The 72,089-nt window shown below is 36.9% G+C and overlaps 1 non-coding gene and 1 pseudogene across 1 annotated transcript; both read left to right on the top strand.

Annotated features, from left to right (window-relative positions):
• Window positions 1-24,260: 24,260 nt before the first annotated feature.
• Window positions 24,261-24,367, top strand: LOC144256758 (U6 spliceosomal RNA). The gene has a single exon (XR_013344243.1). It is a non-coding gene; the product is annotated as a U6 spliceosomal RNA (small nuclear RNA).
• A 22,935-nt stretch (window positions 24,368-47,302) lies between these two features.
• LOC113201536 (cell division cycle-associated protein 7-like) lies at window positions 47,303-48,645 on the top strand (annotated as a pseudogene).
• Window positions 48,646-72,089: the final 23,444 nt, after the last annotated feature.

The following is a 72,089-nucleotide window of genomic DNA, read 5'->3' as shown; positions in this document are numbered from 1 at the left end:
ATACTAACAATTTCACCTCATTTAAATCTCACAGGTCTTAAGAATTAAATCCTTACAGCTATTTGGAATGACCCCTGCATAAAGTCACCAAGCATACATTCATTCATTGTTTATGCATTAATATTAATTTGTTAATTATTCAGTCCTTTCATACAGAAAGAATCATTCATTCAGTCTTAGATCCAATGTAGCATTTTGATTTTAGTTCACAAACAGCTACCAAAGAATTGATTTAGTAGCATATATTTTCCTGAAGATTTTAAACCATGCATTTCAGTTCTTATGAGCCTTATGCAAATACTTGACTTGCTGCTTTTTCAAAAATAGTTCTATTCAGTTCAAAAGGTGTTTTACTCAGCACATCTACTAAGTTTTTATTGTCCTAAGTTTTTCCTTTTTACTGCTGTTTATTTCAAGGTTTTATTTACCTATTATTCAAATGGACTTTTTATTGCTATCTTCATAGCATTAGATCTCTACTTGATGTTTTAAAACGGTTGCATCACTGGATAATAGTTAAATTTTTACCAATTTTTCTGCCTCATCTCAGTAAATCTGGTGCCATTTTATAAATGCAATATCTCATACCACTCAGGGCATGAATGTCAAGTAAGTTCACTTGACTCTGAGACAAAATCCCCTACTCACTCACACTCAACACCTACAGAAAGCCAGCCATACACCTGGCCTGTTGGACAGCTCTCTTATTACAGAGAACGTAGTCCAAAAGCCCATATTACCAAAGTTCTTTAAAATTTGCAAAATAATTTATAAATGTCTTGTTTCATAACTTTTAATCTCCAATTCTTGTTGAATAAGTCAATTGCATAATACAATTATATAAAAAATAACTTCCATGTTTAAACATTTAACCAGCTCTTCCAAGGCAAAGAAATTGTATACACTCTCTTCATTTACAAACACTTGGGAACTTGAGATTGATTCATTGAAAAAAAAAGACTGTTATTGAATTAAAGAGTACTGCACCATAATAAAAATGAGGAAGACTGTAATATTTATATTTCTAGCTAAAGGTGATGAAAAGAATGGATTTATGTTTGTCCGGGATGAAGGGAAAAGCTAGAAAATGTAAATCTGACTCTCCTGACTGTGGCATTGGTCACAGATACTTTCTTCAATCATGTTTGTAACCTGGATATGAAATTCTGGCCTAATATCCTGCTTCTACATGTGTATACTCCCCTAGCCTGAACCATATCAATTTTTAATATCTACCTGTAGTATGTCAGTCCTAACTTTTACATTTGGCTGTTAATATTCAGTGATACATTTAATGATTTGGAAAACTATAATGTTGATAGTATTTTTCCAGAAAGCAGTCCCACCTTATCATTTATGGTCACTTTCTTTAAGTCATTTCAATATGCCCAGCATTGTGCTGGAACTCTTGGGTTATAGAATAGAGGAGTTTACAGTTAATCCCAGGAGTCGACAAAACAGACATAATATACTAGAAAAATTTTAATCAATTATAATATCTTAAGTTTTAAAATATATTGGAATTTCCCTTTTGAAATTTTCTAGCAGTCTTTACTACATGAAGGAAACAAATATTGTCACTTGTATTACATATAGAAAACTTTGAAAATATTAGATTGGTCTGTTTAGTACAAGTATATTAAGCAGAAGCCCAAATATGCACATTTATGAGAATTAAATCTGAAAGTATATCAAGGTAAAAATTTATCTGGCAAAAAGGTAAAATGTCACATATGCCAAGATTGGAAACACACTAAAAAAAATTAATCAACCATCAGCCACAGGACTGTTAGAAAGCTGATGTATTCATGCTCCCTCTGTGAGATAAAAGTGTAGAAACCTAGAGAAAAAAAATTTGCAGTAATCTGCTCACTTAGCTATAAAGTACATAATTTTACTTAAAACTAATTTCAAAGAGATTGCATTTTAAAACATCAATGCCAGTAATATTTTTTAAAAATTGCTACATTAGGAAGGATGTTGAAGAGAAAACACTGATTCAAGGATGGCAAAATTTTATTAGCAGCAGTAGGTCATATTTTTTGTCTGTTTTTAGATATCTCAGGTGAAATATTCTGCCTTGAGTTTTGTATATGGAATAAATTTTTCCTGATCAAAATCATCAAGGGACCATTTGTGTAACTGAAGATAGCAGTAGTATCCTGTGAGCATCAGACTACTCAGTGCACATGACTAAAGCTGAGACAATGAGAGAAAAAACATTCATTTCCAGCTCCATAATGTTACTTTGATGGGAAGGAGTAGGGAGGAATATGTTGAGTATTTAACAATTTTAATCTATTGTTTTTCCACAAGGAAAATGAAGTCATTATTTTCATGAAAATGAAAATGCGTAAATTTGGAGCAATTACATATATTGTGAAACCTCCCAAAAGTCCCCTCAAAATAATAAATCATTTGGGAATAAATCTAACAAAAGAAGATGAAAGATCTCTATGATGAAAATTATAAAACACTGAAAGAAGAAATTGAAAGAACTTAGAAGATGGAAAGACATCCCATGTTCTTGGATAGGCAGAATGAATATTGCTAAAATGGTCACATTACCAAAAGTTATCTACAGATTCAATGGAATGCCCGTCAAAAACCCAAGTATATGCTACACAGAACTAGAAAAAAAGTCCTAAAATTTATATGGGAGAATAAAAGACCCAGAATAGCCAAAACAATACCAAGTAATAAGAGTATTGCTAAAGGCATTACAATACTTGATCTCAAATTATACCACAGAGATATATTAACAAAAAACAGCATGGTGTCGCCATTGAAACAGACATAAAGTTTGATAGAATAGAATAGAATAGAATAGAATAGAATAGAATAGAATAGAATAGAATACACAGAGACAAACCTACAATAGATATAATCATCTGTCTTTGACAAAGATGCAAAACAAAATTCATGAAAAGTTAAACTTTTAAGCAAATGGTGCTGGTTGAAGTGGATGTTGATGTGTAAGAGAATGAAACTTGATCCCTATCACTCACCCTGCACAAAAGTCAACTCAAAGTGGATCAAAGATCTAGGAGTTATATCAGAAAAAAAATGAAATTGCTAAAAGAAAAAATGGGGTTAACACTCCAACATATTGGTGCAGAGACTGACTTTGTTAAAAGGATTTCCAAAGCACAAGAAATAAAACCAATAATCAATAAGTGGAATGGCATTAAATTTAAAAAATTCTGCACAGCAAAGGAAATAATTAAAAGCATGAAGAGAGAGCCTACAGAATGGGAGAAAATCTTTGTCAGCTACACTTTCAACAGAGGATTAATAACAAAAAAATGGGTAAAGAACTCAAAAATCTTAACATCCCAAAACTAATAACTCAATTAATAAAGGCAAATGATCTAAACAGACAGCTCTCAAAAGAATAAATGTAAATGGCTAACAATTACATAAAATAAAAGTTCAACATCCTTAGCAATAATATAAATTCAAATTAAAACTATGCTGATATTTCATCTTACCCCAGTTAGAATGGCAGTCATCAAGAATATAAATAACTATTTCTGGCAAAGATGTGGGGAAAGGATACACTCATACATTGTGGGTGGGACTGCAAATTAATACAGACACTTTGCAAAGTAATATGGAGATCCCTCAAAAGACTAGGAATGGAACTGCAATATGACTTAGGTATCCCTTTCTTGGTATTTATGCAAAAGATCTAAAATAAGCATACCTTAGCTATAAATGCACATCAATGTTTATAGCAGTGCAATTCAGATAAAGTAGGGGAAGGCAATTGAGAAGGAAGGAGGAGGAGAGGTAATTGGGAAATACTAGGGAGTAAAATCAAATTATGATATGTCTATATGTCAATATCACTACCACAACAAATACACTAATTAAAGTAATAATATATAATAGTGATAGAAAGGAGATAAGTAGAGTAGCGCAAACAGATTAGGAGGAGACAGCAGGCAAGGAAAAGGAAAAATACTGGGGAATGAATTCAGTCAAATTGTGTTATGATCATTTGTGAATATGACATAATAAATGTCAACATTATGGATAATTATAGTAAACCAATAAAATCAATAAAACAAGGAGATTAGAATATAACATATACAAAGGAAAGAGCACAATGAAGACACAGGAAACATCTGGTCCTCTACAAGGTAAGGAGAGAAGCTTTAGGGAGCTCCAAGCTCACCAACAACCTTGACAGGGACTTTAGCTACCAGAAGAGTGATAAATATTCATTTCTGCTATTTAAGTTACCCAGGCTGGGGTTCTTTGTAATGACAGCTCTTATGTAAATTAATATACATGCCAAGAGATTTTATTTCAACTTATCAGTAAAATAAGAGCTTTTGAAATGCCTTTTCTTGTTTTGGGGAGGTAGCATAAGACAAAAGTAAGCAGAAGATAAGGAAAGGAACTCTGCAGGTCCAGGTGTATGTGTGTGTGTGTGTGTGTGTGTGTGTGTGTGTGTGTGTTGCTGGAGATTGAACCCAGGGCCTTATGAATTCAAGGCAAGCACTCTACCCACTGAGCTATATCCTCAGCCCAGGTCCATGCTTTTGGACTCAGTACTACACATCAATAAATATCATTGATGAGGGTTTCTGAATACATGATTTGCACTGGGAAAAGATACTTATAAGTTTGTTTATGAGTCAACATCCTTATTGTTTTATTTGTTATTTGCTTTATTCTCTTGGCAACAGTAATACACCTCTGCTCTAAGTACATAGATTTGGGGAAGGCACTGGACTTGAAAATTTGAATATGCTTATTATCTGTTCAAATAAAACAGAGTTTAATGTGTCTCTGTCAACTGGGATACTTAATGTGACACTCAGTTCTATGTGGGAGTCAGAGTCTTCAGTGACTTTTCCTACTTGCTATTTCTGGCCTTGAAAGTCCTTTTGAGTTATGTAATATACAACAGAATATTCTATTTGACATCAAAAACTTTGGTCTGTCAGTCCGTATTTTTCAACCAAAATATGTTGAATAGCCTGAGTAAAACACAATAGAAAAAATTAAAGAAAGAAATCAAAGGATCAGAATCTGGATTTCTTTTTTTTTTTTTTTTTTTTTTTTTTTTTTTTTAGAAATTAGAAATTTATTAAAGGACAGAAGAAAAGACTTCTCCAGGAGGAAGAAGGGGACCCAGAAGGTGGAATCCCCAGAATCTGGATTTCAAATTCCCTAATCCAAACATAGCCGGACCTGGAAGCACTCTTCATCAATAAGATGATGGCAAGTCAAAGAGAACCCAAAGATGGAAGTACATAAAGAAGGAAACACAAAAAGTATCCATCTACAACCACCACAGAGAAGGGACATGGAATAAAATTTTTGCATTTGAAAATTTTAAAAAAGGTGATGTGATATAAAGTTGTTAACGAGCGAAGGACATTTGATGCAACAGTTGTCAGTTACTTAAATATCTCTGTAAAATAATTTGGAAATTAACATTTTAAAAAGTAAACTATCCAAATTTAGTGATTCAAATATCCATGGTAAATGAAGCTAGGAAGAGGGGATCATCTTCCATCATACCCAAATCCAACCTGCTCCAAGTAGGCAACTTACTTCTTAACAAGAACTACTTCAATGTAGTGACCATGAAATGATGCTTTGACAGCAAAGGCACCAGGTTGACTGCAGGATAGCAGAGCCTGGCCCGCCCCAACAGGCCTAATCACCTCAGATTTTGCTAGTGTGATTCATACCTATTCACAAATATCAGATCTTAAGCCAAACAGTGAGACTAGAAAGGAGTACATTAACACTCTGTCTGCGATGATTGCCTCTAATTGTGCTGCTTCCTGCAGCATCTCAAGCAGCACTAGGAGGTCCAGCTCCACTGGAGACCTCTGCCCAATGCCAAACACCCTCTCTCCACCCCACTTGAATGGAAGTCAGGCTGATGCACTGACCTGGACGCAAGATAGGAAATCAAGGATTCTGAGCCATAATTCTATTTCATCTTTGGTTCTTCCTCTGGATCACCACAGAAGATTCAGGTAGGGATTGACTTATTGGCGATAAGTCTTGCTAGTGAAATATATGGAACTGTGCTGTCATAATGAACAACAGCATCACTGATTCTGAGAAAAAGACCATATTAAATTGTGAAAGATTAATTTACATAATGCTTCAAAGAAAAACAATCATTATGCTTATGCTCATACAGTAAATAATAATAAGGCTAAATGATGAGAGAAATTAATTTGCATTTATACTGTGGCTCTCAGTTTTGTAAAGTCTTTGAATCACCCTGCTATTGAAGAGTTATAATGAGCATTTACAGGTGACAAAGCTGAGATATAAAGACATGAAATTGATTGCTGCAGGGTACTCATGTAATGACAATTTTTCAGATTTTTGATACTATTGTTAAAAAGTATTGTCAAATGCAAGTTTCTTTAGTAACTTTATCTACTGAAAAGAGTAATAAATACTCAAGATGTAAGTAATGGGTCCATTTATTTATAAGTAGTGCTTATAAATAAATAATATGCACCAAAATATTAAAATTATTTCCCTTTCGGGAATGTAAAGTATCCTTTTCCAGGTATGTATATTATTCATTTACTATGTAAAAATATTTTTTCTAGACTATGAATAAAGAAAACCTCAGTCCTATATATGGCTGAATTAGTGTAGAATGCAAGTTGGTGGAGTCAGTAAAAGAGATTTTTTAACTGTACAAAAAGAAGTTTCATGTTGTTTTCACTGTCTTCTGAGTACTCCTTCACCCTGGATGGTAAGTACGGCCAGGAGAATGAAGAGTGACCTTGCTCTATGTTTCTTTTTTCTGACAAGGGTATAACAGCACAGAAAATGTTAAAAGTAGCATTTAGAGTTTTAGAAACCAAATTTAATGGTACACTGCTACCACCATGAGTCTCAGCCAAATCTGGCAAGAATTACTTCTAGGAAGAGAGTAGAGCATGCACACTGACTCCCTTGGGAAACCTTTGAAAAGGAAATACAGTGAAGTATAGATTGGGAATTTCCAAACTGCAGCACACGCACAAAAATAGAAAAAATATATGAGATGTCCATGGTACTTAGATTGGAATAGTTTATGGTTCTTTCTCTGTAGTTTCTGAGATTTATTATATACACATATAATATATAATTTTAAATTTTAAGGTTAGGTTCAAATAATTGTGGATAGTCTGATGAACCATGACATGTGTATTCCAGTACACCCCTTAATTTTGTATTAATCAACACTGTTTATCTGTTTGTTTATTTGTTTGTTTTTAATAATTTCTGAGATCATTGGTGTTAGGGATGGTGTCTTATGATTTTGTATACTCAATTCCTAAGAAATTAAAGAAAATGAAATTAATGTTTATTTTTCTATTTTAGCGTTTTGACTGCTATGGCCAAAATACATGACAAGAACAATTGGAGGAGAAAAACTTTACTTGGGGCTTCCCATTTCAGAGGTCTCAGTCCATAGATTGCTGACACCATTGCTCTTTGTCAGAAGTTAGGCAGAAAATCACACAGGAAGGGCATGACAGAGAAAAGCAACTCAAGACATGACACCAAGAAGGAGAGAGAAGGACTTCCACTCAACAAGGACAAAATACAAGGACAGAGGAACACTCCCAATGATTTACCTCCTCCAACCAAACCCTTACTGCCTACAGCTATCACCCAGTTAGTCCATTCAATGGGATTCATGCACTGATCATGTTAAGACTCTGATAACCCAATCATTTCACCTCTAAACCTTCTTGGATTGTCTCACACAAGAGCTTTTGGGGGACACTACATGTACAAACCATAACAATTCTCTAACAATTATTATAACAATTCTGTGGTCACTACTATTCCCATTTAACAGATGAGAGAATCAAAGCTTAGAGATTAAAAACCCAGCTGATGTCCTTCAGTTAAGAAGCAATTGAGCTCAAATTCAAGTACACATCTGTCTGACATCAAATTAACTTTGGCATTAAATGTGCATGTCTGAAAATGAAAAATGAAAGAAAATAATATGGGAAAGATCTAGGAAATATTTTTTAAATATAAATCAAATAAAATATAAAATAAAAATATATTCATTTTAAATAAATATTAAATTATATACTTTATTTTAATATTATATTAGTATTGAATTCACATTAAAATATAGTATATATTAAGTATGTAAAGTATGCACATCATGTAAAATATGCACTCCCTCACTCATATATCCAGGTGGCAGCTGAATTGCTAGCAATTAAAAAATTATAGATGATATGTCTGTCCTGGGAAACAGACTTTTAAGGTGATACTGGGTCTTATCCCACTTGTGTCTTCTATATTTTACTAGGAACAGTCATCTGATTTTTAATGAAGGCCCCAGGTGATTTTGAAAAACAGAGACTTGTTTCTTTCTTTTGACATGCTCTTTCATTTGGCAGCAACGCATCCTGGAAATACATGAATAAAATAGCAATCAGAAGAGGTTTAGCAGCTGTGAAAGAGGAATAGATCACAAGAGAGAAGCCCTTTGTTCCAATGCATTAGCAAAAATCATAGATGGAAGTGCAGTCCTAAAGGCTTTGTGGAGTGTTTTTTTAATAATTAAAAGTTATGCCATTAGTAACATCTCTGGAGCATTGTGCTTCGCTATTATGATATCTTTAATTAAAGAAGATATATCCATGGATAAATGCTAGGAGTATTCTAAGAAAGTAGGACAGACTCAGTTATCTAAGTGTAGAGGAAGTAGCTGACTTCCTTTCTGGGGCTCAAATTTAGAATAAGTTTACTAAACCAATTATCAAGTAACTCAGGAATGTACACGTGAATTAGAGAGCTCTAACAAATATTGTGGTTTAGAGCTGCCTATTGTCTAAGAACACAATTCTGGTTTTTCCCTTATTTTGAGAAAAGGCTGGATGCATAAAGTTTGGGTTAGAGAATGGAATTTTTTCGTTCTTAGATGTTTCTTGGCCACACAACTAAAGAAAGCCCCTTTGTTCAGAGAATGCACCTAAATTTTCTTGTCCTGGATCATGAATAATGTGGACACTACCATCAGAATTGTCATGAATAGTACCTAATATACAGAAATGCCTTTGTGGAATCACTCTTAGTAAGTTTTTGGTGCTGTTGTGTTGCTGCTGCTATTGTTATTTTACCCAGTGGGGATTGAACCCAAGGCCACCACTTGCAACGCCATATCTCTTTTACTGTAGTATAGCCCCAATCCAGACTCTCAGGAAGTTCTGATATTCCACTATAAAGAAAATATCTTGTATTCTAAATATTAATTATAGAAAATATTGTAAGTTTTCATCTATTTTATGTTTATCTTCCTAATCTTATTTAGAAACTCAAAGCTTATTTGTTGGGGGATGGGGATTGAACCAAGGGGGTGATCTATTAATGAGCTATAACCTCATTTCTTTTTATTTTTTATTTTGAAACAGGCTAGCCTCAAGTTGTGATCCTCCTGCTTCAGTCTCTCACTTCACTAAAATTATAGATATATACCAACCTACCCAAACCTTTTATTCTTACAAGCAGCATAAAGTAAATATAGATGAGAGGACTTGACCATTAGTGATTTTAAAGTGTCACAACAAAATGAGACAAACAAAGGCAATTATCCCCTGAGAAGATTTATTTCTTGTAGATTATAATAAAGAATTAACTAAATTAATATTCCAGACACTGTGCTTGGTTTGGGTATAACAAGATGCACAAATAGTTCTTTATCAACTCAATTTCTGTGTGAAACATGAACCTATAAATAGATAATGTAAAAACATCATGAGGTAGATACACTGATGAGGCATGCTTATGTTATATTTGCAGCAGGGAGTGGCCTAACTTGATTACGGGGTTAGTGGAAGTGCTCACTAGATGGATGGCAACCTGCACTGAGATCAAGAACATGTGTAATTGTTAACTGGGAAAAAGGCAGGGGTACATAAAATAGAGTAGGGAAGGATGTGCCAGGCAGACAGGGTAATACTAGCAAAAGCAATGCACTGAGAAAGTGTGGTGGGAACTATTAAAAACTCTAAGTTGCCAGGTTAGAAATTATAAAGAAGAGAGCAAGGACTTAATGTGACCAGAAGTAGAGGTAGATTCTGGGCCATGGATGAGAATATTTACCATATGAAACAATTTTTTCTTGGGGAGTTACTGAAGGATTTAAAGTAATCAAGTGATATCATCAGACCCAAAGCTTTTAAATATATCCATCTTTAGGGGGTACATTATGGTAATTCCATACAAGTATACAAGGTATATTAGATCAGGTCAATAAGCATTTCCACCTCTTTGGCCACTAATCATTGTTGTGTGCTGGGAATTTCTTAGTCTTCTAGTCATTTTGAAATGTATCATGGGTAGTTTTGCCCAATAGTTACCCAACTATTCAAAGAAGAACCAGAGTGATTCTTCTACTCTGTGTTTTTTGTGACCCTTCATTGATTTTCTTTGTGACTCACCTCCCTCTGAAGGCACCTGAATTTTAAGTGGATTAGTTTGAAAGTGAGTTGGAGAATGTATACACAAACTGAGTGCTACAGGTCAAGTGAGAAACTGGATAAGCATGATTGGTTTTTTAAATGGAAAAATAATACAGAAAAGGCAAAATAGAATGGGCAGAGAGATGCCAAGAGAAGAAATAAACTGGTGTTGTGGTGTCAAAGAAGTAGAACGCTGTTTTGAGAAGTCAAGAGATCAATAATATAAAATGAAAGAGAACAATCCAAGAAAGCAATTACTGTTTTGTATGGTAAGCATTTTAATTATAATGCAATTTGGAGAGGTTCTTTTTTAATCCTGTCTATTTGAGGTTCTTAATACCTCCTGTATAAGACTTCTCATCTCACTCTCAAGGTTTGGAAATTATTCTGTTATTATTTCCCTAAAAAGTTATCCATTCCATTAACTTGCATTTCACAGCCCTCCTTAATTCCAATGATTATTAAAATTATTCTCTTAAAGTTTTGCTTGAGTTTTTGTATATTCTGATCATGGTTATTTATTTTATTTTCTTTAATACTGTATGAATGTCCAAGGTTGGCCACTTTGTCTTCCAGCTCTGAGATTCTGCCTTCAGCATGGTCTTCTCTATTAGAAATATTTTCAGCTGAACATTTTGACTTTCTGTGTATTTCATTTCCAAGATTATTGTGTGGTTCTTTTTCAATGGCTGTCTCTTTATTGAATTCATCATTCATATCCTGTACTGACTTCCTTAATTTGTTTATTGTTTTCTGTGTTCTCTTGGAATTCATTGATCATTTTATAATCATTCTTTTGAATTCTTTATCTGGTGTTTGGTCTTCTTGATATCTCTGGGGTCAGTTGCTAGTGAATTATGAACTTTAGCAAGTGTCTTGTTATCTTGTGTTTTTTTTTAATGTTTCTTGTATTCCTTTGTTGGGTTTTATGCATCTCTTGGGAGATTTCTCTTCCACTCTTATATGTGGGCCTTTCTAGGGTACAGCCTTCACTTGCCAAGTGTCCTAGAGTGTTCTAGAGAGAGTCATCCTCAAAAGTACGCTGTCCACAGGCTTTATGTTAATTCTCTGTGGATTACATGAGTAGGATCTGAAAGTTCCCCTAACCATTTTTGCTTAGAGCCTGGTCATTAGTTTGAGTATTTATCTCTTCTATTCTTTATATTAAAGTACAGCTGAAATTTGTGTGTCATCAATTTGTGTGTGGAGTAAGTGCAGTATCCTTTGGTTTAAGTCAGTAACACAATCTCTACACTGTGAACGGGTAGTGTCCAGGTAGGTTCCGGGACAGAGTTGCCTCCTGGAGTGGCCTAAGATTGAAACTGGTTGAAATTGCTCTTAGTTTCCCTTCTCACCAGTATAAGGTATAATGGAATGAAAAGTACTGTCTGTTGGAATTTTGTCTGCACAGATCCAATTGATGCACTCCCAGTCCGCTGCAGATTTCTATAAGGGGAATTCCAGAGACTGAGGCTTAGGTTTAATCCGGCCATAGGAGATTTATTGGGTAGTAGCTATTTTGGAGAGATTAGATCAACACGCTTCTAGGGTCCTGCAGATGCTGATCACTGTCAGGAGCCTGGATCCCAGGAGACTCCCAAGGATGCTATCATGGGGCAGGGGAGCCAATCCTCCACACACTCTGCTCTGAAATAACAGCCTTCCAAGGCTTAGTGCCTGAGTGTACTCACACCCACCTGTTCAGTTTGATAACCCACTTCAGCTGGTCACATGAGTTCCTGGACTCAAAGAGAAAGGAAATTGAGCACCCCTTCATTTTTCTGACTTAAATCTCCCTGGGTACAATTTTCTCTGTGCCTGTTTCAATCACATTCTGCTAGGTACACCATAGGGCCCATGGTAGGTACTTTCGAGGACTATATGGACTTTTTGCTATGATCTCCAACTCCCTCAGCAGCAGCTAAAGCATGGCTACCTCAAGATGGCTCCTGCCTCAGTTCTCCATGTTCAGTTGAGAAACACAGACCACTTTTCAAATGCCAGTTCACAATGCAGTCTCTGGATCAGCCAAATATGGGCTGCTATTCTGATTTTAGATTTTTCTGTACCAAATCTGTTCTTTGTGTTTCTCTCTGCTATCCTTCCCCTCTCTGGTGAACCAGTGTCACTGCAACAAGGGGCGGGACTCTAATATATTCTTATCCTTTTGTTCAATGTACCTAAATTTCTGAGACTCTAAGACACTCATCCAATATTGAATTTTAGTGAAACCCCTCTTTCATCCACCTTGCTGAGAAGCCGTACTCCTGCTTCTTGAATCCTGAGCCACAGGGCAAGTAGGAATGGAAACTTCCTCTAGTCTACCATCTCTAATCCCTCCAGAAGATGAAATCTTAAAGGGTAGAAGAGTTGAAAAGGCAATCAGATTCCAGAAATGGGATTAAGGAGCTGTATGTTCATTTCATCAAGGCAGAAGCAAAAGTTCAAGTGGAAAAAGCTTAAAGCTTGAATTTCTTTTTTCTTTCTTTCTTCTTTCTTTTTTTCTCATGAGAAGAATTTATTTTTTTTTCTCTCTACATTTTTATTGGCACATTAAAGTTGTACATAATGGTGAAATATTTTGTTACATATCAGTACATTCACACAGTATAACAATATAAATTGCCCAACATCCCCCCAACTCTACTATCCCCTAGACTATTTCCTCCATCTACTGACCCCCCTTTATTTTTTATGTGATCACCCCCTCCATTTTTCTTTTCCTTTTTCTTCTCTACATTCCACATATGAGAGAAGACATAGGACCTTTGATTTTCCGAGTTTAATTTATTTTACTTAACATTATGGTCTCAATTCCTATCCATTTTCCTGCAAATGATATAATTTCATTTTTCTTTATGATTGAATAAAACTCCATTGCACATATATACCACATAAAGCTTGAATTTCTGAATGAAGACAAAGAATAGTAAAAGGATTGACTTGATGTCAAGGACAACTTTGGTTTGTTTGTATTGTTTATTCTTAGAGAACAGAATATTAGGCTGAAACAATAAAGTTTTCTTAATGGTTTCAAAAAGCATCTGCCTCTTACCACTAACACATCCACTCTATGCTACTCATGTCACTGTAACCAAAATACAAGACAAGAGGAAGAAGTTTACTTTGGGCTCACAGTTTCAGAGGTTTAATCTATGGTTGGCCAAGAACACCTGTGTAGTCACCTGCATTGCTTTGGGCCCAAAGTAAAGCAGAACACAATGGTGGAGGGAATCTGCTCACCACCTCTGGAGAGGTGACTTAGAGAAGATGTACCCTTCCAGGGACCCACTTCTTCCAGCCATGCCCCACCTGCTTATAGTTACTGCCATGTCAGTTCATTCATATTAGCATAGAACAATTAAGTTACAGCTCTCACCATCCAATCATTTTACCTGTGAATATTTCTGCATTACCACAGGAGCTTTTGGGGGACACCTCATCTCCAAACCATAACACATCCCTTCATCCTAAAAAACTAAATATGCAACTTCAAATCATTAGGGAAACATACTCACCAAATTCAGTACAAATGTGTGGCCTTCATCACTGGCTCTGTGTGGGTACACAGAACATCTGTGCAGTCACCATCTGCATTAAAACTTGTCATGCTGTTGGTAAGTCTTGTGACAAAGGGGAATGTTGGGGTTTCCTCAAAGGCACTGTTAGGAGGAACATCCTTTTCTTGTTTAATTAGCATCGATTTTCTTGAAATTCAATCTTACCCTCAGGTTTTATTTTTTTTAATTGCTTAAGAAGAAAAAAGTCTTCATTTGGTAAGTTTTATAACACTCTCTTATGCTTTTGGTTAATTGAAGATTTTGCTACTTTTTTGTATCTCATTCATTTACTGTTTAAATCTAAGAATTTTTCTGATTATTAGTAAACTTTAATGAGTGATATCCAATTCATAATAAAGACAAAAGTGTAGTATTATCAGGCTGGCAAAATAGCTCAGTTAGTAGAATGCTTGCCTTGCATGCACAAGGCCCTAGGTTCAATACCCAGCCCCCCCCCACACACACACACAGGAATGTAGTATTATTAAAATCAGAAGTTTCTCAAACCAGTATATCCTTTGTATTATATTGCACTCGTTCTCACATTCTTTATTTTCAAATACTCATTACATCCCATAAATTGCTTCATCCCACCAGATACCTAGACCTTTGCTCAGAGAATAAGACTAACACCAAAGATACCTCAATGGTTTCCTAGAATATAAATAGATCTAAATCACATCTGAAGGAATGAGTCTTTTCTAATTCAAACATTTTGTTTTTCATGGATGCACCAATCTCTTACTTCTCTGTGTGTAGCCTAGAGCTATGAATACTAACTGCTAGAACCCAACTAAACCTAACTTCACAGGCAATGAGTTAGTTCTTGGGTTGGGGAGGGACATCATTGAGAGGCTGAAGATTATTGGATTTTGCATGTTTCCCAGCTAAGAAGTCTAATAATAAGCAGTGTTTACTTATCATTTTTGCACCCCCAAATCATATATTTGGAGAGATGGGTAGACTCTTTTGAGATTCTTTTTTTCTTTTTCCTGGGTTCTAGACCCTGTCCTAAGGAATCTACATATACCACTGCATTCAACCCCCACAATACATCAGCCTTGTGACATTAATTATCCATCACATTTTGAAAAAAAAAGAAGCTAAGGCTGTTCAGAAAATTATTCGAGTATGTGTTAATAATTTTTGTCTAAGGAAGTCCCAGGGAGTACAGATGACCAGAAAACTAAAGGAAGAGCCAAATATAAAACCAACATTCTTAACCAACAAACTAGTGCCACCATAGCAGGCAAGAGCAGTGACCTAAAATAAACATGAAGTCCAGACTTAGAAATTCAAAATCTCCTCAGAACATTTATGGTACTGAGTGATACTGACATATTTAGTATGAAGGATGCACTATTTTTCTTCTCTGGAAACAAAAACACTCTGAAACATGAAAAATTATTGAACATAGGATGTGTGTGGAGAACCTAAATAATTGTGTCTGAAACTGCACTATCCGCTTCTCTCAATGAGAAATACCCATGGTCACCTTACTGGTAGTTTCCTTTTCTGGTAGTTTCAAAGCCCTTGTGCATAACCTGGGAACACATGGCCCAGCCAGTTAGGCTGCAGCTTATAGTATTTTCCCTCCAAGAGTTCTCTGAGTATTTTCCTCAGAGAAGCAGAGCTGCAATTGCTCTGAACCAGAGTTGGTCTTGCTTTTCTGCTCTCAGGCTACTGACAGTGTTGCTGATCTTCTCAGGGCCTGGCCATGTCTATGGCTGTAGGTACTGATACCTACATCTCACCCTCTCTTTCTCTCTTTAGCCACAGAGAGTTTCATAGCAAAGCTAGTTGAGCCTTAGTGAATTACCTTTAACATTCCACTTTTCTTCCCTCATGATCCAGGGATTTTACACATAACACCAGGTGTTAGGGGATCACAACCTAGCCCCTCAGTATAGACAGGAGCATGTTCCTCATCTATGTCCCCACTTTAGAGCCAATCTTACAGTGACATTTTTCTCATTTTTCCCATAATTCATCTTTTTGTAATCCCTGAATTTGGGGCACATATCACTTAGGAATATTTGAACTACCAAAACATATTTTTAAATAAAATACATTTTCAAACAAGAAATATTAAACAAGTGACCCCAAAGCTGATTGATTTGCTAATATCTGACATCTGACTTCAGAAACCAACTTGAACTCTATCTCAAAAATCCTCTTCCAAAATTTGTTCTCTTTCTTCAGATTTGGCTCCACCCTTGTGTTCTTCATGGTGTCTCCTCTTTTTCAGGCTCATTTCATGTGGATGCAGCAGTCCTCAGCTCTTTCTGTCAATACCAGAAGGATCTCTTCCTCATCATTTCAAATAAGATTCCTCAAAGTTAATCTGATTGAACCCTTTTAAGGGACTTACTCGTGGTCAGTAACTATGAAGAGGATCACCCTAACTTGTTTAATATAATCAAAATCCATTCCAGAAAGTACAAAATTGAGGACTTGAACTGAGGTGGGATGTGTTCTCCTAAAATCACCTGTGATGTTACTACCGAGAAGTATGAGAAAAGTAAATGCCAGACCACAAAGTGTCCACTGCAGTATTCCAACCATCCCTAAGCATAACTGTACATGTCAAATCCCAGAGGAAGCTGGTCATCGCAGCCTCAGCCCAGCTACCATTATTGAAATTCTAGTTTAAAAGTTTAGGTGTAAAATTTGTCTCATTTGTAGTCATCACTGACATCCATGCCTATAGGATTCAGTCTGAGGTAAGATGAAATCTCGTAACTCTGATATCAACATTATTTTAGGCTCTACTACCAAATTTTTACGTGAAAATTTATTTCTACTGGTGATGGGATATCTTTCTATTTTGTGATGAACACTAACCTAGAAAGAAATGAGGAAGGAAATAAAGCTAAAGGAAATGAGGTTGAGAAACTCATTTGGGCATGTGTTCCCTGGCTATGAATACTGTCAGCGACCAAAGGTATCAAGCCAGAGCATTGAAAGGGGAATTGCATGGAAATGGAAAGAGACCCTCATTGTTATAAAAAACTACATAAAAGAGGTTGTGAGGGGAATTGGAAGAAAAAATAAGGAGAGAAATGAATTACAGTAGATGGGATAGAAAGAGAAGATGGGGGGAGGGGGATAGTAGAGGATAGGAAAGGTAGCAGAATACAACAGTCACTAGTATGGCATTATGTAAAAATGTGGATTTGTAACAGATGTGATTCTGCAATCTGTATTTGGGGTAAAAATGGGAGTTCATAACTCACTTGAAACTAATGTTTGAAGTATGATATGTCAAGAGCTTTGTAAGGTTTTGAACAACCAATAAAAAATAAATAAATTAAAAAAATAAATAAATAAGAGTAGAAGTATAACAGAGGAAGGAGGAGGAAAAGAGCAAGTACTGGGCACTAAAATGGAGCAAATTATATTCTACTCATGTATGGTTATGTCCAAATGAACACCATTGTTATGTATAACTAAAATATACTAATAAAATCATCTTTACAAAAAAAAAAGAAATAATACAATCAGTTCTCCCGCTCGCACTCTGTGCATGATAAAATAGCTCACCAAAGAACAATTGGCCAAAATAAATCATTTTCCTCTGAATATTCTACCAAATTCCTATCAAAATTCTAGACTGAATCTAAGGAATTTCATCCTTGCATGATAACTGCACACGATATCGATATCTGATCATGATAATTGATCACTTCAGTCTGTAACATTTCAGCTACATTCATAAGCCTTCATTCATAAAGGGGATCTCGCCTTATGATAAATTAGTAGATGTTTACCATTAAATCATTAACAAGTGTCTCCAGGTAAAATAATCATATGAATCCAATATCAATGAAACAACATGTTTCCTATTCGATTTATCTAAAAGCATATTATACAATACCTTTAATTCTATTCATGTAAATCTCAACCAACACTGTAAATTTTGACTGGTTATAAAGAAGACAAAGTGGTATTGAGGAATAAAAGTAGGTTTTAGCACCAGAGGAACCTGAGTCTTTGGAATACTATCTATATTTTACGTGTGGGAAAGTTTGTTACTTTCTCTCAATCTTAGTTTTTTCAAATACAAAATTGCAAAATGTAAAACATATTTCTTAAATCAGCAGTAAATATTAAATAAGGTCATGAATAAAACACACTCACTAGATACCCAAGGAATGTTGATCCCCTACAGTCCCTTCATATGGTACTCATTATACTCAGTATCCACAGTTATCAGTTATGTTGATTGTGCACGCCTTTGATTTGATGTGTTATGACATGTGGAAAATGGCTCTTTTACCTCTGTGGTGTCTCTTCCCAAAACATTACTCATTAAGAAAACATCAGAAAAATCTAAATTCAGGGAAATTCTACAAAACAATTGTCCTCAAAAGTGTCATCACATCAAAAGCAAAGAAAACCTGAGAAACTCTCACACTCAAGAGAAGCCTTCAAAGACATGACAATGAGCTGTAATATATATATGGGCATTAGTAAAGCACAAAGAATGTATGAATAAAATATGGAACTTAGTTAATAATACTGTATCATTAATTTTAAACATTAATTATGTTCATTAATTATAAACTTTAATTAGAAACATGTTCACAGTAGAGGAAATAGAACTCTGTTATCTCAATTTTTCTGTAAGTAGTCTAAAACTGTTACAAAATACAACTTTTATTTAAAATACATTTAAAGACACTTGCAATTTTGAAACAAGATATCAAGTAATTTCTCTGGAATCACTTTTCTTCCCTACCAATCTATGTCTTCCTCCTTCCTTTCTCTTTCAACCCTCAAATTCAGTTGCTTGGACTATTGCAATTTAGAAGACATAGAATTGAGAGATGAGTTTCCTGAGGCCAGTGGAGAAGGATCCGTGAAGGAAGAGCATTCTAAACTGACACATGAGAGGAGACAGGGTATTCACAAGAGAGGATCAATTTTCAGCAAAGGTACAAAGAAACTTCTATGCCAGGCATTAGTTACTGTGATAGGTATTTGACCTACATTAACCTGTGAAATTTGTAAACACATTGATGGTGATACTCTTATCAGAATTTGCAGATGAGGCTTAGTTTATATAATCTATAGCTAGCAGCAACCAGAGGTAAGTTTTACACTTCAAATCCCATAGACTTAACTACTGGGTATAATGTCTCCCAATGCTACAGGAAAATGATCAACTTGCCTTCAGTAGCCTCCCACTCCCATTTTTGTATATCTTTCAGTCTCTAGGTATCCAATGCTGAATTCCCACTAAGCCATTCTTCCATTTTCCTATTTTCTCCACAAAAAAAAATGGTAGCAAGAGTATGTGAGCTGGAAAGGGGGAAAATGGGATTGGAGAAAGAATTAAGATTTGTTAAGCTGTTACTATATACCAAGGCAGTAAACAGGTACTTTGCCCACTTTAACAAATTAAGTAATCGCAGTATCTTTATGAGAACATTAAATTTTTTTGCAACCTCATTGTTAATGTATTTGCCACAATTGCCACTAAGTGACGATATCCCATAGTGTGCTACTTACCATCACAGCGTGGCCCTCCTTCATCCTTCCTGTGTTTGCTGGCCTCCAACTTCAACTTGCTATAATCTCTGTTGACGTCTATACTCCACTAGTCAGCTTTCAGGTTTTCCAGTGTGTCTAGGGAGATTCTTCAGTCTCATAATAATTTTATTATGATTTCATTAGTACATTGTAATTATTCATAATAGTGGGGTTTACTATGACATAATCATACATGCACATAGAATAATTTGTTCCATTTCATTCCCCAGTACTTCCCCTTTAGTTTCCCTCCTCCCTCCCCCTAATCCCCTTCCTCTCCTTTACTGTTTTCCCTTATATTCCACCAGATTTTCTTTTTTAATTCCTTTTTGCTCTCTAGTTTCCTCATATGAAAGAAAACATTTAACTATTTAACATTTTCTGAGTCTGGCTTACTTAACCTAGTATGGTATTCTCTAGTTCCTTCTATTTGCCAGAAAATGACACAGTTTCATTTTTTTAGGACTAAATAGGACTCCATTGTGTACGTATACAGCATGTTCTTTATCCTTCATTTACTGATGGACACTTAGGCTGGTTCCATGACTTGTCTATTGTGAACATTGGAATATAGGTATTGCTGTAGTATGTTGATTTCAATTCTTTTAGATAACTACCCATGAGTGAAATAATTTGGTCATATTGTGGTTCATATGGTGGTTGTCTTTTGAGGAATCTCCATATTTAAGTCCTTAGCAACTCTATCAATTTGCCATTCCATGAACAATTTATAAGTAATCTTTTCTCCCCACATTTTTGCCAGAATTTATTAATATTCATATCCTTGATGCTAGCCATTTTATTAGCCCCGTTAAGCTTTGTCATGTACTATTTTCTGTGCTCTTTTCCCAGTTTTTTAAGCAAACTACTCCTTAATATTGAATCTTCATTTCCATGCCACTTAATTTTCCCAATCCCCCAGACTAAATAAGGCTAGTTTATTACACTATTCATAGCAGTCTGCTTTATTTTGCTGTGTTCACATACACAGTGTAATCATATATGCAATGATGGCCTTGTGTATTTAATTTCTGTCTCCTATGTGGATTGTTAGCTCCAAGAAGAAACAGTATGTTTGTTCACATGTGCCTAGATCAGTGCCTGGTACAAGGTATGGCTAAGTAAATATTTTTTGAATACAGTTTTTAAGTTAATAAATGGAGGTATGAGCAGATATAATTTCTCTTCTTTCTGAAATCTACCTTTATTTTGCCTGAGGCATATGTTATTGTGTCCCTATATTGAAATTACTTATCCACATGCATAATTTTCCTAAATAGACTTTAGTTCCTACAGAGAAAAAAAATCTATAGCTTTTTTTAAAAATCTATGCATCTTCTTATCTTTCATACACCCCCAAGAACAACCTGTGTTATAGATGCCAATAGTGATGCCTTAAGAGAGAGAAAAAATGTTTCAAATTAAATGAAGAAAATTTGACTATGGTTTCACATGTTCCCTTTTACGGGAATATCTGTACTTTAAAGGAGAATTACTGTAGCAGATATATAGAATGAACCAGTCTCACAATATGAATAGTATACAACTATGATAACATCATAATAACATTATATTGTATTAAGAAGTTGTGTCAAATAAGTAGATTTTAGCTGTTGTCACACAAAATGTAACCACATAAGATGATAAATATGTTAATAGGCCTCATTATGGTAAAAACTTTATCTATTCCTTAACATTATGTTGTGACACTCAAATATACATAATAATATTTACTTTAAAAATATTAAACTAAAAGATGAAAACTGAAATAGCATTACTGTAGAGCTATGTCTGAACCCAAATAAATATCTATTAATGATGGTGTTAAATTAAATAATGGTAAGCCAATGGAGTTTCAGTATTCAGAGATCCATTTATCACTTTTTTCATCTCATTCTATGAATAGGATCTTACTATTGGCCTAAACATAAACTTGGCTCTATCAGCAAAAATAATTGTCTAAATGACCTTAAAAGTGTTTTCACATCCTCCCATTTCCACAGTCTTTATTTCAAAACATAATGATGTTTGTAAACGCCACCACTTGTCCCCAGTGGGTAAGTGTCTTGATCAATATCTCTCAGCTATAACTGGCAGCTTCCTGGCTAATGGATGGCCCCCATTTCCCCAGCCCTTCTTGATGACAAAATCCTCATTTGGTTCTCTTCATCAACATTCAGAAACATTTCCTCTGTCAAATAAACACTTATGTGATCATTTTAATTTCTAAGAAAAAAATGTAGGATTTAATTTAAAATGCATGTTCATCTCACACTCCCCTGTACTCAGAGAATGAGCTCATTCACTCATAAAAGCATACTAGGAGACAGGTTGAATGTTAAGTAACATCATCCTATTGCCAAAAGATTAATATATGTGTTGATCAGTGATGCCCTCAGTAGAATGTAAACTGAAGGGAACCCAAGAAGAAGTCTTCAGTTCCAGGTCATGTAGTTTTATGACCTCAATGCACAAGCTAATTTGGCACAGCTCGATATGAAATTTTCTGCTCTCTCCCTAATGCCCTGGAAAGGCAGCACTCTGTTAAACTATAAAGCTGAAGATGATCATTTCAGCATGTACTTAGTAGCACCTCAACTCTGGTGAGATCTTTTTTTTTTTTTTTTTTAGGAAGTATTGGCATCTTTATTTTATTTTTTTTCTTTAATTTTTATTGTTGGTTGTTCAAAACATTACATAGTTCTTGACATATCATATTTCACACTTTGATTCAAGTGGGTTATGAACTCCCATTTTTACCCCGTATACAGAATGCAGCATCACATAGGTTACACATCCACTGTTTTACATATTGCTATACTAGTGTCTGTTGTATTCTGCTGCCTTTACTATCCTCTACTATCCCCCATCCCCTTCCCTCCCCTCCCATCTTCTCTCTCTACCCAATCTAATGTAATTCATTTCTCCCCCTTGTTTTTTTCCCCTTTCCCCTCACTTCCTCTTGTATGTAATTTTGTATAACCATGAGGGTCTCCTTCCATTTCCATGCAATTTCCCTTCTCTCTCCTTTTCCCTCCCACCTCTCGTCCCTGTTTAATGTTAATCTTCTTCTCATGCTCTTCCTCCCAACTCTTCTTAGTTACTCTACTTATATCAAAGAAAACATTTGGCATTTGTTTTTTAGGGATTGGCTAGCTTCACTTAGCATGATCTGCTCTAATGCCATCCATTTCCCTGCAAATTCTATGATTTTGTCATTTTTTAATGCAGAGTAATACTCTATTGTGTATAAATGCCACATTTTTTTTTTATCCATTCATCTATTGAAGGGCATCTAGGTTGGTTCCACAGTCTTGCTATTGTGAATTGTGTTGCTATGAACATCGATGTAGCAGTGTCCCTGTAGCATGCTCTTTTTAGGTGTTCAGGGAATAGACCGAGAAGGGGAATAGCTGGGTCAAATGGTGGTTCCATTCCCAGCTTTCCAAGAAATCTCCATACTGCTTTCCAAATTGGCTGCACCAATTTGCAGTCCCACCAACAATGTACAAGTGTACCCTTTTCCCCACATCCTCTCCAGCACTTGTTGTTGTTTGACTTCATAATGGCTGCCAATCTTACTGGAGTGAGATGGTATCTTAGGGTGGTTTTGATTTGCATTTCTCTGACTGCTAGAGATGGTGAGCATTTTTTCATGTACTTGTAGATTGATTGTATGTCCTCTTCTGAGAAGTGTCTGTTCAGGTCCTTGGCCCATTTGTTGACTGGGTTATTTGTTTTCTTATTGTTTAATTTTTTGAGTTCTTTGTATACTCTGGATATTAGAGCTCTATCTGAAGTATGAGGGGTAAAGATTTGTTCCCAGGATGTAGGCTCCCTATTTACCTCTCTTATTGTTTCTCTTGCTGAGAAAAAACTTTTTAGTTTAAGTAAGTCCCATTTGTTGATTCTTGTTATTAACTCTTGTGCTATGGGTGTCCTATTGAGTAATTTGGAGCCCTACCCCACAGTATGTAGATCGTAGCCAACTTTTTCTTCTATCAGACGCAGAGTCTATGATTTGATATCGAGCTCCTTGATCCATTTTGAGTTAACTTTTGTGCATGGTGAGAGAAAGGGATTCAGTTTCATTTTGTTGCATATGGATTTCCAGTTTTCCCAGCACCATTTGTTGAAGATGCTATCCTTCCTCCATTTCATGCTTTTAGCTCCTTTATCAAATATAGGATAGCTGTAGTTTTGTGGATTGGTTTCTGTGTCCTCTATTCTGTACCATTGGTCCACCCGCTGGTGAGATCTTACTGTCCTCCAGAGACAACATACATACTTACCTCCTTCCAGATCCTCTAAATCCATGCACAAACACATTGGGTCTCCACACTGGCTTTGCCAGTTCACTTGTGTGTATGTTTTCACAGTGAGAGGATGGTAGGAAAAGGAAGAATCAATACTGAAGTATGGAAATAAAATGCATGGAAACTGGGTGGGGGAAAGAGTGACCTTTGACCTACCTGAGATGGGTTGTTACTATATTCACTCAGTGGCAGGCAAAGACTTAAAAAGGATGAAGAGGCAGAGTGTTTTTAGCACCGAAAATACATTCCCAAATTTACCGAAAATTACCGCCATGTGTCAGCAATGGTATCTATAAATTAGATAGTAAAGCTCTCACCATGTCTACAACTGTTAGGCCAACAGTACCAAAGATGCTGTCCATGAAAGTGAAAATGCAGTGCTTGCTTCGGCAGCACATATACTAAAATTGGAACGATACAGAGAAGATTAGCATGGCCCCTGCGCAAGGATGACACGCAAATTCGTGAAGCGTTCCATATTTTTAATACATAAAACAAATTCTCCTCAAGTTCAAGAATCAAATAGATCACAACACAATAATTATGGGTGACTTCAACACACCTCTCTCACCATTGGACAGAACCTCCAAGCAAAAGTTGAATAAAGAAACTATAGAACTCAATACCACAATCAATAACCTAGACTTAACTGACATATATAGAATATACCAACCATCATCGAATGGATATACTTTTTTCTCAGCAGCACATGGATCCTTCTCAAAAATAGACCATATATTATGCCATAGGGCAACCCTCAATAAATATAAAGGGGTGGAGATTATACCATGCATTTTATCTGATCATAATGGATTGAAACTGGAAATTAATGATAAAAGAAGGAAGGGAAAATCCAATATCACATGGAAAATGAACAATATGTTACTGAATGATCAAGGGGTTACAGAAGACATAAAGGAGGAAATCAAAACATTCTTAGAGATAAATGAAAATTCAGACACAACATATCGGAATCTATGGGACACAATGAAAGCAGTTTTAAGAGGGAAATTCATCGCCTGGAGGTCATTCCTCAAAAAAAGAAAAAACCAACAAATAAATGAGCTCACACTTCATCTCAAAGCCCTAGAAAAGGAAGAGCAAAACAATAGTAAATGCAGCAGAAAGCAAGAAATAATTAAAATCAGAGCAGAAATCAATGAAATTGAAACAAAAGAAACTATTGAAAAAATTAACAAAACTAAAAGTTGGTTCTTTGAAAAAATAAACAAGATTGACAGACCCTTAGCCATGCTAACGAAGAGAAGAAGAGAGAGAACTCAAATTACTAACATAAGGGATGAAAAAGGCAATATCACAACAGACGCCACAGAAATACAGAAGATAATTAGAAATTATTTTGAAAACCTATATTCCAATAAAATAGAAGATAGTGAAGACATCGATAAATTTCTTAAGACATATGACTTGCCCAGACTGAGTCAGGAGGACACACACGATTTGAACAGACCAATATCAATGGATGAAATTGAAGAAGTAATCAAACGACTACCAACCAAGAAAAGCCCAGGACCGGATGGGTATACAGCAGAGTTTTACAAAACCTTTAAAGAAGAATTAATACCAATACTTTTCAAGTTATTTCAGGAAATAGAAAAAGAGGGAGTTCTTCCAAATTCATTCTATGAGGCCAACATCACATTGATTCCGAAACCAGACAAAGACACTTCAAAGAAAGAAAACTACAGACCAATATCTCTGATGAACCTAGATGCAAAAATCCTCAATAAAATTCTGGCGAATCGGATACAAAGACACATCAAAAAAATTGTGCACTATGATCAAGTAGGATTCATCCCTGGGATGCAGGGATGGTTCAATATACGGAAATCAATAAATGTTATTCACCATATCAATAGACTTAAAGATAAGAACCATATGATCATCTCGATAGACGCAGAAAAAGCATTCGACAAAGTACAGCATCCCTTTATGTTCAAAACATTAGAAAAACTAGGGATAACAGGAACTTACCTTGATATTGTGAAAGCTATCTACGCTAAGCCACAGGCTAACATCATTCTGAATGGAGAAAAATTGGAGGCATTCCCTCTAAAATCTGGAACAAGACAGGGATGCCCTTTATCACCACTTCTATTCAATATAGTTCTCGAAACACTGGCCAGAGCAATTAGACAAACGAAAGAAATTAAAGGCATAAAAATTGGAAAAGATGAACTTAAATTATCACTATTTGCAGATGACATGATTCTATACATAGAAGACCCAAAAGGGTCTACAAAAAAACTACTAGAACTAATAAATGAATTCGGCAAAGTGGCAGGTTATAAAATCAACACGCACAAATCAAAGGCATTTCTGTATATCAGTGACAAAACTTCTGAAACGGAAGTGAGGAAAAACACTCCATTCACAATATCCTCAAAAAAAATAAAATACTTGGGAATCAACCTAACAAAAGAGGTGAAAGATTTATACAATGAAAACTACAGAACCCTAAAAAGAGAAGTAGAAGAAGATCTTAGAAGATGGAAAGATATACCCTGTTCATGGATAGGCAGAACTAACATCATCAAAATGGCAATATTACCAAAAGTCCTCTATAAGTTTAATGCAATGCCAATCAAAATCCCAATGGCATTGCTTGTAGAAATAGATAAAGCAATCATGAAATTCATATGGAGAAATAAAAGACCCAGAATAGCAAAAGCAATTCTGAGCAGGAAGTGTGAATCAGGTGGTATAGCAATGCCAGATTTCAAACTATACTACAGAGCAATAGTAGCAAAAACAGCATGGTACTGGTACCAAAACAGGCGGGTGGACCAATGGTACAGAATAGAGGATACAGAGACTAATCCACAAAGTTACAACTATCTTATATTTGATAAAGGGGCTAAAAGCATGCAATGGAGGAAGGATAGCATCTTCAACAAATGGTGCTGGGAAAACTGGAAATCCATATGCAACAAAATGAAACTGAATCCCCTCCTCTCACCATGCACAAAAGTGAGCTCAAAATGGATCAAGGACCTAGATATCAAATCAGAGACTCTGCTTATGATAGAAGAAAAAGTTGGCTACGATCTACATATTGTGGGATCAGGCTCCAAATTCCTTAACAGGACGCCTATAGCACAAGAGTTAACAGCAAGAATCAACAAATGGGACTTACTTAAACTAAAAAGTTTTTTCACAGCAAGAGAAACAATAAGAGAAGTAAATCGGGAGCCTACATCATGGGAACAAATTTTTACTCCTCACACTTCAGACAGAGCCTTAATATCCAGAGTATACAAAGAACTCACAAAATTAGACAATAAGACAATAAATACCCCAATCAACAAATGGGCCAAGGACCTGAACAGACACTTCTCAGAGGAGGACATACAATCAATCAACAAATACATGAAAAAATGCTCACCATCTCTAGCAGTCAGAGAAATGCAAATCAAAACTACCCTAAGATACCATCTCACTCCAGTAAGATTGGCAGCCCTCAGGAAGTCAAACAATAACAAGTGCTGGAGAGGATGTGGGGAAAAGGGTACTCTTGTACATTGCTGGTGGGACTGCAAATTGGTTCAGCCAATTTGGAAAGCAGTATGGAGATTCCTGGGAAAGCTGGGAATGGAACCACCATTTGACCCAGTTATTGCCCTTCTTGGTCTATTCCCTGAAGACCTTAAGAGAGCGTACTACAGGGATACTGCCACATCGATGTTCATAGCAGCACAATTCACAATAGCTAGACTGTGGAACCAACCCAGATGCCCTTCAATGGATTAATGGATTAAAAAAATGTGGCAGTTATACACCATGGAGTATTACGCAGCTCTAAAAAATGACAAATTCATGGAATCTGCAGGGAAATGGATGGCACTAGAGCAGATTATGCTTAGTGAAGCCAGCCAATCCCTAAAAAACAAATACCAAATGTCTTCTTTGATATAATGAGAGCAACTAAGAATAGAGCAGGGAGAAAGAGCAGGAAGAAAAGATTGATATTAAACAGAGACACGAGATGGGAGGGAAAGAGAGAGAAAGGGGGAATTGCATGGAAATGGAAAGAGACCCTCATTGTTAAAAAAAAAAAACTACATAGAAGAGGTTGTGAGGGGAATTGGAAGAAAAAACAAGGAGAGAAATGAATTACAGTAGATGGGATAGAGAGAGAAGATGGGAGGGGAGGGGAGGGGGGATAGTAGAGGATAGGAAAGGTAGCAGAATACAACAGTTACTAATAGGGCATTATGTAAAAAGGTGAATGTGTAACTGATGTGATTCTGCAATCTGTATTTGGGGTAAAAATGGGAGTTCATAACTCACTTGAAACTAATGTCTGAAATATGATATGTCAAGAGCCGTGTAAGGTTTTGAACAACCAATAAAAAAAAAATTAAAAAAAAATTAAAAAAAAGAAAGTGAAAATGCAAAAATGGGTATGATTCAATTGACTTAATGAAATAAAAAATGCTACTGCCCTTGCATGAAATTATATTGTATCAATATGAATATAGAACACAATAACCTCCAATATGTGAATATTTATAAGTTGATGCAATTAAACATTTGTCACTTAGAGATATCTAGTAAGTAAACATTTTTTCTATTTGAGGGGAATCCTAAATCCTAAAGTTGAAGCTGCATCTCTTATTAACTACAAGAAAAGATTATCTTTCCCAACCCTGGAAAAGCATGTCAAGCTTAGTACCAACCAGAAGATGTCTTAACTGAGATTTCGAACTTGAGAAAGTAATACAAATGAGTTCAGAGAAAATTACCACCTTAAAAAAAAGACTTATAGAATGCAAAGTATACTTTAAAAATCATACACCATGAGCAAATGGTTTAACATTAGGAAATCAATAGAAAATTCCATGAGTAGAACAAAAACAAAACCTACATGATCATCTCAATAAATATGGGGAAAAAATATTTCATAAAATCCAATATCCCTTCAGGATAAAAATACTCAAAAAACTAAAAGTGCAGAAAGTTCTCAAGCCAACAAATGACATCTACAAAAGAACTAAGTTTTTTGTGTTTTTTTTTTTACTTTAAAAAATTGATCATCCCTCTACCCTTGCCCCTAACCCCCAACAACTGTACTGGGGATGGAATGCAGGGGTGTTTTACCTTCCTCTAAACTACATCCCTACCTCTTTCTATTTTTTTAATTATTATTTTGGGACAAAAACTTACTAAGTAGCTGTAAGTCTTGCTAATTTGTTGAAGGTGGTCTCAAACATAGGATCCTCCTGCCTCAGCTTCCCAAATTGCTGGGATTAGAGACGTTCGCCACCCTGCCTGGCAAAATTGGTCATTCTTAATACTGAAAGATTGAATTACTTTCTCCTAAGACCAGGAACAAGATGCAAATATTTGCTCAGGCTACTTCTATTCAACATTGTACTGTAGCTAGAGCAATTAACAAGAAAGTGAAATAAAAGGGAACAACATGAAAAGGTAATGCATAAAGCATCTACCTTTTCAGATGACATAATCTTGCATATTGAAAATCCCTAGGAATTCACTAAAAAACCTAAATGACCTAATAAATTCAGAAAGTTTGTGGAGTATAAGAAAAATATCGATTGCATTTCTACACACTAGCAATAATTTAAATTAAAGAAAACGTTGCATTTAAATTAAGAAATTTAAATTTAGAAAACGTTTCATTTTAAATTTAAATTTAAAAATTTAAATTAAGAAAACGTTTCATTTATACTAATATGAAAAATAATAAAATACTTAGGAATAAATTTATATATGTGCAAAACGTATACCCTCTAAACTACAAAAATGTTGTTGAAAGAAACAAAGAAAGAACTGGTTCTTTCTCAGAGCAACTGTGATGAGGTAAAGCATTCAGCAACAGCAGAGTGTCTAAAGATAGTGACACTGATGGTAAGGGGAACCATGTCCCAAAGCCCATCCCCAGTGACACTAAAGCAAGCATACCATCAGCAAACGTTATACAAGATGGAATTCTGGTTGTGATGGGGTTCCAAATTTGGCCCACTTCTGGAGTTAAATTTAGAGAATTAAGTATTTTTTCTCAACCAATTTTATTAAGTCAGAGGATCTTGTTTCATTTTGTTTGCAACCTAGAACCTTACTTGCACAGGTATTGACACTCAGTTTTCACTTTCTAGTGCTTTTGTTTATGCTTTGCTGGGAAAGGAAATGTCTTCACAATTTTTAAAATAGAGTTTGTAGTGATTTCTAAGTCCCAACGCTTTCCTAATGTTTAAATCATTCTACAATTAACTTATTACTTAATAATATTGTATGTCACAGGAGAGCTGGGAGCTGAAGCTCCAAACCTTGGTTCTTTTATTATAACAGGAAAAAATTTAACGTCGGACACCAAAAGCTATGCAAGAGAACTTAAGAGAGAGTAAGATAAGGATTGAGCAAAAAGCACTCTCAAGAGAGAGAGAGAGTGAGCCATTTCCAAGGAGAGAATGACAAAGGAAAACAATGCTGCTTCCAAATGTATTACTGTTTAGTGTTTGTCTTGGGAACTGGGGACCACCTTCTGCAGTCCCTGCCAAATGGGTGTTCAACACCTCCTTCATGTCAGATGGTGGAGTTTTTTTAACCTCAGTTGGTCCTCTCCAGAACTGTTATGGTGGCCATCCTATTGGGGAGGGGGGGTCTTCAGAAACAAGGCAATCCTAGGTTGATATGAGCATTTGGGGTCAGTGGCCCTCAGAGGTTACCTCACAGTGCCTGCACCACTAAAGAATTCCCCCTTCTGTGATAGAAAGAGACACTTGAAGTCATGACTCCTAGTTTATCTTGACCTTTATGGATCCTATCAAGATTTAGTGTTGTAAATCCTTCTTTCTCGATGTATCCCCTCCCCTGCCACCATTATCGCCTTTTAGTTTTGTTTGCTTATCCTTGATGTTGTGTACCAAAGTTTTCCCACAGGTTATCTGGTACAAATTACTGACTCAACTGACTTGGCAAGAACTTAAAGAAAAACCTTAAGAGTAACTTAAACTAGACCTGTGGCATTGCTACACATTCCACTGCTCATTACTAACAGCTACCTAACACTTATAAATTGGATATTATTAATTTTAATTTAATGTGTGAAAAAACTCAAAGAGGTTACACAAATGCTAAAGAGATGGAAAATTCTAGAAGGAATTCCAAATTCACTCCATATAGACCTCTTCCTTGATTTCCTGTCCTCAAAGCACATACAGATGTCAGCTTGCCTCTCTAAAGAGAATGATGTTGAAGTCACAAAAGTTTTCCTTGTGCCTTTATTTGCATTTTTTATTCTGTTTGTTTCTGTGGTAAGAACACTTAATGTGGCAACCACATTCTTAACATATTTTGAAGGGCATAACACCACATCGTCAGCTATGACACCATGGTATATAGTATCCCTTTCTTATACCAGTTGAACAAGCTCTCTTTTGCCCCACCCTCAGTACCTGGCAAACACCCTTGTATTCTCTGCTTCTATGAGTTTGACTATTTTAGATACCTCACATAAATGGAATTATGCAATATTTGTCCTTCTGTGTCTGTCTTATTTCATTGAGCATTTTTTAATTGAGAATTTTCTTCTATTTGAAAGGCTAATGTTCCATTGTATGGATATACCACTTTCTCTTTGTCTACTCATCTGTCCATGGACTTGCATGGCTTCTACGTTTGGACATATGAACAATACTGCAATATACATGGAAGAGCAGCTATCTCTTAGAGATACTAATTTCAGTTATTTTAAATATATACTAAGAATGGGAGTTCCCAGTCATACAGTAGTTCTATTGTTAATTTTTTGAGGGGCCTCCATGGTGTTTTCCATAGTTGTTGCACAATTTGGCATTCCTACAAAGAGTATTCAAAGATTCCAATTCCTCTGCATCTCTCCAACATCACTTTTCTTTGTAATAGTTATCTTAACATGTTTAAATGACATCTGATTATGGTTAGTTTTTGTTCCCCTGATCATAATGATGCCAAAAATCTTTTCATATACTTGCTATCCTTTTGTGGGGTGTTGTTGTTGTTGTTTGTTTGAAAAAAAATAAACCCTTTGCCCTATTTTTATTCAGGTTATTTATATTTTTTTATATTTAGTGGCAGAAGCTCCCTATACATATTGGAAATTAACCCTTATCTTTTATGTGATTTGTAAATATTTTCCTTTTGAATTGCTTGCAGCTATCAGAGCTCTCCCAAATAGTCTTGCCATATCTTCCTGGATGCTGACCTCTGCTGGCCATTCTTGGCATTGCAGCACTTTCCACATGGCACACATTGAGGCAGCTGTCAGCCTGTTCTCTTCACTGTTAAGATGAGCTGAAATGACCAGAGGTGTCTGTGAGGCTAACACTACTGGGACCCACTGCCAATTATCCTAAATCTCTTTATCGTCACTTTCACCATTATCCAAATCCAAGTTCGCAGTGAGTAGACACTCCGAAGAGCTCCCTCACCATCCAGTCGAAGGCAACAGACATTCCTCTGTTTTAAATGGCTTTTAGACTCAGGATGATTTTCCAATCTGGATTTTTATCATTGACTTGAATTTTCTTATTTGCATCTGTGTTACCTGGCTCCATAGCCTTCTCACATCTGTCTCCTCTCTTTGCCTACTTGGACAGTGTTTCCTTGCTTTGATAAGTATGTGTCTTTACACTAGAATATAAAACTACCGAGTTATGAGAGAAGGAAGGCTGGGCCCTTCAGCATCTGACATTTTTTTTTGTCATTTTTGGTAACTATCAATTTCAGGAGTTCTGACCTAATATCAGTTTGCTTCGTTTTCTTTTTTTGTTTTGTTTTGTTTTGTTTTTTCCTTGAAGTGCTAGGATTGAACTCAGGACATTAAGCATGTTAAGAAAGTGCTCTACCAATGAGCCATGACTCCAGCCTCTTGTCCTAATATCTACAAGGATGCTCCAGAGGTCCCAAGCTATGGCCAGAAACAGAGTTTTCATCTTGGTTAGATTGCAGTCACTACAATACTAAGCAATCTCATGAGTCATGCTTTTGAAGTCATTATTGACCATCCCAGTTCAATCAGTTGATACAGACATCTGTCAGTCATGCAAGCAGCATTTCCACTACCTAGTATGAGTAAATTGACTAGGGTAGAATTAAAAATCAAATCTTCAACACTGGAGATGATCCAACTGGCAAAATAAATTTTATGTGATTTATATTACACTCAGAGCTTAATAAACAACTTTAGGTGGATTATTTGGGTGATTCAGGTTTTTAATGATAGGCTTTAGAATTTTCTAGGAACGATTTTCTTATAAAGCATAGGTATGATACTGAGCTTTTCTAAGCACACTTTTTGGGCAATCTTTGTGAGTTTAAATTATAATGTATACCATTAAGTTATGTGAATTTGATATACTGACCCCAAGAATGAGAATGAGAATAAAAAAGAATTAGAGGAAAACCAAGTGGATACCACAAAAGGAGTGAGTTACATAGACTGAAGGCTGTGCCACTCTGCGTTGTTGTCTTGCAAAGCCACCATTAGAAGCACTGTTCATTCCAGTTTCCATTGTCTTTCAAGCCTGTTACCTTACATGTAGAATGTCTGCTTTCAATCTAAGTCTTGTTTACATCAGGCGTGGGACTGAAGCATCCTGATAATGGTGCATGTAGTCTTTGTTTTCCTGAAGTGCAATTTTTTTTTTTACCTGTTCAAGGATTCTAGAAATATAAGCACCAATTTCACAAAAACAAATACAATGAAAATGAATGTTTCAATATTCAAATAGGAACTATTGAAGAACTTAAATGTTCTTAAGAGTGTAAAGAAGACAATAGAAATATATAATTGTTAAAATGCTTTGTGGTACAAAGAACAACACATGTAGCTAGCTACAAGCAGTTTACTTGATAAAAAGCAGTTATTTCCTCCCATAGCACAAGTTCTGGAGGCAAGAAAGTCCCAGATTCTGTGTAATAGGTCAAAAACAGAACCAGAGACCATGTTCCTTACAACTTTTCACTCTGCCGCATTTGAGTTACTGGCTCTCATTTTTGCCTTTTCTTCTTGGGGTAGCAAGACTGCCATTATAGCCCCAGGGCAATGCCAGGGCAAAAAAATAGGAGATTTTATTTGCATACATTTAAAGAAAATGTATCAGGGGGCAAGACATTTCCCAGAGACCCCAGAGCTGCTTTCCATTCAGTACTTATTGGCCAGAAGTGCATCCACCACCCAGGACCTAACTACCAGAGTCTTAGGTATCTTTGGCCTCTACAGCAGGACCAGGATTTCTAGCAATAAGACAGCATTGCAGGACATGTAGGGTGCAGACAGCTTCCAGATGTGCAATTAGCACAAGTATGCCACACAATATATGGTACATTTTATTCACATAAGGTTTACAATTTATTATTAATATCATTTTATATGGTGATTGACAATCCATAAAGCACTTTCCCAAGTAAATTACTCCACTTAATCTTCACATTACCTTGCAAAGTGAATAGCATCCAAAGGCCATGCACAAGCAAAAGCAAGGAGGCATGAAGGGGGTGACATATGCCAAGTCTCTCAATGGTACCATGTGTCATCATGGGCAGCAAAGGGCTGGGTTACAGGAGACAGAAGAAATGCACATTTAGTAGATGAGAATAGACAACTCCAGAAATCTTTGTAGATATATGCTTAAGAGTAAAGAGAAATTGAAGGGATATGAGCCTTTAATATTTCAGACAGATTGCTGGGTTACATGGTAGCTCTATTTTTCGTTTTTAGAGGACACTCAATATTGTTTTTCATAATGGCCGTAATAATTTACTTTCCCAAAAACATGTATAAGAGTGCCACTTCTCTGCATCCTCACCAGCATTTGCTACTTTTTTATCTTTTGAATGGAATGCTATTCAGCCAAGGACATAAATGGATTTTTTCCCCATTTGCAGTAACATGGATAGAACTGGAGGATAACACATTGAGTATAAAATCCAGAAACATAAAGATAAATACCACAACTTCTCATTCATCTGTGAAAGCTAAAATCATTGATCTCAAAGTAGAGAGTAGAACATTGGTCACTGGAGGCTAGGAAGAAAAGGAGGGAAGAGATATAGAGACAGATTAGACAATGGGTACCAAAATACAGCTTGAAGGGCGAACATTTTTTAGTGTTCTATATATACCTATAAGGTGAAGATACTCTATAATGTTTTATTATATATTTCAAAATAACTCAAAGTAAAGATTTTAAAATTTTCCAGCACATAAAAATGATAAATGTTTTAGAGAATGAAAATACTAATTATATTGATCAAATTATTACACATTGTATAAAAGTGTTGAATTATCATACTATACACCATAAATATTATGTTAATTAAATTTTTTTTACTTTTAGTGCACTAAAATTATACATAATAATTGGGATCATTTTGACATATTCATAAATGCAAATAACATAGTTTTCTCCATTTAAATCCCAGTACTATCTTCTTCCCTCTCCTTCTCCCTCCTCTTGATCCCCATTCTCTACTATTGGTCTTCATTCCACTTATTTTTTGTTTAATTGGTGCATTATAGTTATGTATAAGATTAGAATGCATATACTCAGGCATGCATGTGGCATAATTTGGTCAATTTTATTTCCCAGTTTTTCTCCCTCGCCCTTGGTCCCCCATTTCTACTCTATTGCTCTCCATTCTGTTTTCACGAGATTCCTCATTTTATGTTTCCTTTTTTGTTCTCTATCTTCCATATATGAGAGAAAACATTTGCCTTTTGAATATCTGAGTCTGGCTTATTTCGCTCAGTATGTTTCCCAGTTACATCCATACACCAGCAAATGACATAATTTCATGCTTCTTAAAAACGGAGTAACACTCCATTTTGTATATATACCGTGTTTTCTTTATGCATTCCTCTATTGAAGAGTACCTAGGCTGGTTCTGTAACTTGGCTATTGTGGATTGTACTGCTATAAACATTGGTATGCATGTATCACTGTAGTATGCTGGTGTTAGATCTTATAAACAAATACCAAGGAGTGGAATGGCTAGTTCATATGGTGGCTCCCTTCCTAATTGACTAAAATTTTTAAAAATACATTTCAACAAACAACAATAAGTGTTGGTGAGGATGTGGGGAGAAAGGCCACTCATACATTGCTGGTGGGACTGCAAATTGGTGCAACCGATATGGAAAGTAGTATGGAGATTCCTTGGAAAACTTGGAATGGAACCACCATTTGACCCAGCTATCCCACTCTTCTGTTAATACACAAAGATCTTAAAAACAGCATACTATAGTAATGCAGCCACATCAATGTTTATAGCAGCACAATTCACAATAGCTAAATAGTAGAACAAACAAGCCCTTTAGTAGATGAATGGATAAAGAAACTGTGGTATGTATATACAATGGAATATTGCTCAGCATTAAAAGAGAATAAAATTATGGCATTTGCAGGTAAATGGATGGAGTTGAAGAATATTATTCTAAGTGAACTTAGCCAATCCCCCCAAAACAAATGCCAAATGTTTTCTCTGATATGAGGATGCTGATCCATAATGGAGATTGGAGGTGAGCATGGGAGGAATGGAGGAACTTTAGATACAGCAAAGGGGAGGGAGAAGTAGAGTGGAAGCATAGAAGTAGGAAAGACGGTAGAATGAAATGGACATCATTACCCCAAGTACATGTATGAAGGCATATAAATAAATAAATGTTTTATTTTAGTCTAGTTCTAGATGAATGGAAAAAATATAAAGACAGTACAGAGAGTTCCCACATACCCTGTACCCAGGTTCCCTTACTATTATCATCTTATCTCATATCATTTTACAAGTTTTTTCAAAAAAGATATTTCAAGAGGGAAAAATGCAGAATCAGATGGCAGCATAGAAACAGGGGATTAAAGAAATATTAAAGAAATTCCCACACAGTCTAGTCTGAAGCATGGAATAATGTTAAGCTACTAAGGAACCAAAAATGGTAGGACAAATCATTTGTTTGGATGGAAGAACAAGGTCCAGCTTGAGATATTCAGAATTTGTGGAATTCTTAATAGAATGCTAAGATAGAACCTCTGAATAAAATTCAGGAGTAAGATTAGAACTAAACTTTTTGGATGTTATCTATAAAGAAATCATAGTTAAAATGCCCTAAATTTAAAAATAGCAAATATGATATGACACTGGTCCAGCAGAAAAGTAGAAGTTTATAAATGTCAGGGTAGGTAGGTTATTCATATGTACTCTCTGAAATAAGAGTGAAATTATCAGTATGAATTCCAAAACAAGCAATTACCAAAAGCATTGTCTGAAAAATAACAGACACTCATGAAACATATACGGAAGGAAAAGCAGGATTGGGGGAAGAAGAGGAAAGGAGAAGGAAGAGAAATTAGAAACCTTATTTATATGTTATACCCAATAGGTTACATATCTGCCATGTGCTAATACATGACCTGGGCTAAATATAAAATTGATGAGTAAATAAATAAATAAACTAAATAAAGAGTAAATTTAAATGGCTACAGAATAACATATTAGTAAATTCAGGAGAACACAGCAAGTAATAGCCACATTTTCTGAGACTGTAGTGAAAAATAAATGAGATAGAAGCCATGTTTCATCTTTACCTTGTTCTACAAGGATTTTTACAACACTCTGTTCTCCTCAGTAAGAAAAATCATAATCCATCTCATCTTCAAATTGCTGTGAAGTTTTCAATGACTCTAAATTTCCAAAATGTCACAGTTCTTATCCTCTTGTGTGTGTCGTTGTAAACTTAAGTTGATCATATTGTTGATATTAAGTGACCCAGACATCCATTCAATCCCTCTGGCTGAGGAGGGGGTGGATTCTAAGGAACAAATTGCACAAAAGGAGCAGAAATAGGAAGACATTTGAATATCCCTACCCTGAAGCAATTCTGTCCAGCCAGTGGGAAATAAGCCTCTTCCCATAGCTGACATCCTAAGTGATGCCTCTGTCTTTAGGGCTTTGACTTCTCTTAAAAAAATGAAAGCTCTACCACAAACTCAAACTCAAACCTAAAATATCACAAGTAAATTGTGCACGCATGTATGGAATTTTTGACAAGTAGCAGGAATGCTGAATTCCAACTCCCACCTTTTTTTTTCCTTCTTTTTTCTTTCTTTCTTTCTTTCTTTTTTTTTTTTTTTGGTTGCACTGGTTTCTTTACTAATTCATTCTTTCTATTGAACAGAAACTAAAAGTTCCAAAACCCCAAACAGTAAATATAAAACTCAAATTTGTTTCAAAACAGTCCATTTTGTGTCCAAATCAAGGCAAATATTAAGGAATAATCATTTGCTACTTGCACAGGTTTTTCAGGCCTCTGTGGGTGAGGTTTTTCTTCTACTTCAAAGGTGGCAGCTCCTCTGAGGAAGAGCTCTAATGATGTGAGCTAGTCACTGTTCACCTCAATTGAGGTCACCTCACTCCTCTTAAGGAGTGAAAAAGGTGACTGAAGGGACCTACCTACTATCAATTTTCCTTTTCAAATCAGAACATTGAAAGGAGCCTTTTTCCAGTCTTTAATATAAAGAATAAATTTTTAATACTGAAAAGCACTCAACCAACAACTCCAGTCCTAGGAAACAAACTGAAAGAAACCATCAGAGGCACATATTTTATCAGTGTAAGAATTTTATCTAACTACAGTTCTGAAATATCATGGAGCACTAAAATAATGGGGTAGATTCCTACACACTAGCATGAGCTGTGTGTGTATTGCAGTTGTGTATGTGTATGTGTGTGTGTGTGTGTGTGTGTGTGTGTATAAATGTCCCATTCATATAAAAGCAATATCAAACACTAAAATATACATAAACAATACAATATACCATTCCATTGTGCAGGAAGAATCTTCACACTTCCTCTTTCCACTTCCATAGTTTTTACATCTTGTAAAGTATGTTATAATCTATCACCTGTATCTCTTGCACTAAAGGTTCTGGGTCTGTATGTAAGTGGTGACAAGGCAGCACCAACCCCAAAGGACCATGTCCAGGAGTCTGACATGTGAGAACTGAGAGCAGAGACAGGAGTAGCAGACTGGGGAAGGTATGGAAGGGATGCAAGGGAGAATATCTGAAGCCAGACAGAAGACACAGAGTGAGTTCCAGCCCTAGAGAGAGCAGATGCTATTGCTTCTTCATCCTGTTTTACAATAATGGCTTAACACAGGCAGCTGAAGGTCCAGTCATTGCTTCAACCCAACTTAGTTGTAGAACTTTTAGGATGTTACTGCACCTTCTTGATATCAGTTTTCCCTTCTGTTAGAGGAAGAGCCAGGTCCACTGGAGTTCCTTGACTCCATCTCACATTTTAGTATATAAAACACACTCTTCAAATAAACATATGCAACACATACCTTCTAAGAGTATTCAGAGTATTCTGGACCTTCCTTAGTATGTTTTTGTCAGTTCCTAGGATCCTCTGGACCATTTCCCCTTCCCCTACAACCTGATGGACTACTCCCAATCCCTTTGTACAACTGAATCAGTGGGCAGATACTCAATTATTTTTTGCCCTAAACAAAAAAAAATAGTTTTTAATTTAGAATAAGAAGGTTTTGGCCAAAGGGTCATCAGGAGCAGATAACAAGAGAGGATAGCAGGTGAGAAGAGTCCTTATATGCTAGAGGCACATAGGAGGCAAAACTCAATTGAACAGAAGAATGCATGGCTGAGATAAGTGTCCCCTATTCCTGCTGAAATAGCTGGCTAGAGCCCTAAGTAGTTCTGCAGGGAGAGAATGGGAGTAGCATGGAGAATGAAGCACTCATCTATGGAAGTGGAGTGACCTTTGGTGACATCCACCGAATCTACCACTTGACTGAAAAGCCTTTTAAGCACTCCGGGCCTCACTTCTCATCTGTAATTGGGAATCCTATTGCATTCTTCTTAGAGTGATTGTGGTAGCTAAATGTAAAGTGGCAGCACAGTCTGAGTGAATGTCACTTGAAAAAGCCCTGCTGCAATTTTTCCTCTCTGTCTTTTGAACAACTTTTCTTTTTGACTGAGGACTTCGTCTTTATTTTATTATTTTACTAGAATTCTATTCAGCTATCTTCCTTCACATGAGATGTTTATTCTCTTTTTACAGAACTATTTTTGGTATACAGATCATTTGACAAGAACACTAATCAATCAGGATAAACATTGGCCAGTTTGCCATTTTCTTAATGCTCCAAGTTCTTTTTGGAAGAATATGATTTGGAAGAGCCACATTCTATGGCTTCATATAAGTTCCTCAGAGGAAAGTAATAGTCAGCTCAGGAGAGTCCTTGTTTTCCTTCAGTTAGGTACTTTGTTCTTGGTGATCCTTCATTCATCTTATCTTTATGGAGTCTTAACCAGACCTGACCCTCACATTCTTAATAATCATGTAACACAATACATGTCATAATCTAAAGTCTGTCCAGAATTTAGCCTAAATTATATTTATTAAACCCTAACTATTCTCCCTATTTTTAGATTTCTACTTCTTAAATCTGTTCCTCTAGGGAACTCTGAATTAATTTACTTTAGGAAGATCACTTTGAAAGTGGTGCAAGTAGAAAAAGTAGAAGAAATGTAAGGAAATTCATGGAAAACAGGCAAAGAGTTTTCTTTTCATTAAAGTGAGGATAGGAATGACCCCCATCTTCTATTGTAAAATAAATGAACTAGTTCTGTCTTTAAAAAGTAACTTCTAGTCTTGAACAGTTAGGATGTGCTCAGTTCGATAAACTCTTAAACAATGATTTATTTTTAAAGTTTTTCTGTGATATTATTAAGGCAAGGGTGCAATAAATCACTGAGTCCATCTTAAAGCAGGAGACGGAAATTTTATTCACCAGTTGGCTGTCCAGATCCACCAGCTTGTGGGCCAAAGGGTAGGCTACAAGTCTACACCCTTTGAACCTCTCCCAGTGTTTGAGTACACCATATTATAGTCCAAAACCATATTAAAGCATAAGTGGCTGTTGGCTATGATTCAAAATAATAAACAAACGTCATGAGATCTAAAATCATAAGCAGAATACAGAGTGGGCCAAAAAGTCCCTATTTGTGTATAAGTTAAAGAATGGTTATTAACACCTAAACAATCAATATCTGACAGGGTACTTTGTCCAAGAAAAATGAGAACCAAAGAGAGAACTCTTTTACACTGTATAAGAATTGCCATTTTGTGTTGCCAAACAGGCTATGGTAAGCAACTGTGGTGGGTACAGAGGTGGGGCTTTCCCTGGGAGAAACATTTCTTACATGATGTGGAATCTCAGGGCAAAATGGAGTCTGTCTGGTCATTGCTCATATAACTTGGCCCATAGCAGTATGTTATATTAAATAAGAGAGGTCAAAAGAAAAAATAATGAAAAAAGAGGGGATGAAGGGAGATTCACTGGCATTGTCTGACCTAGTAAATCAAGTAAATTCAGATCTGTGGTCCCCTGAACTAATATTTCAGGGACAAGTCCTTCAAGTGCCATTTAACATGTCATGCAACAATAAAAGCTTACTTTATAGGAAAGTGAAAGTGAGGTTGTGATGTGTGCTGTTGATAGAGAAAGGAAGCAGCTTCCTTCTGAGTAGCTAATAAAAGACCATCTGGAAGCACCCTTCAACACTCATGTTACATTTTATTTTTTTTTAATGCACCCGAGATTGCATGGAAAATTAGGTTTTGTGAAAATCTAGCAAAGTGGCAGGTCTGTTGCCTTTCCTTGGGACTTTGTCATTTATATTTACGATATTGTTTCTAAAGTGACAAGGTGACTCAAATCAAATCCATTTGCAGAACTTACTTTGGATGAGCAGGTGTAGATTCTTGTATATCACAAATCTACACCTTGGAAACTGATTAAATGAATATCATATCTTATGTATGAGGGTCCTCTGAGATATTTAGTAGTCAATAGATAATGGAAAATCTGATTTCATTTTCCTTCTTTAAGTGAAAAACTTTGTCCATTGTGTTATTGGACAGCCCAGATTTTTTTCTCTCTCCTCAAGGGAAGTAAAACTAGCATTTCTTCAGTTTACCCTGCGTGAGACACATACTCATATAAAGAGTATTTAAGAACAACATTAAAGTATTAAGAAAAATGGGCTCAGTGAAACAAGTAGATAACTTTCCCAGAATCCACAAGCTGGTAAGAGACTGAAATACAACTAAAAACCTCATCAATCCAATGCCCAAATCCATGCTTTTTCCACAACTCAATAGGGCTCACAAGGTTAAACTGGAATATTATGTCAAGGTATACAACGCCTAAGAGAAAGCATGCTCAAAATGACAGAAAAAAAAAAAAGGAAATTCACTTTCACACTGGAATCCAAATCTTGAAAATAGAAGGCACTGTACCCATTAGTACCCACAATTGCAATATTTCCACCTCACCTACACACCAATAGGCACATACACGAAAAAAATGTGAAGTTATTTGCAGAGAACAGGAATTTGAAATAGAAAACGTGTCTACAGAGATGTGCATGTAGCATTTCTTACACAGTGGTCTTTTCCCATTCTTAGTACCCTATGGACTGCAGAGTTCCTGTTGACACTCTTGTTAGGAAGTGTCTTATCCCACATATATTGGACTCTCCTGCTTCTCGAACCAAATTTGGACTCAGTAAAGCCATGTCTCCTTTGGAAGCAAGCAGAGTGGCAGAGTGAATAAGAGATTAAGCTGTGCAGAGCTGACTGAAGAACATTTTTACTGCCAATTTCCCACTGTTCAGAAAAATACGTTGCCAAAAAAAAGCCCCAACTTTCTCTTCTATCCCATTATGACTCACACAAATTGCCTTTTCACATCCTCAGCCACTTTACAATCTCTCAAGATCAAAATACAGAGGTGTAAAATGTTCTAATATGAACAGTCAACTCACCTCCCATAGTTAGACTGTTCTCAGTTCTAATTGTAATTAAAGATGTGGTCTGCTTGAATCAAATTTCCAACACAAGTTAGAACTCAGGAAATGATATTTTTTGGTGACATCTCTGAGATCATAGTAGTTGGTTAATTTTTTTTTTCTACTGACTGGAAGAGAAATAACCTGTAGGTAAGAAGAGTGGTTCTCACACACAGATTTGCTAACACTTGAATGTGAAAGAATTCTTAGCTGGATTCTCAGCAACTGGGAGTATAGAATGGCCTCATGGGCATAGAATTATATCTTATATAATAAGGTCTGACACTTTGAAAATTATAAAAGAGCATTTGAATTTTGAGATTAAAAAAAAATAAGCCCTTTCTGCTCCTGGATTTTTCACTTGATCAAAATAAGTATTTTAGTCAAGAAAAAAAAAAAACTAGTTTTTTTGGAGAAATGTCTTTCTGTTTGGGCAATTCAAATAGGAAGTGATTAAATTTTCTTACCTAAAAAGGCAGTGAACACAGGTTGTCTCAGTTCTTTGACCTGTTGCACATACCATCTCTCTGAAACATAGTACATGAATTAAGCTATCGATCCAATTTATAAAAGGCACATGTATTAAAGCCTATTTCCTTCTCAATGGAATGGTTTGCCAGTGAACTCCTTATCAGATGCCTTTGTGACCAATTATGAGAAATACGCTCCCCTGGGCAAGCTTAAAGAATGAACTAAGAGATACGAGATACAGCAAAAAGCCAGGATTTAGTTTAATGATGGTCTTGCAAGATCTGGGGCCTCGTGGTTAGAAACACACAGACTGGGTACAACTACTGTTTTATCCCCTAGAGCACAAGATCCCTCCCCCAGTGGCTCATTGGCCAAGTAGTATGCGGTGCACAATCTTTTCCAGATATTACCTAGGTTTTAATGTCTTCTATTGGGTTATTTAAAGAAACATGCCTTTAGTTGTCCCCACCTCCTTTTATTCTCTTATGGCAGGAAAGTCTGCTTGGATTTAGTGTCTTTTGGCACACATGCAATTTATCTTTATTGGTCAGGTGGGGACCCTTCCCTCTCACCTCCTGATTGTCATGGTGCTATTAATTTTCACACTCGGGTGCTAACTGCTTGTAACTTTTCATTCTGCTCTCCTTTCCAGCTGCATTTCTTATATCCCAAGTCCTTTTACATTTAAAGCTAAATATTATATTCTTAAAATGGACGATTGGACTTTTTCTTTCTCACACCAGTAATGCAGATTTAGTACAATGACCATAGGTTCAAATGTGGGACTGCTGAAATGGTTTGAAATTAAGGGTCTAATCAGAGCTAAACATTTTTAATAAGAAATCAGAAGGGTTTCCAAAGCAGGTAAATCATATGCCACAACTTAAGAAATAGCTCCCTAATCACAAAAGCTTTAGCAGATCCTAAACAAAAAGAAGAAGAAACAGGCAAAATGTCACCTGTGTCACTGGCATTTGAGAAAGCTGTTATCATTACAGAGACCTGAGCTAGAGAAAGCAAGTGAGAGGAAAAAAATGTGAATGCCCAGATCTTAAAAATCAAACAGTTATTTGGCTATATTGGTAATATACATTTATGTTTTACTCTGAATCAGCAAGATACTAGGATGAAACATATTTTAAAAAAGAATTTACATTGTAAAATTAATAAATGATAAAAACCCTCTTCCGGGATTTCAACCTTTTCTCCTTTCATGACATCCCTGCTTCTGCGACATCAGCGACTCCCTCTTCCCTGAGCACACTGCTCCCACAAACCTATTACACATACTCTCCTCTTCCACTTCATTCCTCTCATTATTTAAGCTCCAGATGTTTTCTCTTCTTTGGAGCTTTAATTGTCCCACAGGAGAAAATTACCAACTCCTTCTGTGTTTTCACAGCCCTGTGGAGACCTCCTTTATAGCGTGAAGTCACAGTCTTTTATAAGTTTATGTCCTGCAAACTGGCTACAAGCTCCTCAAGGGAAAGAACCAGGTAGTCTGCATATGTATATTTTATTTCCAAGGGTTACAAGTGAAGCTTTCATAAGTCCAATAATAAGAGTAATTTCTATGGCAAACATTTATTTTGCTTTGATTGTATGGTGCAGAGTTTAAAGAGGTAACATGCATTATCTCATTTAATACTTATAATAAGCATTTGAGAAATACTCTATTATCACTTTATTATGATGGAAAATGGCAGCACAATGTATGCAGTGTGTGATGACAAAGAAAGTGGCTCTCTGGAGTTGGATAGTTCATAACCTATGCACAATTAGCAATGACTCTCTTGTCAGTGTTTTTAGAATTCAATTAAAATGACCTACTCATGGTAGTCTTGGGCTTTTCTCAGGTGTATTTGCAAATTTAAACAGCATTTTTGGAAGCACTGATGTCCTAAAGCAAAGAGAGCATGTTAGAAGCAAAAAGGGCCATCAGCCTAGTGCCTTTCTGTCTGGCACAAAATTGTCACTAATATTGCTCTGATGATCAGTGGTCTGATGAGACTGAAAGAACTCAAGGAGACCATGGAACAGAATGCTTGAGGTTCAGTGAATATGGCTCAGAAAACCTGAGAATATCATTACTGTGCTCTACTCCTAGACCTCCTCCAGCAAGCTAGAGGCACAGCTTTTCACTCACAGAAAGAATTGATTAGGGAATATGTCTGTTGCTATAGATATGTAATACATGAGTGGCTCTGCAAAAACACAGGAAAATCTCCATGTTTTTATTTTCAAAAGTAACAGTATACTGGAATTTAAGAAAAGGCAGTCAACCAAATAAAGTTTAGATTATAATGAAGTCAAGCATTTAGCTTAAATAACATTTTTATCTGTGATCTTAGAATCAACTGTATAAGAAAAATATTGAAGGGAGTTGTTAAATCCTGCATTTCCCATTTTAAAGAAAGGACAAAGGTACTTTTTTATTGTGTTTTTTAATGGTTATATTCCCTAAATATCATGTCCTAATCTCATGGTCAATAGAAACAATAAGAGATGTAAATGCAAAGGAGGAAACTAGGTTATAAAGAATTATTTGAATCAAATGTATGATTTATCAAGATCATTGTATTGTCTTAAGCAACTAATAAAAAAATAGGAACTTAAAATGAGTCCGTGTGGGTTAGAAATTGATTTATAGAATAAAATTCAATATTAATTCATATTCTAGTTTCACTGCTAATGAACAAATCTTACCAACAACAGGCAGCACAACACATCAGCAATTATCAATGTTTAGTTTTACTGACCACAGAACAAAATCACAAAAGTTGATATTAGGAGCATCTGGCCAGATTATTAAACAGAAATACTTTTCCTAAGAGTGTTTATAGAATCTATGGGTTTCTCAGACAGATATCATTTCAAATAGAGAAACAGAATAATTCTGAACTTAGGGAGACACCTACAGGTACATTTTTAAAAAAACAAAGGAGGATCTAAAGAATCAAAAAGAGTTATGTTTGGTTTGGAAAACAAAAGTAATTTTTCTTTGAAAATATTTTTAAATGCTGAGAGCATATTTCATAATGATTAACAAAACATAGACAACAATATCAACAAATACACACACAATTTTCTCTCTCAACCCTGGACTACTTCACAAACCAAGCTTTGTCTAAATGGCCTAATGGAAGCCCATAATTCTTTGGAAGGGAGTCAGGATTTACCTGTTGATAGAGATAACATTTATTGTCCCCATGATTGTTATTATTGTCATCAGCACCAACATCGTCATTTATACTGAATGTGTACCAGCAGCAACAAGTATATTTAGGTATCAGTCAATAATAATTTTTCTTCAGTTGAAATAAAAATAACTTTGGTATTATGTTATAGTTTAGATACAAAGTCTCCCAAAAACTTATCTGTGAAACAATGCAAAAGTGTTTAGACATGAAATTATTTGCTTGTGAGAGCCTCAACCTAATCAGTGTATTAATCCACTTGAATGGATAAACTGGTGTGGCTAGAGGAGGTAAGTCATCGAGGGTGGACCTCTGGAGTTTATCTAGTCCTTGTAAGTGGAACAATCTCTGCTTCCTGGCTGCCATGTCCTGAGCTGCTTTCCTCTTCCACATCTTTCCACTATGATGTTCTGCCCCATCTTGGGTCCAGAGCAATGGAGTCAGCCAATTATAGACTGAAACCTCTAAATCTGTGAGCCCCAAATAAACTGTTCCTCCTCTAAATTTGTTCTTTTTAGATCTTTTTGACCACAGTGGTGAAAAAGTGAACTAAAACATATTTTACATAAATAGACATTTAAGCCTTAATAGTTATGGTTTTATTAGGTCCTCTTTTTTAAGAATAGGTTTTTGACTATTATGAAGTGGATGGGAATTTAAGGATACTAGTGGAGAATGGTAGTGACATATTGCATAATTTGGTCTGTGGACAGATAATATAGAGCAGTTTAAAAGACTCCATCCCGGAGCCCAGGTTTGCGCGCCTCTCCTGCTTGGCTCCCTCTGCAGCTCCTCTGTGGGACCCTGGTGTGTGGCTGCTTCGCTCAACAGCTCAGAGCACAGCCTGGGTGTAAAGAATTCAGATACATGAAGTTGATTTCCATGGAAACCTCGTCATTCTCTGATGACAGTTGTGACAGCTTTGCTTCTGATAATTTTGCAAACACGAAACCTAAATTCAGGTCAGATATCAAGTGAGGAACTGGCAATTTTTTTTTTTTTTTTTTATGAGGACTCTGATAATGAATCTTTCTGCGGCTTTTCAGAAAGTGAGGTGCAAGATGTGTTAGACCATTGTGGATTTTTACAGAAACCAAGGCCAGATGTCAGTAACGAACTGGCCAGTATTTTTCATGCTGACTTGGATGATGAATCATTTGGCGGTTTCTCAGAGAGTGAGATACAAGATGGAATGAGATCGCAGGCAAAACCGGGAAGGCTGTAAGACCCGCAGCCAGTATAGGACCCGCAGCCAGTACAGACTTTCTGGACCTCTCAGGGTGGCGATGAAGTTCCCAGCAGGAAACACCAGGAGTGCAGCCAACAAAAAAGTAGCACCCCCCCCCCAAGCCCTCAGAAAATTTCACTACTGACTCCAATTCTGATTCAGAAGATGAAAGTGGCATGAACTTTCTTGAGAAAAGGGCTTTACATATAAAGCAGAACAAAGCAATGCTTGCAAAACTCATGTCAGAATTAGAAAGCTTCCCTGGTTCCTTTCCTGGAAGATGTCCCCTCCCAGGCCCAAGATCAGTAAATGAGTCAAAGAGACCCTGAAGGCATACATTCCCAGGTGTAGCTTCCAGGAGGAACCCTGACCCGGAGAGCTCATCCTCTGACTAGGTCAAGGTCCCAGATCCTGGGGTCCCTTAGTGCTCTTCCCACAGAAGAGGAGGAGGAAGAAGAGGAAGATGATAAGTTTATGCTGGTGAGAAAGAGGAAGACTGTGGACAGATACATGAACGATAATGATAGACCCAGAAGTCAGCGCCCAGGATCCATGAACCTTCCGCTTATAATTCGCCCAGGGGAAGAAATCACAGAGGATGAGTTGGAGAACATCCTGCAGCAACTCTCGAGAGAAGATATAGAACCGTTCACTGGGACCTACTTGTCTTCAGTGCCCACAGAAAACCATTGATACCAAAACAAACTGCAGAAACCCAGGCTGCTGGGGCCTTCGAGGCCAGTTCTGTGGTCCCTGCCTTCGAAACCGTTAAGGTGAAGAGGTCAAGGATGCTTTGCTAAATCCAAACTGGCACTGCCCACCTTGTCGAGGAATCTGCAACTGCAGCTTCTGCCGCCAACGAGATGGACGGTGTGCAACTGGGGTCCTTGTGTATTTAGCCAAGTATCATGGCTTTGGGAATGTTCATGATTACTTGAAAAGCCTGAAACAGGAATTTGAAATGCAAGCGTAATACCCACCAGATGCTGGCCTTCTGCTTCTCACACTGCCCTTAAAGTTCTCGGTTTTGTCATTGATTAAGAGTCTTGACGATCAATCTGCTTTATGGGAAACTAGGGTCAAGTTATTCTCATTAGACTGGCACATGTTTCTGGAAATTCACGGGAGACATGTGGCTGGTTACACTTCACCCTCCTGTAGTTTCTCCTCTGCTTCCCCTTTACCCCATCACATAGCTCCTCTCTCTTTTTCCAGGAGTCCTCTCTAGTCACTTAGTTTCAGAATTCTTTTTAAATGAGAATTTTAAAAGCATATTTGATTTAATTGGTGTTGAAATAGCCCTGAAATCTACCCATAAACCCTGAGCACTTAAAAACACGGTATAAAAGTATTAACTGTTCTGTCCAGTCCCAGAGAGCAGCCCTCTAACTTGTTTATACAAAAACAATGGTTATGACTTTAATGTTCACACTAATTGACATTTTTTAACAGAAACAAGGCATGAAAATCTTAGAACCATGTGGGAAAACTAGGTAATTGTTGGGAAATGGAGTACATTACTGTGAATGCCTCTCATGAGAATATCCCATGTATTATGGTTACTATATAACTTGTCACAGTTGAGACTGTGTTGCCTCTGATTTCTTCCACCCTAAAGTGAAGTGGTGCATCCTGTTTACAATCTTCCAAAGGTCTGTGGGCAACATGACACTGCACTACTTAAAACAATTGTCTTAAGAGAAATTCTGGGAATTTAGGATGGGGAAACCTCAGAGTAGTCCTATAAATTCTTGCTGTAAAAGTTTTTAGAAACTTGATAATAACTAGTCTGTTGTTCTTTGCAGTTCCTTATATTATCCCTGGGTGTTGCTGTGTACAGGGATTTTGTTCAGGTTTTAAGCACTTTTTTATAACAATGAGAAATGCCGTTTCAGAGATGAGTAACTTTCAATGGTTTTTGAACTTGGTATCTCTGCCACTGTAGTTTCTAATGGGCAGATTTCTTGGAATCCTAAATTGTGATTCAGCCTTATTAGATATGTAATTGGGAAGCTTTAAATGTTTAGAGGTTATGCAAATTGGTACTTACTTGGAGTCTGCCTGTATGGTGCTGGGGATTAGAACCCAGAACCTTGTTCCTGGCCAAGCCCATATTCCACTGACCTACATTCCCAGCCTGTTGTTTGGAAAATTTGGGTTGTTAAAAGATTTTGTCTTTTTATTTCCTTTCACATAAATCATTATATGGTAGAAGTGGAATTTTAAGTGTTTGTGTGACCAGTGTATAGCCTGTTGCTGTACCCTTTCAGAGTTTAATGCTTAATTGGACTTTGAATCAATAAGTGTAAATATAGCTTTTGATTTGTAATACTTTTATACAAAGTTTTTTATTTAACAGTAAAACATTTTGTCAAAAAAATAAAAATAAATTAAAAAAAAACTCCATCCCACTCCCTACTACACGAATTTCCACTCCTGAAGTAGAAAAGGAAGGAGTAAACATCCATTTCTATTTCTTGAATTTATATCTCCTACTTTCATGCAGGTTGTTCTCAGACAGTATATCTGACTCTCTTTCCATTTCCTATACTGCTGTTATATACCACTTAAATTTTTATTAAGTTTAAGAAAAAAGATTTTGATGCCTTTGGTGTCCCCCAAAACATTATTCAAGTGTGCTTCCAAAGCCAGAGAAGCATATGAAGCTCTAGTATTAACAAAAATATCATTGGGGAAAAAATACTGAAATTTTATCTTTTCTTAATTTTGACATTATACTAGGGTCTTCAGTTCTTGAAATCATTTGACATAGAAAGAGGTCCTCAGAAGAAAAAACAAAGTAGGCAAGGTGAAACAGCAGATTCCACAAAGCAAATACCTAAAGATCAGAATTTTTTTTTCTTGAAAGATAAGATTTACTTTCTGTCAAGTCAATCTCCAAAAATATGATAGTTTCTCCATCAATGTCATCTCTGAACAGTACCTAAGCAGATAAGCTCACATACCTAAAATTTCTCTGTTACATCTTTAAAACAGCCACTTACCTCTTATCTCCAGTCTTGCCCTCACTGACAGGCATCTTATACACAGCTGTGCTATGAATCCAGCAGTTCCCTGGTTAAGGTCCTAACGTGGAGAAATCAAAGATAGCAGAGTAGAGGCATCAAGCATCACCTAGCAGCTCCTCAGCATCATACCTACAAAAGAAGAAGAGGCTTCTCTGTGAGGTGGATAGCCAAGGGAACACAATGAAACTTTAAACTGTAAAAAAAAAAAAAAAAAGACTTGAAAAGTCAGTTACCTAAACAAAAGAAACAATAAGTAAGAGGAGCATGGGCTTTGGCGCACCAACATGGTCACCAGTGGTGGTCGCAATGTAGAAGACACAAACAGCAGATAAAGAAAATGAAGAAAAATTGACTTGGAGAAACCCATAGATTAGGGAGGAAGACTGATTTTAATGGGCTCAGAATCAGTAGGGGAAGTGGCTTAGTAAAAACAAATCAAAGATTACCCCCCCACACACACACACACACATACACATTCACACACTGGAAAACACTCCTGGGCAGTGACACCAGCAGTTGGGTTCCCAAGAAAACAGGCACCACAGCCATGCTCTTAGATGTGGGCAGAGAAGGCTGCCTCTGTGCCCTGCATCCCCACAGCCCCGCTGCCACCCGCAAGCTGCTCACGGGGAAAGTGGCCGGAGTACCCTGGTGCCCGCCCTGGGGTGTCTATATCCCCACTCAGAGCTCCTCAGGGGAAAATGAACCAGTGCTCATGAAGGCCCATCTGGCCTCAGAACTCTTCCAGGGAGAAGAGCCATATATTCTTAATTTTTTTTCACATTAATAGATTCCCCTTGCACTTGCTTATTATTAAACCTTCTCACCCTACTTTCTCTTTACCTAAGAAACTATAAACCCACTAAATAACAGAATCACATAGTTCATGCAATTCGTACCCCATTCATATTAATGTGACTATTAATCGGGGCATGACAGTAGACACCTGAAGTTGAATGCCCAATAAAATTCACAGACTCGTATTGTTGCTATAGATATTAAATACCAACCACCATTTCTACATAGGTGACAATTAGGGCTATAAATGTCAAAGGAGACACTGAACACTCATCTTAAACTTCATACAATCTGTCAGTGTTCTTGGTACTATTCCTGGCTCCCTCTCCCTCTAAGAGGAGCTGGAAAGTCATTGGGACACTTCTAGATTCCAGAGTAGAGCCCCTGCTCCAGAGAAATATTCACAACTCAGGAAGAAACAGTGAACCTCATCCTACAATTGATCCAGCCCCACTGTAGTCTAAATAGTACTTCAACTCATAGAATTGGGGAGAGAAAAATCCCCAAATCAAAAACAAGACCCCAAGGAGGAATAATCAAAGGGGAACCTGTGGTCTCCCATCTAGACATCTACTCATATATTCAAAACAGAAATCCTATAATAAAAAAAGAAATACACACATAAAGACACATGTAAAATAGGAAGGGGAACCCACCTCAAATGAGGTGCAAGAGGAGGACCTCAGAAAGCATGAGGAAGCAGGCAAACAGATCCTCCCACAATCCATAATCCCCCAACAAAAGATCCCACAGAAATGGAAGTGGAGATAATTCCAGAGAAAGATTATAAAAAACTGATTATCAAAATATTCAATAAACTAAAGGAAGATCTAAGGAATAAATTATGAGAGCAAATGCAGGTAGATGAAAGACCATTTCCATCATGAAGACCCCACATTCATGATTTTATCTCAATGTAATTATCACCCCAAGACCTCAATACCAAATACAGTCACATTGTCAGAGAGGCTACAAAATAAGAATCTTGGGAGAGACTCAATTATTTTAGTAAATAACAACTAGTATACAAATACTTGTGTGAGTTCTTAATTGCATTTTTTTAGTTATATACCCAGAAGTAGAATTGCTGGAATACATGCTAATTCTATGTTCAATCTGTTAGAGGACCTACCATATTGTTTTCAATATCGCCTGAACCATAGTAACGTAAATCCAACCAGCAATGTACTAGTTACCAACCTTTCTATATCCTCACCAATACTTGTTCTTCTTTGTCCCTCTAGAATTAAATAGATAGATAATGTAGCTACAAATAACTAGAGGTATAAAGACTGTGATAGAGATATAATAGCCATTCTAATGGGAGTGAAGTGATATCTCATTTGGGTCTAGATTTGCATTTAAGAACAGATACATATTTTCATATGATTATTAAAGTTGACTGTTCATGTGCTCATTGGTCATCTAAATGACATTATTTCTGATTTGAAGAAATGTCTATTTGAGTCCTTTGCCCATTTTTTAATTGGGATGCCTATTATTTAGTTTTCTTTGCTGAGCTGTAGGAGTTCTCCATACATTCTGGATATCAATCCCTTATCAAATATACCATTTGTAAATAAATTATCCCATTGTGTGATTAGATTTTCACTCTGTTGATAATATCTATTAATGCACAAAAGTTTTTCATTTTGATGAAGTCCACCTCTTCTATTTGTTCTTTTGTTGCCTGTACTTCTGATATCATATCCAAGAAATCATTGCCAAATTCAATGTCATGAAGGCTTTCTTCCATAGTTATAGCTCTTAATTTTATGTCTTTGATTCAATTTGAGTTAATTTTTACATTTGGTTTAAGGTAAGAATCCAACTTCTTTGTTGTTGTTGTTATTGTTTGGCATATGTGTATCTAGTTTTTCCATTAGCATTAGTCAACAGCCCTAGTTACTGCCTGGAGGCAGTTTTCAAGTAACAAAACAAGAAATGCAGTGAAAGCAGAATACAGAATTCCATTGAATTGAGAAGGCTGAAATTAGACTTGACCAGACCAAGACAACTAGAATTTGCAAAGCAGCATACCAGAGAGGGAGTTACTTCACAGAGAAAGAGATCTGGGAATCTGAAGTCTTTGGCTGAGGATTGATCTGTATATCTGTGGCATGAAATTCCACAAAACCAAAAAAAGAACCAAATAGCCATAGACCAAACAATTCCCATCATTTTCATAGGGCTAGGAATAGTTTACTTTCCCATTAGTTAGAGTCAAGAAATTTCAGAACACATATGGCATTAAGTAAAATCCTGAATTCCACTTTAAAAGTGCACTATAACCAAATTAAATTATGTGCATGTATGAATATATAAGAATAAATACCACTATTAAGAATAATTAAAAGGTACTAGTTTTTTTTTTAAAAAGTAATCTATAAAACACCAAAACTTATCCCTCCCATCTAATGTGCTTGTTGACCAACCTCTCCTCATTTGTCCTTCCCCAACTCTCCCCAACCTTAGGTAACCACTACTTCTAGTTATCTCTAATTGAAGTGTACAGGGAATTTCTAAAATGCTTAAAACTGTGCCCTTAAATATGAATGTTGAACCAGGGTGGTGGTGCATGTCTGTGATCCCAGCATTTTGGGAGACTAAAACAAGAGGATATTGAGGATATTGCAAGGCACTAAGCAACTCAGCAAGACCTTGTCTATAAATACAATACAAAATAGGGCTGGGGATGTGGCTCAGTGGTCGAGTGCCCCTGAGTTCAATCCCAGTACCCTCTAAAAATACATGAATGTTGATCTTTTTTGCATAATTCATTTGTTTAACAGACCCTTTCAATGATATAAGCATTTATTGAGGGCATGTTCTTGTGATAATGCTTAAAGAAACCTCATTTTCAAATTTAGATATAATTTTTCAACACATGAAATATATTCACTGTCTCTAGAACATTCAAGATCAGAGTCCCTGTGCTGTCACATGGCACATTCCAATTCTTCCATGAGCCCTCTTTCCACTTTTGTTTCCCATCACCTCATGCTCTGCATAGAGTAGACAACTTATGGGACCCTAGGTATTTTCAGGCCCTTTCTTAATCTGTCTCTCTGCCTGTTGCACCTCTTCCACTTGAAATGCTCCCACACCACCCCTCAAAACAGCTTTTTCCCCCTTATTACTTGTTGAAGTCCCTCTAGGGACTTTAGAGGCAGGGTACCAGGGGGCCTTCTAGTCCAAGATGTGGGCCTCAGAGAAGCTGGGAATCACTGCAGTGATCTATAGCACACTGATATTAGAGAGGGAGGGCTTAAAACGTGTAAAAGATAAGATTTGTTTGGATACAGTATGGAACCTAAAAAACTGTTGTTCAATTCACAGTTCAAAATTAGCCATTGTTTTCAAGCACCATCAAGAAAACATTGAAAACCAGAAAGTTGCTGCTCTCCACTAAACACAGAATGTCAGCCATGTTATCTGCAAGAGTGATCTCATCTGACTGATCTGTAAGAAGAGAGCTGAGCGCTGGGAAGAGTTGATCATTCCATATAAATGGGAACTTCAGTGTCTAATTTTACATGTGTTACTCCCTGCCATCTTTCCCTTTGATAGGGTGGCTCCTGCCTCCCTGAACATTTTCCTCACAAGCTTCAGTGACACCACCTTATGCTACTTTGCCCCATTGACTTTGGAATGCTTCTCAGCCTCCTTTGCTCTTCCCCCTCATTTTCCCAACCTCCATATTTCAGACTGCGCCAGGTCTCAGTCCTCAGATTTCTTATGTTTTGTTTAACTTGTTCCCCAAGTGATCATAACCTGTTCCTTGTTCTGTACATAGCTGACTGAATAATAAAGACTCTAAACCCTAAACTCATTTACTTAGCTTCACTCAACATCTCCATTGCATATCAAAAAAGACCTGGTCTGTAAAAACTATATTAAAGTCCAAAACTCAGCTCCAGATTACAGTTCCTTCAACCTATTCCTCCTTCAGTTTTCCCTATTGTCAAGATAATGGCAATTGTACCCTCGTATTTTCTAAGGTTAAAAACTTTGGAATCACCTTTGACTTCTTACGTCTTTAACATCTTTGCAAACTATCAAGTCTATGCAAACTATCAGTCCAACCTACAGAATACATCCACACTCTAGTTCACAGTCATTTCTGCGCTAACTTACAACTTCCTGTTGTCTAGGATATTGTAATGGTTTCCTAATCAATTTTTTTAGCCTCCATCCATACTACCCTATGTTTTGTTATCAATGATGCATCCAGGATGACCCTTTTAGAACTTGTTTCAACAAATAAGAATGTGCCCAATGGCTTCCCAACTCAGAAGATAAAATGGAATATTTAACATGCCCCACAAGACTGTTGCTATAACGAGAATATTTCTCTGACCTTCACCTTTCTTGGTCACCTCAGCAACACCAGCCTCCACATTGTTTCTTATCTCCTCTCTCTCTACATTTTCACAGCTGGTAATTCCGATGCATGGAATACCCTACTCAAGATACACACATGACTCACTGTCTTGATTGATTCCAGTGCCTCTGAAGTGTCACCTCATCAGAGAAGATTTCCTTATCCACAATGTTTTACATCTCCATCCCTCACTTTCCCCTTATCTTATTTATAATTTCTAATATATATTCTATTGTAATTTAAACTCTATGAAAACATGAGTGTAGTTTTTGTTTACCAGGATAACATCAAAGCACATAGAGGCATAATATGGAACGAATGAATGACCTTACTTTGTAAGAACTCCCAGGGAATAACCAGTTGTTAGTTCACTGTTACCATGGAGGAAAGGCAGATGTGTTACATTCACACCTGGTAGTCTACTTAGAAATTGACATGTGGGTGCTCTGCCATTTTGCTGTACTCCAGCTCCTCCTCCATGTGTCCTCACCACCTCACAAAAGATGGTGGGCTGCTACTCTCATGTGGTCTCCATCAGAGGGGTGAAAGCTGTTCAGGCTTCTGCCATTTTATCCCTTTATTCTCTACTACACAATTGTAAAAGATAGTAAAAGTGTATCAGATTTCACAAATCTTTGAAGCAAAGAGAGAGAGAGAGAGAGAGAGAGAGAAGCATAGGTAGAAAAATATTAAAACTACACAAAATGTTTCTTTATTCGTATTTCAGGAGGAAAGCATTTAAGTGAAGCACTTAACAGAAAGTCTCCTGTTCTGACTATGTTCTATTCCTTTACATGACACCATACTTATCTGGCAAAATAGCCACAGAGACACTCCTCCCTCCTTTTAGCCTTATATCTCCTCTGAGAAGCTGATTCTGTTCCAGAATCCATCACTCTTCCTCCATTAGCACATTTCTAAATGTCTGAGTACCCTGGAGGTTTTCAACAGAACTCTCCATGGTTGTCCTTGGAAATTAAGCTCCTCATATGGCCCACAGCAGACACAGGCACACCAAGTCCTTATCGTCTGTCCTATTGCTAATTCTCCAAATTTCTTCAAATTCACCACAGTGGTTATGTCAACTTCCCTCCTCTCATGCATTTCCTAAAAACAATAATCTTTTTTTCCCTGATAATACATGATATAATCTAAATCATTAAGAAGAAAATTAAGTATTATTCCCAAAATTATCAAGCCTACTGGGCTCTCTCATCGTACAGTTAATGCGTTATAAAGAACTTTATTAGCTGTTTATACCCTAATGCTTTGTTTATTTTGTTAACATTATATAACTATTGGTCCATTATCTTCTGGTTTGCATAGTTTCTGATTAAAAAATCTATGTCAGTTTTAATTTTGTTGTTCTTTGAGTCTTTTCTCTCTGCTTTAAAATATTTTTTTATTTATCTCTGGTTTTTAGTAATTTGATTATTGCCTTTGCATTGTTTTCTTTATATTTCTTCTACTTGAGGTTCACTGAGCTTCCTGGGTGTGTGAGTTGTAGTTTTCAAAAATTTGAAAATATTTTAGCCATTATTTCTTAAAATATTATCCTGCCTTTCTATCTGTATCTCTAACTACATATAGGCTAGAGACTTTATATAATGTTGTAGGTCACTGGTGCTATTGATCTATTTTTTACAGTCCTTTAATTCTATGTTCTGCATTGTAGGTATTCTCTATTGTTATGTTAAATTCCATGGCATTTTATTTTGTAGTTTCTTACCTTCTGTTAATCCCTTCCCATATGTTTTTCCTTAAAGAAACTGTGTTTTTGTTTGCTTGAAGTTCAATTTTGGTATTTTTGTGTTTTTCATTTTCTCTTCTCGTCATGTATTTTCTTCTACTTTTTTGAACACATGAAGTGTATTAATCAAATATTTCAAATATTTGTCATTGTTTCTTTTGAATGTTTTTTCTCTTGCTTTGGTCATATGTTCTTATTCATGTTAGGCAACAAAACTTCACATTTCTTGTTAATTTATAGGTAAAACTGTACATATTTATAGGATACCTTGTGATCTATCTTGTAATACATTTATAATCTCTTTATGGTATAAGCATTCAAAATCATAAATTCATTCTTAAAGAATAATGTACTATTATCATTGTCTGTAGTCATCCTACCATGCAATGAAACACCAGAGCTTCTTTCTTCTATCTAAAACTTAGTACACATATACCAGTTTTTCTCTACTCTTCCCCTCCCCAGCCTCTGGTAACCTCTATTGTACTCTGAACTTCAATGAGATTAACTATTGAGATTCCAAATGTGAATTAGATCACATTATACTTGTCTTTCTGTGCCTGGATTATTTCACTTAATAAAAAGTTCTTGAGATCCATCTATGTTGTGTGAAAAGACAGAACTTTATCTGTCATTCAAGAACTGACTATGTTCTTCTATGGTATTTAGCAGGAAATAGGAAATATTGAAAGTGTATGTGTGTATAATTAGCTCCTTAGGCATTTTTTTTCCTAGAAATTTCTTCCTACATAAGAAATCCATTAGCTATATTTTCTTACAAGTTTTTGTATATATTATTTAAGAACATTATTAAACAAATATTATCTCAGTTTGAACCAAGTTCAAGTCTAAGTGAATTTTTATAATTTAAGAGAGCAGTTCATTTCACAATCTTTAGTCTAGGAAGAGAAAGATCAAATATTGGAATTGCTTTAATGAATTGTAAAAAGAGATGAACAACAACTATAAGAAATAACCTGAAACTGCCAAACTCTTAGAAGGAAGGGATGAGCTATCAGGAGTATCTGAACTCTCTGTGGTCAAGTGCAGGGAGGTCAGTGGGCTTGGAAACCTGCTTCCCTAGAGGAGTCCACCTGCCTTAGTAGCAAAAAATCAAGCATGATATTCCTCATTTTTAACTTTTAGACTTCTCAGTGTTTGATATGTTGAAGTGACAAAGATCCAACCAAGGGCCTCGTGGGGTCCTAAGCAAATGTTCTACCACTGAGCTACACCTCCAGCCCTCAGTATTTTATCTCAGACGGTCTTCAGAGATTATTTTAGCTTCCATTTCCTTCCAATATGAACCAAACAATGAGGAAAAACTATGAAGCATTTAAGAATCCACGACTGGCAGCAGGGTCCTGATCCTGGCAGTGGGGGCTGTGCCATTTTGAGCATTTGTGAAATGACCACTTCAAACACACTCTTGTTCCTATAGTGGAATTTTACTGGTTTGCCTGCTTTTGTTCCATTTTATCATTTGGGGGAAGGTCACAACTTCTAAAACACACAAAAATTATGGATCCCTATTCCTGAAACGTACGATCTCTTCATACACAATTGTGGGTGCAATTTCAATGAGTTCAAGGGAGCCCTGGTATTCATTCACTCAACTTTGCTGAGAATTGCCTTGCTAAGGAGCCCATTCTGTGCCCTGCTGCCTTCAAACCTAAAAACAGACTGATCTACCTCCTCTTTCCCAGCTCCCTGTTAGTGCCTTCCAAACCCTCAAGATCTGTAGAGCAGGCTGGTTTTCTTTTTCAAGCTCCTAAACTCCAAAATATGGGTTGTTTTTTTTTTTTTGGTATTCTTAATAATACACTGACTTCCCCTTACTCCCACACAGATTCATACCTTTTCATAACTAGGGAGGAAAGTCACTATATTTGGAAACCATAAAAGTCTTTTGGAATATCTTGATCGTGACTACACTGTAACAGTGGTTTATACCAACTCTGGAAGTTTTTAAAATACCTATAACACACGTAGAGATCTCAGCCAGCAAATATAAATTAGGTGTCATGGCTTTGGGGCCAGAAATGTAGAAGGAGCCTTATTTATCTAGGGAAACAACAATCAGGCCTATAGACTCAGGTGTGTGAAACTGAATAGATTGTTATTAGAATAAGATATTTTCTTTTCTGCTTCTTCAATGAAGGATAAAGTTCAGACTTGATGTTGTGAAACTCATCAATGCAAACAGTTCCCAACCTTCACAGCTTAAGCTCAGTACCTTTCAGAGAAAATCACAAAGATACCTTAGATCTAATCTGTTGGTTGATGTCTCTTAACTTTTATATTTCTTCTGCATTTTTACTTTTACAGTTATCTGCATTTGGCAGGAGTCCCCCAGCCAGAAGGGCAATGATAAATTATATACAAAGAATATGACATTTGCTGGGGGTCAAGAGGCCCAGGGTCTTCTAGAAGAGTGATTCCTCCCCACTCCTGGCAGCATCCCTGACACTAACCTGGCAGCCTGGAGCTGAGCTCTGCTGAAACTTGCTGCTTCACTTTGTTTGGGATTTAGTTAAAGAAAATATTCAAATGATGCACGTGTTTGGTATTTTCAAACCCAGGAATCTGACATCACTCCCAGTGAACACATAGCTTATAAAAAAGTTTAAATTATTTAAAAATAAAACACTTTTAAGAAGTTGGAATTTGGTTTCACACATAAGTATATTATAATTTCATATAGAAACAATGTCATATGAATGAAAATCCTTGTACATTAATTCACTGTGAAGATAACATACCGAAATTTCTATTTTGGAAAAACTAAAAGTCTTAGACTAAAAAAATTAATGATTTCTAAACATTTTCTACTTCTTACAGAATTCTTACTAGCAATTGGAATTCTTAGGCTCTACTAATATAATATAATTCTTATTGTAAATGTGTCTAGTGCTAAAAGCACAAATGAAACAATAGTTTTCTAAGACCCATGAGTAGAGGGATCATGTATTACACTCATCCCTATACTGCTCTGCCTATGACAGCATCCTCCCTACAAGGAATATTTAATAAAGATATGTTGATTGACATATTGATTTGTATTTTAATTAAGGTGGAAGCACTCTTTTGACTCAAAGTGTTTTCAGTTGTAGCTCAGAGAGATGACATCTCTGCTAATATGTGGAAACACAAATAAAATGGTGTTCAAGACAAATAATTGCATTTGAGCCTATTACTCAATACCTACAAGTGTGAAATATTTGCAGTTAAATTCAGAAAAGAAACCCTATCATGTTCAGGGGAAACATAATAACAGAGTAAAAAGTGATGTCATGATGTATCCTCCAATATTCAAAGAAAACTCTGCTTGCCTCCTTTATTTCACAGTAAGCTTTGAAGTACATGTTATCCTCTAGGTCTATTTGCTTCCCTGTGCAAGAGTCATCTCATGGGGTTGATAATTATAGCTTAGTCATATATTTCCTACCAACAAGCATATGATTCCCTAGGATAAAATTAAGTACTCTTAGGGGCATTAACTCCCAGACTAATGTTATGATTTTTGAAGCCTAGCTACCAACTCACAGCTTTGCTTAGCAGTCTCAGGGTCTGGATTTGGAAGGCAGATCCACAATGGCTCTGAGAGTTGCAAACCAAAACCTGGTAGGTTCCACTAAGTATGGCAGTTGTTTGGGGGGAAGGTGTGTCCTCCCCATAGCAAGGCCCACAAAGAAATGTTGTGTTTGCAGAAATACCCACTTCACTTGCAGTGGCTCAGAGGTAGTGTTTATCTGTGTGTTCTTGCTTGGTAAGAATAAACATTAGCTGGTATATCTCACACTTTAAAACAGAATGCAGACACATATCTGTTGACCTTTGGAATCATGAAGACTACTGTACTTGGAGGTCTTGTATTTCTTTTATTTCCCTAGTCTGAGGTTTTATTTAACATATACATAATATCTGACCTGGGATTGATATAATAATGCATAAATTTTTCTAAATTAATTTTTATGTTTCAAAAAGCTTTTGGTAACCTAAAACCTGAAGGTGAAATTAAGTAATTTGTACTCATTGTTGTTATTTCTAATCAAGTTAAAATACTAAAAGTATTAATTACTAAGCATAAGTTTAAACTTTATGTATTTTGGCATCTTGTTTTTATATGGCATAGAGTAACTAAATGTATTTATGTCTGTTTAAAAATTATGCTACAGTGAAAAATATTTCAAAAATTGTGAAAAATGCTGATAGAGAACAGTTTGAAATTTCTTACTATTTAGGGGCTGGGGTTGTGGCTCAGCAGTAGAGCACTCGCCTAGCTTGGGTGGGACCCGGGTTCGATTCTCAACACCATATAAAAATAAAGGCATTGTGTTGTGTCCATCTACACCTAAAAATAAATATTTTTAAAAAAAGAAAGAAAGAAATTGTTTACTATTTAAATTTTCACTAAAATTTAGATTGCTAAGGACTGAAATTCTAATTAGTTTATGGTAGTTGAAGCTAGAAATAATAAGAGAAATAAGGAAAGTAAGATGTCTTTGGTGAGGAAAGGTATAAGGAAAGCACGAGAGTGTGTTTGTTTTGTCTAATTGAAGGCTGTTCTGGAATGAAAAAGAAATGATTCTATACATTTCCAATGGTTGTGATGTACAACTTGAACAAACTCCCTAATATGGACCAAAGTCTAATTATCTGTGATGACTTACTAAACAAACCCAATGGGCCATTATCAGCCCTGATGTACAAATGAAAGAACTGCAGCTTGAAGAGACCAAGGGACATACCAAAGTCACACTGCTTGTGACAAAGCAGAATTTGAACCCAGTGTCTCTGGCTATAGAACTTGTCCTCATGCTATTAAACTGTATGCTGCTTAACGAGGAAAGCATCATCTACAAGAGACAGCAATTTGACCTCGTCATGGAGGTGGTCATAATTTACACTGTGGTTCTCTCCTAACTCTTACAGGAAAAGTGGTCAATTTGTTGTGTCGGAGCAGTACAGAAGGGAGACTACAAGGAAGTCCCTCTCTGTGCCCCATTTCCTCCCCTAATTTCCTCCCTTTACCCAGCCCCATCACCTTATGGGAACTGTGCCACAGACTGGCCTAGAAGAGACCCACCAGATGTGGGAGAGGCCCTTCACCGCTTCAGGAAATGCATCAGGAAAATGCATCTTCCGAGTATGAGTATATATGTGTCAATATTGAACAAATATTATATATTCGGATGATATGTAACAGCATGCCTAGTCAATTAATAGCATTTGACTTTTTTTTTTAATAGTACTCTACCTTGTTCTTTCACAAAAGTACAGAATAGCTTGGTGGAGACAGGAAATAAGTAAGTACAGAATAGCCTGAGTTGAAGACTTGTCTTCAGGTAACCTTGCCTTTAGATATTTTGTAATTGTAGAAAGAATTATAAAGAAGAGGCCTAGAGAAAGGCTATGGTTTCTGCTTCACATAGCATATGAACTCTCCATTGATTTTGATGTTGCTGTTGTTGAAGATAAATATGCACAGAACCATAGAACATAGTCAGAGACACCAGCCTAACATCCTTGCTTTACTGTTTAAGAAGCTAAAGCCTGGGCAGAGAAATGTGTCTGGAGCCCTTGCAGCATGTTCAGTGACTGGCAAAGAAAAAAAAAAAAAACCTGCATGAGACTGTGTAAGTAAATTATCCTCACAGGACAGAAAACCATGGAACACATGAGTAAAGTTCCAACTTCTAATGGCAGCAAAATTTTTCTTTCTACGACATTACTTTATGATCCTTAATGAAAAGGCATATAAAAGCTGGTAATATCCATCCACTGGTTCTCATGTTCCTCATTTAGGTGACTATACATGATTGTTTGCAGGAGCCAATTCATACCTGCAAAGTCCTAGGTGTGGAAGAAGCACATTTTGAAAGCACTGGACCTCTGAATGTCAGCCACTTTCCCACATTTCCCAAGACCTTAACAGCTATGCAGGGCCATGTGACTGGTTTGGGCAAGTGGGTTTTAAGTAGAGGTGGAGGGTGTCAATTTCAGGTGGCCTCACCCCTACTTCCCTAATGCTATGATGGGGACTGTGCAGCAACAAGAAAGCAGAGTCTCCCGCAGCTGGGGTCCCTGAGTGTCAGTGAAGAGACACTGGACATAGCATGACTGAGGGGCAGTGATGGTGGCCACCACAGCATTAATCAGCCTGCCTGAACAGTACTGCAACTCAAATTCTGATTCGAATTCTCTCTATATACCTTTGGTCCTTTTTAATCTGATTCATTTAGAAGGGCACAGTTTCAGCATGCTGAATTCCAGCTCAAGGGTGTCAATGTGATTGTACTAAATATTTTATAGATATGCTACACAATGATGTTTCTTAAAGTCATAACACTAAAGCTGAAATTTTATGTTGGTTGTTGGACTTTATTTTCTGAGCAATTGATTGGTTTCTTAAATAGAAAAGAATTCCCACCCAAAATAATTTCTCTGAGTCACACAGATTACTAGCTCATGGAGCAGATACTCATCAAAACATTTAGTGAGCACCTGGTTATATTTACAGAGAAAAGAGCACAGAGGTTCAAAATAGGAACTTTAATATCCAATAATCTGGCCGGGCACAGTGGTGCACTCCTGTGATCCCAGCAACTTGGGAGACTGAGGCAGGAGGATTAAAAGTTCAAGGCCAACCTGGGCAACTTCGTGAGATCCTGTATCAGATAATAAATGAAAAGAGCTTGGGTGTGGCTAAGTGGTAGAGACTGCCATACCAAAGTGGGGGAAATCTAGTCATTTGCTTTCATAATCCAATTTTATCGCTTTCTCTGTGTGAGAGCTTTCATAAATTACCCAATTCCCTAAGCCTGGGACTATGTGAAGCTAACAAGCCATTCTTATTTGCCTCAATTTGAACTATAACAGAAAATCTATCACATAGTACATGTAAAACAAATGTCAAATATTGTTGATTGAATGACTTTACTTACTCTATCTTCAAATGGATATTTGGTTCTGTTTAATAAAAGTTTTGCTGGCATTAGATCATTAATCACTGTCTTAAGCAAAAGAACAGGCAGAATTCTTAGCTCTATCACAACATGCTGCAGGATTGCAGTGCTCTTCCTGCATGACAAACAGGAATGTCATTTTAAATGTTTCTCTCTTTATTTAATCACCTCATTGTGAAATAAGTTTGTCCAAAAACAAACAAAAGGATTCATTCCTTCACTTTCAACTTGTTCAGTTGACACTGTGTATTTTATTAATTTGATTCATAAATTGCACAAAACATTTCCATCATGTCTAACATAATATTCCTTATCTGTTTCACTAAAACACAAGACTGTGGCAAAAGTAATTTAGCAAGGCTTGTTTTCCTCCACTTTGAAACTAAATAATTCAAAATAGTGAAAAAATTCCACTTGATATCTAGGCTCCCAGCAGTTGGAAAGAGGAGGTATAAAAGACAACTGGTGTATCAGAAAAATATTTGTTATATTCTGGGAAGACTCAAGTTCAAGCTTGGCTCCATATATTAATGTGCTAATCACATTGGTCTCTGAACATTAGTTTCTTCACATATTAAAGATTATTTGACAATAAAATAAATAAAGAAGGGCACGTGGGAAATCTCTATATCTTCCTTTCAATTTTGCTATGAATCTAAAACTGGTCCAAAAAATAAAGTATTAATTTTAAAAAGGAAGTACTCATAAATTCTATAACATGGGTGAAACTTGGAAATATTGTGCTAAATGATAGAAGCCAGACAAAAGAAACTATGTATTCTATAATTCCATTTATATGAAAGATTCAGACAAGGGAAATTTGCAAAGAAATAAAGTCAATTAGTAATTTTCTAGGGCTCTGGGGGATGGTATGAGACAGTAGGTAGCAATTATACAGTATTGAGTTTCTTTGGGGGCAATGAAATTGTTTTGTTGTTTTTGTGATACATTACCAAAATCAGCTTAGTTAATATATCCATCACTTCATCTAGTTTCCTGGGTCTTTGAACTTGTTCTGGGAGAGGATTGCTGTTGGTAAGGACATTTAATAATGGTGGTTGCCAAGGGTTTTGGAAAACAGGGGAGATGTCCCTCAAAGGGTACAAATTTTCAGTTGTAAGATAAATAAGTTCTGGGAATCTAATGTACAACATAGCAATTATAGTTAATAATACTGTATTGCTTACTTGAAATTCACAATAAAAATATTTCAAGCTGAGGTGGTGATGGTTACAGAATACTGTGGGTATACTTAAAGACATTGCATCTTATATTTTAAATGGGTGAATTGTCTGGCATGGCAATTATATATGAATAAAGCTGCTAAAAAATGTTACTGTGGCTAGATGTTGTGATACATGCAAGTTTAAAACCAGCTTCAGCATCCTAGCAAGAACTTGTTTCAAAATAAAAAGGGCTGAGGTGTAGCTCAGTAGTAGAACACTCCTGAGTTCAACATCTCTCTCTCTCTCTCTCTCTCTCTCTCTCTCTCTCTCTCTCTCTCTCTCACACACACACACACACACACACACACACACACACACACACATGCTATTATGATGGATAAGCAATGTGGTATGACTCTTAAAACACAAAGCAGCTGTGTCAAAAATAACAACTTAAACATTCCATTAAGCTTTAAAATTCCCGATTCTGAGACTCTATTCTTTGGGGCCAGATGCAAATTCACTAAGACACTAATTAATTCTGAAGATCCCCCTATCCTTTCTAGCATTATAATAAAATCAGGAATGTTACCTGGATGTAGAAAGTGCCTCTCTTCACCACTGCTTCAAATCTGCCCCTGCCACCTTTGCTGTCCACTGCCATCCAATGGCTCTGGGGTCTCTGGGCCTTGCCCCCATGGCTGGCAACACTGGGGCCTGTGTCCCCTTCTGCACAGACTCCCTGTGCTCACACCTCTACCAGACCCTCCAGGACTCAGGTGTCCAGAACTCAGCCATCTCACCCCTTGCCAGTCTTTCTAGTCTAGAGAGATACTGTCTTTGCCACCCACTTCTCCAAGCTTCCCTGTGGTGTCCCTGAATCCTGCTGCTCCTTGTTCTCTGAGAGATGGTCTTGATGTGGGTCTCATAAACCTACAGCCCACCTCAATCATAAGGACAGAAATAGCTTAAACTTAAAATATTCTAGGAAATCATAGAAATAGATACATATGACTCTTCTAGTGCAGCAAAGGAAAAAACAAACAGAACATTTGAAAGGCTCTATTAGAGTTTCTGAAAATTTGCTGATCTGGATGCTGCAATGCCATGAGCCAAAGATGATGAAGACGACTTAATACTGAACATGGCTTTATGTTTGGCTTCCTATAAAGCACTTTCCATGCTTTTCCTTTCTTCTTTCAGGAACAAATGAGAATCACACTCAATTAGGGATTACTGACTGGTTCACTTCCAAGAAATGTACCAAACTGCATCACAGAACAGGCCTCCTGAGATTGCTGACCAGACTTGATTGAATGACTTTAGGTAAGAAACCAGGATTCTTGCTTTACAGTTGCCTCTGCTCATGGAAATAAGCAGTAGTGTGGAACATTTTTCAATTTACTTCCCAACCAAAATAAATAAAGAAAACAAGCTCAGAGTGAAGTTTTTCCTCAACAACAGAGAGCAGTCGCGCTGGTGTTGAGAGGCCCGGTGAAGAAGGGAGGCCCCTTCCTGGCTGAGCGTGGGACTCAGGGAAAGGGGCTACACACAATCCTGCTGCACAGTGGAGACACACATCTGCTCTGGCTCCCTCCTCGGTAACTCCAGAAGATCAGACCAGACCAGAGGAGCTCTAAGCCCTCCACACATCTCCCACCTTATGATGGCTACACACTTAGTTGTGCAGTAAGCACTGCACGGGTAGGTAAGCATGGGAGGCAGAATTTGTGCAGTTATCAAGTCACAGCCATTGAACTTTCTGCATCTTTTGCCAGGAATGGGATGAAGGGCAAGGCAACTCAGAACAGAGGCCCAAACACTGACTTTAGACTCTGACCTCTCTGTCCTAACTCTGGCTCACCTGTTTTCTAGCCTTGTTTCTACTTGACCTCTCAGCCACATTTCTTGGTTGATAAAACAGATACCTACTCTCTCATGCTATGTTGAGAGCAAATCGCTTGGTGAAGATTGCTGCCTGCCCTTATGCTACTAATGCACTTGGTACAACAATAGTTAAAAACTTTGGGGACCAACTTTGTACCCCTGCATGCTCCCTGAAAACTGAAGTCAGTATTCAGCACAGTCCTCAGCACAATTGGCTCCAGGAAACTCATAGCTGCTGTGTTTTGGGAAACTCAGTTATGTGTTTCTGCAGGAGTTGGAAGCACTGCCACCCTGCCTCTCATGTCTGGGACATCCTGAATCTCACTTGCCACTTTAGATGAACACACCTCTTATCTAAGTTCCAGGTATTTCACATTTGCCTCAGCCAGCTTGCTGTGAACATCTTTAGTTCTTTTCCAACTCAATTTTTAGAGATCTCTAGTTCCTCCACTTTCACCTGTGGAGGAGCCCCAGTGAATTCCAGAACTGCCTTTTCCATAAAAAAAACATTCTTTTGGGCTGGGACTGTGGCTCAGCGGTAGAGCACTTGCCTTGCATGTGTGAGGCACTGGGTTTGATTCTCAGCACCACATATAAATAAATAAAATAAAGATCTATCAACAACTAGGGAAAATATTTAAAAAAAAAAAACATTTTTTGGGGGGGGTCAGGAGAGGTCATGATCAAAACTCAACACAACAGACAGAAATGGTGGTTAGGCCCCCAAGTTGTACCTTCAACATTCATTCTTTCCCCATGCTTTGTTAATTTGTCATCTGGTCAAAGATAAAAATAAGTGAACAATAAAATTAGCATAAGACATTACCCCCATAAGTCAGGCTCTGAAATACAATGGACTAAAGTATAAAAATGTATTCAGGTGGACCCCAAAACCACAATTCAATTGTTAGGACTCTGAACATTGAGATTTTTGCTGAGCTCTTTCAGTATTACTGTGCCATTCAAGGTGGCTTCATGGAAAAGCAGACAGTGTCATCCATGGTTTTGTACACACACACACACACACACACACACACACACACGAAGGCTGGGTAGGGGTGCAGAGACAGTCAGAGACAGAGAAGTCCTGCCCTCCATCATGTCCCTATTAATGAAGGCATTAGACCATATCCTTCCCAAGAATCCTTCTAACACGTACCTGTGTACCTGTTAGACATGTACTGGTTGGGACCTGAGTCCCAACATCAACTCCATATTTCAGAAGAAGAAATGGAGGCACAGAGTTTGATGGCTTTGCTAAAGCCACACAGTAGTGGATGAAGAGTCAGGATTTCATTCACACATTTTGCCTCCAGTTTCCATGCTCTTTGAATCTGCTTCCTCTTCTATAGCCACTGTCATCACTTTGCCTTCCAGGAAGGAGCCTCACAGATGTTTCAGATACTTTGTTGAAACCTATTGGATTCTTATATCTCTAAACACTAAGTAGGCAATTTTCTCTTCCAGAGATTCATCAATTCAAACAGTTTCAAGATGTTCTCAGTATCATAGAGCAGCACTGTTCAGCAGAAGTGGGGTTAGTGCATTTTTAGTTTTCATGTTAAAAATTTGTTTCCCTACATGTATTTTTACTTTGTATCCACTGCCATTATTGGGAGGAGAAACATACCAGAGACAGGAGACTTAGTAGCAAAAAGCATTCACTTTGTTTAGCTTGTTAGTCCTGTTAGCCAGAATTTGCAGTGATTTCACTCTGAAAATAACTACTGAATTCCAAGAACATGCCACTGTCCCACAGGAATGATCTTCAGAATTGATGAGAGAGAGATGGCAAGGGCAGTGTGTGCTACAGAATCTGATATCTTTCCAACAAAACAGCCACCACTAGGCCATAACAGGCATTTGTAGTGCTTGATGGTGTCATTTGGGGGGAGAGGTGTCCATTCAACCTTTCACAGATGCTCCCAGGCAATTCATTTCTATGAAATGTTACTCTCACTAGAATACTTCAGTCCACAGCTACCTTCTCAGCAACCAGCTGTTACTCCTCCAACACACAAACACACACACACACGCGCACACACACACACACCATGTGTTTCTGGGACTTTCTGAAAGATGGACACACATACTTATCATAGGTAATATGAATACATTTAAAAATAAAGAATTACAACAGATTACAAACATTGCAAATATGTTGGATGCTGAAATAACTGCTGCTGTCAACATCCAAGAGTGGCTGAAGAGTTGTGTCACATGTCAGCTGTAGATGTCACATCCATACTTTAAAGAACTACGGGAGGTGCTATCATCTGAGGAACACCTTGTTCCCTTTAAACATGCTATCGTACCTTTCAAGCTGGGGAGATAAAATTACAAACCTCAGCCACCTTGCCTTGTGCCTGTTCCCTTTCACACAAGGCCACTTTGTTCTCTCTTTGGTCTTCTTTCGCTGAGCAAGGAGCCTTTTCCAATGTTTTGAGGTCTCTGAAAATCTTTCCACAAGCTAAGTCGACTTAGCTTGGACACGTGGCAGCTTTACATTTACCAGACTCCCTTGTTGTTCCGTGTGGCCAAGTGACTGGGTTTTGACACATGGAATGTTGACAAAAATGATGTGCACGACTTCCAGACCTGGCTGATAGAAAACCTGTGCCCCACTCGGCCTCCACCTGCCAGTAGGATTCAGGGATTTAGTGAATGGCTCTGGGACCCTAGGGAATGGTGGATCCCCAGGTAGAAAAAGCTGGGATCCCTGAATGACTGTATGGAAATGGGTCACTTCCTCCCAGCACAGCCCACATTGATGTAAAAAATAATAAATAATTCACCTTACAGTGTGAAGCCTTGAAAGTTTGGGAGTTGTAGTGCCATCAAATATCTTACCCTGTGTATTTACCCAAGAGTTGTGTAACATAACTTAAATGCAGTGCTGCCTTTTGGAGCAGATTGAAATAGGCTTCAATATCACTTCAAAATTATTTCTGTTGCCACATCATGAAGAAAACTAACCTGCATTTTCTTAGAGTGGAAGTACCACTCTAAAATGGAAAACACCATTAATTTAGACCAGATTAGAATTTTTTTCTATTTGATTTACTGGAGCTCATCCATCAATAAAGGGTGAAATATCTATATTTTTTCAAATTTTTATGTTTCATTTATATGGGTCATATCAATAAACTTGTTTTGTGATTCTGAGCTTCTTCAAAAAGCAAGTTTTGCATTTAATGCAGCATATTTGCTTGTTTCCAGGCTTTGATTTGCCACAAATTAATAATAACACAAGCATTAACTTCAAAAACCAAAACCAAAATGGGGTTGGGGAAAGGGGCACTGGAGTTACTTCCTTCTAGTTTCAAAAAGCAAGAAGTTTTCACATGTAAAACTCCACAAAAGTTTCTCCTCCTCCTCCTCCTCCTCCTCCTCCTCCTCCTCCTCCTCCTCCTCCTCCTCCTCCATTCTCCTCCTCCTCCTCCTCCTCCTCCTCCTCCTCCATTCTCCTCCTCCTTCTCCTTCTTTTTCTTTTTCTTCTTCTTTTCATTTTGGCTTCTGCTCTGGTAAAGAGGAAAGAATGTAAAATTATGAGTAAGGGCTCAGACATTGATTAAGCTTTCTAATGCTCAAGCCAAAAAAGCTCATCTGCACAATAGAAAATTCTGGCAGGTGTATAAATGTGGGAGGCCATCCTCGAACGTGATTTGAGTTACCTCCCTGGCTGGGTGAGAGGCACTTGGACACAGCTGTGTTAAAGCCATCCTATACCCTGTCCCAGGTACGAGGGTTTGTCCGTGCAGAGGCGTGCCTGGCCACTGACCTGAAGACCCAATCGCTGGCCCTGACCTTGGGATGCTGCCCCCTTAACCTTCATTGGATGGGATTTTCCCTTGAATTTTTTTGTTCCCAAATAAAAGTTCACTCCCTGGCGTGGGCTCTCTCTCTTTCTCTCTCTCGCTAGTCTCTTCTGTAAACCTCACCACCTCATTAGGTGGCTGGAGGCAGGAGCTAGGAGAAGCCATCTTGGAGCTGGGAATAAAGGTAAATGAGAGTCTTGTCACTTTAATTAAAACTCACTAGCAATTTTTTATGCATCGAACTTTCTTTTATGAAGCTCGCACTGTTCGCGTGGCAGATATAAAGATGGCAGATCCAGGACAAAGGTGACTGCGGTGTAAAAGGAAAATAAATGTAGTCATATCAAGCAATGGAACTAAAAGTAATCCCAAGGATTGGCTATTGAAAGGAGACACAAGTAGGAACGTGAACCTGAAGACATTTGCGAAAGCCAAAAAATGAGCAATGGAGTTCAAGCTTAAAAAAGACATGCATGATCATGGTGCCAAGTTGAGGAGAATCTCAGGCTGTTTGTTTAACCCATGCAAATCTACAGCATCCCTTATCGTTTAGCTACTCTTTGCAAGTTCCACAGGACTGTGAAGGTGAGGAGTGTTGTGATAAGACAGTGGGGGCA

This window comes from Urocitellus parryii, chromosome 8 (genome assembly GCF_045843805.1).
Source record: "Urocitellus parryii isolate mUroPar1 chromosome 8, mUroPar1.hap1, whole genome shotgun sequence".
Classification (NCBI taxonomy): Eukaryota; Metazoa; Chordata; class Mammalia; order Rodentia; family Sciuridae; genus Urocitellus; species Urocitellus parryii.
This window is presented reverse-complemented; position numbering and strand designations above follow the sequence as displayed.